At 44.4% G+C, this 70,897-nt stretch overlaps 2 protein-coding genes across 17 annotated transcripts in view; one reads left to right on the top strand and one right to left on the bottom strand.

Annotated features, from left to right (window-relative positions):
• CEP70 (centrosomal protein 70) overlaps nucleotides 1-6,956 on the top strand; it is a 90,492-nt gene extending 83,536 nt beyond the window's left edge. For 11 of the 12 annotated variants that reach the window (XM_040480299.1, XM_040480303.1, XM_040480304.1 and 8 more), the window contains 5 exons: nucleotides 600-746; nucleotides 920-1,088; nucleotides 1,369-1,483; nucleotides 3,230-3,309; nucleotides 6,233-6,956. In XM_040480299.1, the coding sequence (XP_040336233.1) occupies nucleotides 600-746; nucleotides 920-1,088; nucleotides 1,369-1,483; nucleotides 3,230-3,309; nucleotides 6,233-6,294 (573 nt within the window). In that variant the 3' untranslated portion in view covers nucleotides 6,295-6,956. The remainder of the gene's footprint in view (nucleotides 1-599; nucleotides 747-919; nucleotides 1,089-1,368; nucleotides 1,484-3,229; nucleotides 3,310-6,232) is intronic. The other variant, XM_040480309.1, reaches the window with a different exon arrangement.
• Nucleotides 6,957-26,894: 19,938 nt separating this feature from the next.
• ESYT3 (extended synaptotagmin 3) lies at nucleotides 26,895-62,103 on the bottom strand. 5 transcript variants are annotated; one of them, XM_040480292.1, is made up of 24 exons: nucleotides 61,829-62,103; nucleotides 57,969-58,010; nucleotides 55,648-55,782; nucleotides 52,375-52,451; nucleotides 50,805-50,871; nucleotides 50,081-50,170; nucleotides 49,501-49,556; nucleotides 48,156-48,276; nucleotides 45,907-46,077; nucleotides 45,394-45,525; nucleotides 45,159-45,241; nucleotides 43,261-43,309; nucleotides 42,889-42,978; nucleotides 42,341-42,403; nucleotides 42,179-42,241; nucleotides 41,557-41,625; nucleotides 40,476-40,562; nucleotides 39,627-39,776; nucleotides 37,582-38,078; nucleotides 36,845-36,943; nucleotides 36,175-36,306; nucleotides 28,601-28,706; nucleotides 27,521-27,570; nucleotides 26,895-27,171 (listed from the first exon to the last, which is right to left on the bottom strand). In XM_040480292.1, the coding sequence occupies exons 3-24, from the start codon at nucleotides 55,750-55,752 to the stop codon at nucleotides 27,135-27,137; spliced, it is 2,394 nt and encodes a 797-aa protein (XP_040336226.1). In that variant the 5' UTR covers nucleotides 55,753-55,782; nucleotides 57,969-58,010; nucleotides 61,829-62,103; the 3' UTR covers nucleotides 26,895-27,134. The 5 variants fall into 5 exon arrangements, with proteins under 5 accessions (XP_040336226.1, XP_040336229.1, XP_040336228.1 ...); XM_040480295.1 differs by lacking the exons at nucleotides 39,627-39,776; nucleotides 61,829-62,103 and having other exon boundaries at nucleotides 57,969-58,107; XM_040480294.1 differs by lacking the exons at nucleotides 36,175-36,306; nucleotides 61,829-62,103 and having other exon boundaries at nucleotides 57,969-58,105.
• Nucleotides 62,104-70,897: the final 8,794 nt, after the last annotated feature.

Below are 70,897 nucleotides of genomic sequence, written 5' to 3'. Positions count from 1 at the left end.
CTTACCTTTGAAAACCTTTGTGGCTGGTGTGAGAGAGACAAAAGAGAGGAGGGTTATACCACTATCGCTAACGGAATCACTGCTGTCTGTTGGCTCAAATGGAATCTTTCTCGTTTTGGTCAACTTTAACAAGGAACCTATTCAGTGACCTAGCATTGAAGCAATGCATTCCTAAGCTTACTCTTGTATGGAAAAGCAAAGGACTGTCCATAGGTGCTTTGAAGTGACGAAACATACACTAGGGCTGGTTGAGGGCACCTTCCAAAGTTCTGAAAAATCACTGATTTTTGCCAAACACCATGGCCTGAGACCAAGCATCCGAGCATGGGAGACTGATCACCCACAATCCCTCAGTGAGAGAGAGAGAGAGAGAGAGACCATTGGTTCAGTTGTGATGATGTGACGTTTGGCGTCACATACTACTTGTACTGCAAGACATCACTAGCTTATCAACTTAAAATTTATTAGAAATGTTTGCTTGTCTTGCAGGACACTTGCAGAACAAGTTACTTGGAATCCAAGTTTTTACTGTATTTTATTATCATTATGGAAACTTTTAAAAAAATCAATAATACCATGTTGTTTCTTTTGTTATAAAGGATTTGTATAAGTCCTTGAAAATACTGTCTGCAGAACTGGTGCCTTGGCATAATTTAAAAAAGCAGGATGAAAATGAAGGTATCAGAGTTGAAGATCTGTTATTTATAGTAGATACCATGTTAGAAGAAGTTGAAAATAAGGAAAAGGTAATGCTTAATACTTATGTACATTTTCACATTTTAATGTAATCTTATCTTAAAAATGGATACTGATACAGATATTGATATTCTACTAGAATTCTATGTCTCTTTAAAGTTTTTATTAAAGCCTTGGGATTGTTTTAAGACGTGGACCATCTTTCTCTTTCTCTTTTGGACAGGACAGCAATATACCAAACTTAAAAACTTTGCAAGCTATTGTTTCTCACTTCCAAAAATTATTTGATGTGCCTTCTTTAAATGGAGTCTATCCTCGAATGAATGAAGTTTATACTAGGCTTGGAGAAATGAACAATGCTGTGAGAAACCTCCAAGAACTCTTAGAATTAGGTGATGACTCTTTGCCCTGTCTGGCCCCCATTTAAGAATTATTCCTGATAGATTCTGTGTCTCCCTCTCTCTGACCCTCCCCCGTTCATGCTCTGTCTCTCTCTGTCTCAAAAATAAATAAACGTTAAAAAAAAAAAAAAAAGAATTATTCCTGATAAATCAAGTAAAAGTAGGTTAAAATTTTTTAAGTAAAAAATTGAGGATAATGGAAGCATAAAGTATTTGATTTAATGATTTTGAAAATTCAGTTTTAAAATACCCTTTTATTTTTTTCTTACAGATAGTTCAACTTCATTGTGTGTGTTGGTGAGCACAGTTGGAAAATTGTGTAGGCTGATTAATGAGAATATGAATGAGCAGGTTATGCAGGTATTAGGACCTGAAGATCTCCAAAGGTATTTATTTTAAAAAGTTTGCAAAATATTATCCAAAATGCTTGGAGTGATGAAATTAAAGACTTTCAAAACTTTATAGGTTATTTACCTTTCCTGTTTGGGATAGCATCTTTTAAATAATTTGACAGTCTAAAATATCTCACACCTTATAGATAGATGGAGAGAATGCCAACCATTTTCAAGGTAAAAATAGATTGTAGGGCCTCTAAGTTTATATAGGGTGGGTCAGGACTCCAGCATTACTGCTCTAAGCCTGTTCCCAGGGGAAATTATATATGGAGAAATTCAGACCTTATTAGCAACATCATGTAAATGTTCAGAATATATAAGCCAGTCCTATTTTTAATATACCACCATAGACCACTTAATAATCACTAACAGTGTATTATTTGATTAAAAGATAAATGTTAAGGATTTTTTTTAAAGCTAGTCATCTCTAAAATAAGATCTGATTTTTTTAAAAAATATTGAAACATTCTAGCTATACTTCGAGCAACTCTTCCCACCCCCTCCCCCCAATTTGGTACTGTAACATATGGGAAGAGGAACATATACATAAACCACCTATTCCATATATTATGTAAGTTTTCCAAGAAAAATCCTTACCTAATCTGACACTTGAGTTTTCTGATACTTGATGCTTTTTTTTTTTTTTAATTTTTTTTTAACTTTTATTTATTTTTAAGAGTGAGAGAGGGGCACCTGCGTGGCTCAGTCGGTTAAGCACCTGACTTTGGCTCAGGTCATGGTCTTAAGACTTGTGGGTTTGAGCACCGCATCAGGCTCTGTGCTGACAGCTCGGAGCCTGGAGCCTGCTTCCCATTCTGTCTGTCTCTTTCTCTGCCCCTCCCTGGCTCTCACTCTGTCTCTCTCTCTCTCTCTCTCTGTCTTTCTCTCTCTCTCTCTCTCTCAAAAATGAACAGTAAAAAAAATGTTTTCGAGAGAGAAGGAGAGAGAGATGGGAGGAGAGCATGAGCGGGGTAGGGGCAGAAAGAGGGAGACAGAGGATCAGAAGCAGGTTCTATGCTGTGAGCGCAAAGCCCAATGCTGGGATTAAACTCAGGAATGTGAGATCAAGACCTGAGCTGAAATCAAGAGTTGGCCGCTGCTCAACCAACTGAACCACCCAGGTACCTCAAAACAGGTGGGTTTTTTTGTTTGTTTTTATTTTTTGAGAGAAAGGGCACAAGTGAGTGAGGGGGTGTGGAGAGAGAAGCAGGGCTCCAGCTCACCTGATATGGGACTCAAACTCAGGAACCATGAAATCATGACTTGAGCTGAAGTCAGATGCTTAACAACTGAGCCACTCAGGCACCCCTGATACTTGCTGCTTTTAAAAGGAGCATAGCTCTCATTATTGGTCTTTTTTCCCTTCCCATATTTATACTGTCTACTGATACTTATTCTTAATGTTTAATAGAATACTGGATATAAAAACCAATTTTTAGAAAACGTTAAAAAGCAAGGTCTCTTAAAAATCCTTGAGCTAAATGGAAAGTTTTCCACATCAGGAGTGTTACATAAATTTAACTTTGGAACACGTGTTTACACTGATAATAGATATTTCTCTACAAACGTAGTAAAAGGTCAACACAGAGCTCAAAAATCAAGGATTGCAGTAAATGATTATTACATTTATATTTAAATTAGCAGGAAATTTCCTAACGTTTTGAAAATGTTTTATTTTCAATCAAATGCAAACCTTAAGTTGGAAATTCAGTGTAAACTGTGCATTTTTTTTAAAAGCATTATCAACAAATTGGAAGAACATGAGGAATTTTTCCCAGCATTTCAGGCATTTACTAATGATCTACTTGAAATCTTAGGTAAGATCTTTGTTGTTGGTGGTTAAATTTTGAGTCTTAAGATATCATTGGGTTGGAGGTAAGAGTGTTCCTTAGTCACTGTATTAGTGCTTGTACCTAGAAGTGTTTTGTTAGAAAGTGTATAAAAAGCACTAACAGTTCTGGAAACACACTCCTAACTTGCAGTTAGAGTTGGTTAGGGTTGGTCTACAGAACAGAGAAGGTACATATCCTTTAAGGAGCTGGGGATTGCCTTTGTTTTGAAATCTTAAAAGGAGAAATGGCATTACTCTGGCTGGTCCCAGTTTAACCCTAACTCTGTCATGGCTTAATGAAAAGAAATCGTGATAGAATTTATGATCTTGGAAGATGTTTTGTGTTGTTTTTTTTTTTTTCTTCCTTTTTTTTTTTTTTTTTTTTTTAGATCTTACTGTGTTTTTTAAATACACAAATTAAATTTCCTTCTCAGGTGATAAGTAATGTAAAATAAACATCTGTATAAAGAAAGACACATTTATAAATCTATATATAGTAGGGAAGATATATATTTGCATTTTTGGTCATATTGAGAGTTTTGTTAATTTTATCTCTTGAAGGGAAAAAATGTAACTTATTTAGGAATTTTAGGCAAAACAGAGACCCAAGTCTCTTATCTTATAAAATTTTTTTTTCATGTTTATTCATTTTTGAGAGAGAGAGAGTGCAAGTAAGGGTAAGGCAGAGAGAGAAGGAGACACAGGATCTGAAGTAGGCTTCAGGCTCTGAGCTGTCAGTACAGAGCCTGACAAAGGGCTCGAACTCATGAACTGAGAGATCATGACCTGGACCAAAGTCAGATGCTTAACTGACTGAGCCACCCAGGTGCCTCTAAGTCTCTTAAGTGTGATTATATATGGCTATAAAAGTAATTTATCTTACTATTAAGAACATTTTTAAAGTTTAAAGTGATTTATTCAGTGATTAATTTTTTTTTATATAGCTCATTTGAAAGATTTTTTTTTTTTTTTTTTTAAAGAATGCCTCCTTGATATAGGAAATTGAATTGGAAGAGGAGAGGGCACCTGGCTGGCTCAGGTGGTAGAGGCTGTGACTCTTGATCTTATGGTTGTGAGTTCAAGCCCCACATTGGGCATAGAGCCGACATTTAATAAATTTCTTAAATTAGAAGAGAAAATGAGGTTTAGTAGAAGATAAGGGAATGAGTAAATTAAAATTTGGTAAGAAGATGAATAAATGAAAGAAACATCTGACTGGAATATCTAGCCTAGTAAACGTAAAAGTTTTGTGGCCTATTTTATGTAGACTGTGGAAGCAAGGGAGACCGTGACTGAATGTGTTTTAGGCATAGAAATGTGTTGCCTCGTATTCCAAACAGCTTTGTTTCATAGAATAATATTTTTCTTGCTTTGTGGTAGCAGTTAAACAGTGAGGTTCTCATCATTAATAAACATTTCAGTTGGTGTACAGGTAACACTTATTTCAGAATCCTTCTATAGAAACTTCCTCTTAGATACGATATTCAACATGGTTCATGTGGCATCATTTACTTCAATAAGCCATATCTCTCTGCGGATGAACTCTGTTTTTTTGTCACAGTTGAAACTCTGGAGTTACATATGACACTTAACATTGGGAAAGTTAAAATTGTTTGGCAAACATAACTATTTTTATTATTACTAGACGTCATTTTAAGCATTTAGAACTATGGAATGTTGTACTGAATACCAGATATGGAGAAGGACTTTGTTTTCTTACATAAGTGGTATGATTAGCTGAGAATATTCTCATATCAGCCAAGATCCTTCTCTGTGGGATTTATTTATAAGGCAGATTTCTCATGTAGTGAAAAAACAAGTGTGATTTCAGAATGGGGTTCAGGAAATAACTTGATCTTGTACCTTACCGTGATATAAAGTATGAATCAAATAATCTGTTGTAGATCTGCATATATATTTTTTTTCATATCCTGATGCTTTATAAGTGTATCTAGACAAGTATTTTGAGTGAAGTCAGGAGCTTAAATAGCATAGGCTATATATTTAGGCTAAAGGAAAAACAACCAAAATTCAGCTAAACATGGAAGAAGAGAGGTGGAATCTAAGGAAGCATTTTTACATAAAATAAAATGAATTTATAAACAGTGGCCTAGGAGAATAATGTAGAAAAAAGTGGTCAGAATCTAGAGAACCTCCCACTGGGGCTTTTGGGGCTGGAGTCTAGATAATGAGAGAAAAGGACCTTGCTTCTCCAGTGACCAAGAGCTTTCAGACTGAATTCTAACAGGCTGGTTGGAAGCAGACAGTCTTAGAAAGAGAAACCAAATTCACAAAGAATCTGGCAGAGAAGAACCTGAGCTAGTTTATCTGGTAAGGTGGACCAGACTAAGCTCTGCAGTACATTGCATCTGAGATTTGTACTTTGAGAAGCCTCACACTTTTTATTAGGTAGATATGTTGTTTCATCTAAAAGGTAGACCTCAGAATGATCTTACTAATGAGAAATTTGTCCAGTAGAATTAAGGAGAGGACTATGTTCCATGAGAAGAAATCATTAAGTCCTCAGATGGGTACCCAGAAGAGAGACAGCTTCTACGTAGGATTTCACCATGTAGGCTCACCCATGTAATTATATAGATTTAAAGAGGCAATGACATATTGCAAATGTGGCCAGTATGATCTCTTAATAAGAGGACACTGCTAATGAGATTAATATCAGAGTCAGAAGATACTTGTAGGTATATGGTAGCTTTTACAAACAGATGCCCTGTAAAGCATCTGTGTTTCAATCAGTGATACTCTTATCACCACTATTGTATAAAAATTTCTTGTGCATCAAAGTGCTAGTGTTGCCTTTGCATTTGAGGTTTTCCTTTGCAGAGAGATTGTCATTTCATCTGAGCCTATCACTAGATAAAGCTATTCTTATTCTTGTTTTTCTGTTACAGAAATTGATGACTTGGATGCCATTGTACCTGCAGTAAAGAAATTAAAAATACTTTCATACTGAAAACAAATCAAATTATTTTTACTGTGTAAATTGCATTCTTAACATTCTGAGTATTTTGTAGGATCGTGCTTTAAGACAAGGGTTAAAAATGTATTTACTCTCAGAATTCATCCCCTTCTTAATATTGGGTCTTCCCATCTATATTTTTGTTAACTTTGAGATTCTTATAGAGAAAATAGTTGCGAAGCTAAAGTGGTAAGTTAACTTTAAATCCTTTAATCTTAAGGAATTCGTGAGTGCTTATAAGATTGTTTTAAAATGTAGTGTGTAAGTAAAAGAAAAACTCAGGGAGACAGGTTGCAAACAATAGGAAGATTGCATTTAAATTGAGGGTTTACTGACCTTTTTTATTCTGGGAATAAGGATTGCCAATGGCTGTCTTGAATTCAGCCAATAGGAACCTACTGCTTTCCTGGCAAGGAAATTGCACATTCTACTGAGATATCCTTCATGACACTTGACCTTTCAAAGCTGGAGGAAGAAAAGGAAGAAGGAAAAAATGTTTTATCTTTGGGTTAGGTTAGGAAATGAATTATGAGGTAATAGAGAGGAGTAGATAATAGTCTCTCATCGAAAAAAGTGTCTTTTTTGCAATCTTGATGTAATGTACTTTTTATAAGGACATGAAATCTTAAATAAAGCTCTTGTGAAGAATTTCCAAATGTAAGTGTCCTCAGTGACTTATTTGCATTATTCACATATAATGAGTCATATTCTCTTACAAGGCTGAGCCTTGCTGCATTTTATTTTACCAAGAATGCTTTTATTGCTGCTTCTACTTATTCTCTGTTCTCAATATTCAGTCTGAGTTTCTTAAGGGACCAGTGTTACTCTCCCCCCCCTCCCCCCGCACCACCAATCCCTTGCCACTCTGTTATAAGTAGCAGGCCTAGGTTCTTTCTAGATTTAAAATTCTTTGATTTGTTAGGCTGCAGTTACATTTCTAAAAAATTTTTTTTAATGTTTATTTATTTTTGAAGGAGAGAGAGGGACAGAGTGTGAGTTGGGGAGGGGCAGAGAGAGAGAGACACACACACAGAATCTGAAGCAGGCTCCAGGCTCTGAGCTGTCAGCACAGAGCCTGATGAGGGGCTCGAACTCACAGTGAGATTGTGACCTGAGCCGAAGTCAGATGCTCAACCAACTGAGCCACCCAGGCACCCCTGCAGTTACATTTCTAAACATGAGCCCACAATCTGTGAAAGGACCTGTGTCTTTTGAGAGTTGGGTAGAAAAAGTAATTGGATATTTAATTATGTAAATACTCTGAGCTGATTAGATCACTCCAAGAAATTGCTGTGAGGTAGCTAGGAAATCTAATGTTATTTGAAATGAAAAAATATAGGGGCGCCTGGATGGCGCAGTCGGTTAAGCGTCCGACTTCAGCCAGGTCACGATCTCGCGGTCCAGGAGTTCGAGCCCCACATCAGGCTCTGGGCTGATGGCTCAGAGCCTGGAGCCTGTTTCCGATTCTGTGTCTCCCTCTCTCTCTGCCCCTCGCCCGTTCATGCTCTGTCTCTCTCTGTCCCAAAAATAAATAAACGTTGAAAAAAAAAATTTAAAAAAAAAGTGAAATGAAAAAATATAATTTAAAAAGTATGTGAATTTAAATTTTGTTAGCTAGTTTAAGAATCTCTGGCTGACTCTTAGGTTGTTTTTTTTGTTGTTTTTTGTTTTTCAATTTTTTTTTTTTAACGTTTATTTATTTTTGAGACAGAGAGAGACAAAGCATGAACGGGGGAGGGTCAGAGAGAGGGAGACACAGAATCCGAAACAGGCTCCAGGCTCCGAGCCGTCAGCACAGAGCCCAATGCAGGGCTCAAACTCACGGACTGCGAGATCATGACCTGAGCCGAAGCGGCCGCTCAACCGACTGAACCACCCAAGTGCCCCTTAGCTCTTAGTTTAAAACAAGTTTCAAACTCTTCCTCAGAGGCCTCAAGAGTTTTTTGGAGGATCACTGAATGGGACAGTGCCACTAGTAAGAACTTTAGGCCCCCTCTGTTGGATCTACTTTTATCCGGTTTTAATTATTTAAAATATAAGTAAAGTACTGAAATTAGTGTTTAGCCCCTTTTTAACTTTTTAATTATGGAATAATTGATTAGTAGGTTGAACATATTTAAAGTATACAATTTGATAAGTTTTGATGCACCTATACCTGTGAAACCATCACCACAATCAAAATAATAAACATATCAATCTCTCTCCAAAGCTTCTCTCTTTGCTCTTGGTAATTTACCCAGCCCCTTGCCACCCCTAAGCAACAACTGATCTGTTCTCTGTCATTATAGACTCGTTTGCATTTTATGGGATTTCATGTAAATGGAATCATAAAATTGATTTTAAAAAGTTGTTCTCTTTTTTTGTCTGGCCTCTTTCACCATAATTGTTTTGAGATTTTTGCATGTTGCATTTATTAATAGTTCATTCCTTTCTATTGCTGTGTAGTATTCCATTGTATGAATATACCACAATTTGTTTATCCATTCACCTAGTGATGGAGATTTTATTTTCCAGTTTTTTACTACTACAAATAAAACTGCTATAAACATTCATGTTCAGACTGTTATGTGGACATACCTGGTATCCAGTGTCTTGAAAACTGTTGTTTCATGTATTTTGTCTGTTCTTTGTTTTGTTTTGGTTCTGGTTGGTACAGGTGGAAGGGTAAATTTGGTTTCTGTTACTCCATCCTGGTTAAAAGTGGAAGTTTAGAAATATTAAGTCTGAAAATGTGTAGGGTTCTTAGGTTGTCTTTTTATTATTTTTTTAAATTATTTTTTTCTAATTTTACTGCATTGTAGTCAGGACATGTTTTGTTTTTTGGTATCAGGTCTTAGGAAATTGTTGTTTCTTTGTCACTTTTTATGTGATGAAATTTATACATATTCCACAAGTTGTTTTAAAAAAAAGCCTGATCTCTATTTGATATATATGGCTATTATACTTTTTTTAATATATATAATTTATTGTCAAGTTGGCTAACATAGGGTGTATACAGTGTGCTCTTGGTTTTGGGGGTAGATTCCCATGATGCATAGCTTACATACAACATCCAGTGCTCATCCCAACAGGTGCCCTCCTCAATGCCCATCACCCATTTTCCCCTCTCCCCTGCCCCCATCAACCCTCCGTTCTCTGTATTTAATTTTATTAATTAAGTTCAATAATTAATTTAATATAATTTGTTGTCAAATTGGCTAACATACAGTGTGTACAGCGTGCTCTTGGTTTTGGGGGTAGATTCCCGTGATTCATCGCTTACATACAACACCTAGTGCTCATCCCAACAAGTGCCCTCCTCAGTGGCCATCATCCATTTTCCCCTCTCCCCTGGCCCCCCATCAACCCTCAGTTTGTTCTCTGTATTTAGGAGTCTCTTATGGTTTGCCTCCCTCCCTCTCTCTAACTATAGATTTTTTCCCTTCCCTTCCCCCATGGTCTTCTATTTAGTTTCTCAAGATCCACATATGAGTGAAAACATATGATACCTGTCTTTCTCTGACTTATGTCACTTAACATGATACCCTCCAGTTCCATCCACATTGCTGCAAATGGCAGGATTTCATTCTTTCTCGTTGCCAAGTAGTATTCCATTGTATATATAAACCACATCTTCTTTATCCATTCATTAGTTGATGGACATTTTGGCTCTTCCCATAATTTGGCTATTGTTGAAAGTGCTGCTATAAACATTGGGGTACATGTGTCCCTATGAATCATCATTCCTGTGTCCTTTGGATAAATCCCTAGGCGTGCTATTGCAGGGTTGTAGGGTAGTTCAATTTTTAATTTTTGAGGAACCTCCACATTGTTTTCCAGAGCAGCTGTACCAGTTTGCATTCCCCACACAGTGCAAGAGGATTCCCGTTTCTCCACATCTTCACCAGCATCTATTGTTTCCTGAGTTGTTAATTTTAGCTACTCTGACCAGTGTGAGGTGGTATCTCAGTGTGGTTTTGATTTGTTTTGCCCTAATGATGAATGACATTGATCATCATTTCATGTGTCTGTTGGCCATCTGGATGTCTTCTTTGGAAAGTGTCTATTCATGTCTTCTGCCCATGTCTTCACTGGATTATTTGTTTTTCAAGTGTTGAGTTAAGTAAGTTGTTTATAGATTTTTGATACTAACCCTTTATCTGATATGTCATTTGCATATATCTTTTCCCATTGTGTGGGTTGCCTTTTAGTATTGTTGATTGTTTCCTTTGCAGTGCAGAAGCTTTTTATCTTCATGAGGTCTCAATAGTTCATTTTTGCTTTTAATTCCCTTGCTTTTGGAGACATGTTGAGCAAGAAATTGCTGTGGCTGAGGTCAAAGAGGTTATTACCTGTTTTCTCCTCTAGGGTTTTGATGGTTTCCTGTCTCACATTCAGGTCTTTCATCCATTTTGAGTTTATTTTTGTGTATGGTGTAAGAAAGTGGTCTAGGTTCATTCTTGTGCATGTTGCTGTCCAGTTCTCCCAGCACCATTTGCTAAAGAGACTGTCTTTTTTCCATTGGATACTCTTTCTTGCTTTGTCAAAGATTAGTTGGACATACATTTGTGAGTCCAATTCTGGGTTTTCTGTTCAATTCCATTGATCTATGTGTCTGTTTTTGTGCCAGTACCATACTGTCTTGATGATTACAGCTTTGGAGTAGAAGCTAAAGTCCTGGGTTGTGATGCCTCCTGCTTTGGTTTTCTTTTTCAACATTACTTTGGCTATTCAGGGTATTTTGTGGTTCCATACAAATTTTAGGATTGCTTGTTCTAGCTTCGAGAAGAATGCTGGTGCCATTTTGATTGGGATTGCATTGAATGTGTAGATTGCTTTGGGTAGTATTGACATTTTAACAATGCTTATTCTTCCAACCCATGAGCACAGAATGTTTTTCCATTTCTTTGTGTCTTCTTCAGTTTCCTTCATAAATTTTCTATAGTTTTCAGCATACAGATCTTTGACATCTTTGGTTAGGTTTATTCCTAGGTATTTTATGGTTCTTCGTGCAATTGTAAATGGGATCGATTTCTTGATTTCTTTTTCTTTTGCTTCATTGTTGGTGTATAAGAAAGGCAACCGATTTCTGTACATTGATTTTATATCAATGTACATTGATTTTATATCAATGTACATTGATTTTATATCAATGTACATTGATTTTATATCAATGTACATTGATTTTATATCAATGTACATTGATTTTATAATCAATGTACATTGATTTTTTGTATTTGAATTTGATTTTTCTGTACATTGATTTTATGTATTTGACTTTGATTTTATGTATGTGACTTTGCTGAATTCATGTATCAGTTCTAGCAGGTTTTTGGTGGTGGAGTCATTCAGATTTTCCATGTAGAGTATCATGTCATCTGTGAAAGTGAAAGTTTGACTTCATCTTTGCCAATTTGGATACCTTTTATTTCATTTTTCTGTCTGATTGCTGATGCTAGAACTTCCGACACCATGTTAAAAAGCGGTGAGAGGGGCGCCTGGGTTGCGCAGTCGGTTAAGCGTCCGACTTCAGCCAGGTCATGATCTCGCGGTCCGTGAGTTCGAGCCCCGCATCGGGCTCTGGGCTGATGGCTCAGAGCCTGGAGCCTGCTTCTGATTCTGTGTCTCCCTCTCTCTCTGCCCCTCCCCCGTTCATGCTCTGTCTCTCTCTGTCCCAAAAAAATAAATAAACGTTAAAAAAAAAAAATTTTTAAATAAAAAAAAAAAAGCGGTGAGAGTGGACATCCCTGTTGTATTCCTCATCACAGGGGGAAAGCTCTTAGTTTTTCCTCATTGAGGATGATATTAGCTGTGGGCTTTTAATATATGGCTTTTATGATTTTAAGGTATGTTCCCTCTATCCAGATTTTCTTGAGGGTTTTTATTAAAAAAGGATGCTGTATTTTGTCAAGTGCTTTTTATGCATCTATTGACAGGATCATGTGGTTTGTATCCTTTCTTCTATTGTGATGTATCACATGGATTGATTTGCAGATATTGAACCAGCCCTGCAGCCCAGAATGAATCCCACTTGATCATGGTGAATAATTCTTTTAATATACTGTTGAATTTGATTTGCTAGTATCTTGTTGAGAATTTTTACATCCATGTGCATCAGGGATATTCGCCTGTAATTCTTTTTTGTGGGGTCTCTGTCTGGTTTGAGAGCCAAGGTAATGCTAGCTTCATAGAATGAGTCCAGAAGCTTTCCTTCCATTTCTATTTTTTACAACAGTTTGAGAAGGATAGGTATTAACTCTGCTTTAAATGTCTGGTAGAATACCCCTGGGAAGCCATCTGGCCCAGGACTCTTACTTGTTGGGAGATTTTTTTTTTTTTAATGTTTATTTATTTTTGAGAGAGACAGAGCATGAGCAGGGGAGGGGCAGAGAGAGGAGGAGACACAGAGTCCAAAGCAGGCTCCAGGCTCTGAGCTGTCAGCACAGAGCCCAACATGGGGCTGGAACTCAATATGAGATCTGTGACCTGAGCTGAAGTGAGAAGCTTAACTGAGTGAGTCACCCAGGTGCCCCTCTTGGGAGATTTTTGATAATTGATTCAATTTCTTCTCTAGTTATGAGTCTGTTCAATTTTTTTTTATTTCTTCCTGTTTGAGTTTTGGTAGTGTGTGGTTGTCTAGGAATTTGTCCATTTCTTCCAGGTTGTCCTGTTTGTTGGCATATAATTTTTTATAGTATTCTCTGATAATTGTTTGTATTTCTGAGGGATAGGTTGGGATGTGCCCAGTTTCATTCATGATTTTATGTATTTGGGTCCTCCTTTTTTCTTTTTGAAAAGTCTGCCTAGGGGGTTATCAATTTGTTTATTTTTCCAAAAAACCAGGTCTTACTTTTATCTGTTCTACTGGGTGTTTTGTTTTGTTTTGGATTCTGTATTGTTTATTTATCTAAATATCTAAATATCTAGGTATTTATCTAAATATCTAAATATCTAGGTATTTATCTAAATATCTAAATATCGGGGCGCCTGGGTGGCACAGTCGGTTAAGCGTCCGACTTCAGCCAGGTCACGATCTCATGGTCCGTGAGTTCGAGCCCCGCATCAGGTTCTGGGCTGATGGCTCAGAGCCTGGACCCTGTTTCTGATTCTGTGTCTCCCTCTCTCTCTGCCCCTCCCCCATTCATGCTCTGTCTCTCTCTGTCCCAAAAAATAAATAAACGTTGAAAAAAAAATTAAAAAAAAACAATAAATATCTAAATATCTAGATTATTTATCTAATCTTTATTATTTCTCTTCTTCTGCTGGCCTTGGGGTTTATTTACTGTTTTGCTTCTAGGTCCTTTAGGTGTGCTGTTAGATTTTCTATTTGGGATTTTTCCTGTTTGAGATAGGCCTGGATTGCAATGTATTTTCCTCTTAGGACTGACTTTGCTGTGTGCCAAAGGGTTTGGGCTGTCATGTTTTCATTTTCATTTACTTCCACATATTTTTTAAATTTCTTCTTTAATTGCCTGGTTGACCCATTCATTCTTTAGTCGGATGTTCTTTAACCTCCATGCATTTGGAGGTTTTCCAAACTTTTTCAAGTTTCATAGCATTGTTATCTGAAAGTGTGCATGATATAATCTTAATCCTATTATATTTATTGAGGGCTGTTTTGTGACCCAGTATGTGATCTGTCTTGGAGAATGTTCCATGTGCACTCAAGAAGAATGTGTATTCTGCTGCTTTGGATGAGAAGTTCTGAATATATCTGTCAAGTCCATCTGGTCCAGTATATCATTCACGGCCATTGTTTCTTTACTGATTTTCTGCTTAGATGATTTGTCCATTGTTGTAAGTGGAGTATTAAAGTCCCCTGCAATTACCAATTCTTATCAATAAGATTGCTTATGTTTGTGATTGATTTATATATTTGGGTGCTTCCAAATTAGGTACATAAACATTTATAATTGTTAGCTCTTCTTGATGCATAGATTTTAGTTTAAAATCTAGTTTGTCTGATATAAGTATGGCTACTCCAGCTTTCTTTTGACTTCAGTAGCATGATAGATGGTTCTCCATCCCCTCACTTTCAATCTGAAGGTGTCCTCAGGTCTAAAATGGGTCTTTTGTACACAGCAAATAGATGTCTTATTTTTTTAATCCATTCTGATACCCTATGTCTTTTGATTGGAGCATTTAGTCCATTTACATTCAGTGTTATTATTGAAAGATATGGATTTAGGGTCATTGTGTTGTCTGTAGGTTTCATGCTTGTAGTGATGTCCCTGGTCCTTTGTGGTCTTTGCTACCTTCCACTCACAGAGTCCCCCTTAGGATCTCTTGTAGGGCCCATTTAGTGGTCATGAACTCCTTCAGTTTTTGTTGTCTGAGAAAACCTTTATCTTTCCTTCTATTCTGAATGACAGCCTTATTGCATAAAGGATTCTTGGCTGCATATTTTTCCTATTCAGCACTTTGAATATTTTCTGCCACCCTATTCTGGCCTGCCAAATTTCAGTGGACAGATCTGCTACTACCCTTATGTGTCTACCCTTGTAGGTTAAGGCCCATTTGTCCCTAGCTGCTTTCAGAATTCTCTCTTTAACTTTGTATTTTGCCAATTTCACAATGATATGTCATGGAGAAGACCTATTCCTGTTATGTCTGAAGGGAGTTCTCTGTGCCTCCTAGATTTGAATGTCTGCTTTCTTCCCCGGATTGGGGAAGTTCACTGTTACAATTTGTTCAAGTAAACCTTCTGCCCCTTTCCTCTCTTCTTCTTCTTCTGGAACTCTTGTGATACGGATATTATTACGTTTCATTGAATCACTTAGCTCTCTAATTCTCATTTATGATCTAGAATTTTTTTTTTTAATTTTTAATGTTTATTTTCCAGAGAGAGAGACAGAGCAAGGTAGGGACAGAGAGAGATGGAGACACAGAATCCAAAGCAGGCTCCATGCTCTGAGCTGTCAGCACAGAGTCCAATGTGGGCCTCGAACTCACACCATGAGATCATGACCTGAGCTGAAGTTGGGACACCCAACCAACTGAGCCACACAGGCACCCCTAGAATTTTTTTTATCTCTTTTTCTCAGCTTCATGTGTTTCCATAATTTTACTTTCTATTTCACTTATTCTCCCCTCTGCCTCTTGAATTTTCACTGTCACCACATCTAGTTTATTTTGTACCTCATTTATAGCATTTTTTAATTCATCATGACTAGTTTTTAGTTCCTTGATCTCTGCAGCAATAGATTCTCTGCTGTATTGTAAGCTTTTTTTCAAGCCCAGTGATGAATCTTATGGCTATTATTCTAAATTCTTGATCAGATATATTCTTTGTATCTGTTTTGAGCAATTCTTTAGCTGTCATTTCTTCCTGGAATTTCTTCTGTGGAGAATTGCTCCATTTCATCATTTTGGATAGTTTTCTGTCCCCTATGTGTTTTAAAAGCTTATTAGGTGTCCTGCACCTGCAAGCACTACTATATTAAAGGGGGGTCATACACTGTCCAGGGCCTGGTCCTTCAGGAGGTGTTTTTTGGAGTGTGTTACATGTGCTCTGTTGTTGTGACTCTGGTTGCTTTATCTCCCTAGTTATAGGCATGGTTTGGACCTTCCACCAGGTGTGCTTTGATATGTTCATTGAAGTAACCCTGGAAAAAACATTTTTTTAAAAGGGGGGCATGGTAGTGGAAGAGGCCTGATCCCATACAAAGAGAGAAATGATGGGGCGAGGAAAAAGACAAGAAAATTGGCCAGGCAGAGAAACTATATGGCTTAATCCAGAGAGAAAGAGGAAAGTAAAGAAGATCTAGAACAGGTGTAAAGAGAATAGATTAAATTTTGCCTGGTTAAACAAAGCACGACCAGAATGACCAGACTAGAGGAGGGAAGAAACAAGGAGAAAAGGAAGAAAAAATATATGTGTGTGTGTGTGTGTGTGTATGATTATATTTTTTTATGTGTGTATGTGTATATATACATATATGCATACATATATATGTATACATATATGCATATATGTATGCATATATGTATATATAATAAGAATTGTCCAAGAATTAAATCAGAAAATGCCAAACTGCCAGTGCCTTGGAACCTGTGGGAGCCCTGGTCTGGAGGAGGGGCTGTCTGGTGTGGTCAGCCTCAATCTTGCTCCAGTAGATACACAGTTACCAGGTGCGAGGGTCGTGGTTTGGTACAGGTGGGTCCCGCCTACATTGTGGCCCCTTGTCCGTTCCCTGAAAGCCCTACCTTATTGGTGATGGGGAGAAAAATGGTGACACCCCAGTCTTTGCTCCCCCAACCAGGTGTCCCAAACCACTTTGTTCAAGTCATCCGCACAGTGCTGCTTGGGTTTGAGAGGGCTGCCCAGCCGCGCCCCCACCCCCCTGCTTGGCCCCACCGCACCTCCCTGGCGCTTGTCTGGGATTCAAAGCCCAGTGTGTTAAAAGGAACCCAATCCGTGCCCTCCCGTACTGGGGAAATGCTGCTTCACCCTGTCGATAAAGGGTCTCTGGCTGGCAGTGCAGGCAGGGATCTTCGTCCTTGGAACAACTATATACCTTCTTCCCACAGCACTCAGGGGAGAGGATCGCTTTCTCCCACTGTGGACTGCGCCTCTGAACTAGTTATCGAGGCTGGGGCTGGCTCCCCTCCTCCCCAGGTGTGCAAACAGGGCAGCCAGCCCCAGTCTGGAGAGAGTCCCGCAGTTAGAAATTGGATCTTTCTCCGTTTTTTTCTGATCCCCAGTCTGTGCTTTTTCTCTCCCCCAAATACAATCCTACACTTCCAAAGCCTCTCTTCCTCTTCCTTTTGTCTCTCTGCAGAAGGGGATCCCTCCCTTCCATGCCTATGCCACCCATTTTATCTCTCCCAGTTCGCAGTCTCACACCTGTGGCCTACCAGGTTGTCCCCAGGGCCCTCGGTGAGGTCTCTGTCACTTTGCAGCCCGGACCCTTGTAATTCCAAGTCCTGTGGCCTCAACACTGCTGTGCTTGAGGGACGAGGGAATTTGGGTCCCCCTACTTAATCCTTAAGAGTAAACTCGAGTGTGCTAGCCACTGAGGTCCAACCTGGGTACAAGGTCAGCTGACCTTCAGCTCTCCTGCTCCTGTATCCATGCCAGCGAAGCAGGAAAACTGAGTAACCCCCCAGCTATTATACTGTTTAAATCTACTTCATTTCTATCAATTTTTTTCTTACCTGCTTGATTTGTTAGTTTATGGGAGATAGTGAAATTTCTCTGTAGATTTGTCAAAAATTTATATCTATATCTATCTATCTATATATTTTTTTAATGTTTTATTTTAGAGAGAGAGTGCACAAGCAGAGAGAGGGGCAGAGGGCCTGGGAGACAGAATCTGAAGCAGCCTTCAGGCTCTGAGCTGTCAGCACAGAGCCCAACACAAGGCTCAAACCCATTGAAATGTGAGATCATGACCTGAGCTGGAGTTGGACACTCACTGACTGATGCCACCCAGGCATCCCTGTTTTGTATATTTCAAGTCTATGTACATGTACTTATAAATTCATGGTTGGTAATATCTTCTCAATATCTCTATTGCTACTCATTCATTTTACTTTGAATACAGTTTTGTCCTTTTTTTAAAAACTTTTTTTAATGTTCATTTATTTTTGAGAGACAGAGCACAAACGGGGAAGAGTGGGCAAGAGAGGGAGGAGACACAGAATCCAAAGCAGGCTCCAGGCTCCGAGCTGTTAGCACAGAGCCTGACAAGGGGCTTGAACTCAAGAACTTCGAGATCATGACCTGAGTGGAAGCCGGATGCTCAACCAACTGAGCCACTCAGGCGCCCCCAGTTTTGTCCTTTTAATTAACAGTTGTTAGATATTTCTTTTCCTTTTTTTTTTCATTTATTTACTGATCTTTTTTATTGTAAAGTAGAATACATGCTAAAAGTGGTATAAACCATAGTGTCAAGTATAATGAATGATAAAAAATAGAGTATCACCAACACTCCAAAATGCTCCCCTGCCCCCACTGTATGTCCTTTCTCCCAATGGGTAATCATTAGTCTGACTTATGTTTGCCACTTCCTTGTTTTTTTATAGTTTTGCCATTTTTGTGTGTATGCCTAAACCAGATAGTTGAGTTTTACCTATTTTTTAATTGTATAAAACTGCTGAATCATGTCATATATATTATTTTTAATATTTGTTCTTTGCTTCAATATTATTTTTGTACTATTGGCCCATGTTGTTGTCTATTGGTCCAGTTTATTTATTTTCATTTCTATTTGATATTCCTCTATGAAAATTATACAGTCCATTTTTTTTGTTCTACTGGAAATTGATATTTGGGTTGTTTATTGTTCTTGTCTATTGTAAATTGGTGCTATGAACATTCTTGTATAGGCATCCTTGTACACTTGTGTACAATATCTAAGAAGTAAAATGGCTGGGCCCTGGGGAAAAACACTTCTGTACACAGCCACAAAGACTGTGTTCTGTACAATTAGAGGTGATATCATTCCTGTAGGTAATGATGTCAGTGGAGCCTTGAGGGTTGTACATTGTAGCAACTTTGACAGGGAATGCTTACCTTCAACTCTAGAAGAAAATGCCGAAGTATTTTCCACAGCGGTTGTACCAGAGTATACTCCGACCATCAGTGTATGAGAGTTCTCAAATTTCCACATCTTGACCAGTTGTTGGTAAGTCAGATTTTTAATTTTTTGCCATTGTATAGAGTTATTATTGTGGTTGTAATGTTTATTTCTGTGATTACTGATTAAGTTAGGCATTTTTTCCTTTGTTTATTGACCATTTGTATTTCTTTTACAAGTGCTTATATATGTACTTTGTTCATTTTTTCTGTTGGACTACCTGTGTTTTCATATTGATTTGTAAGAGTTACATATTTTGGACATGAGCCACTTGATAGTTAAATGTGTAGTAAATGGCTTCTACCATTCTGTATTCTCTTTCCATGTTCCTATACAATTGACCCTTGAACAGCATGGGGGACTGGGGGTGTTACCCTGCCCCTCATGCAGTCAAAAATCCGTGTATAACTTTTGATTCCTCAAGAATTTAACTACTAATAGCCTACTGTTGACCAGAAGGAAGGTTTACTAATAATGTAAGCAATTAACACATATTTAATGTTATATATATATATAGTATATGGTATCCTTACAAGAAATTAAGTTAGACAAAAGAAAATGTTATTAAGAAAACCATAAGGAAGAGAATATACATTTATAGTACTGTGCTGTATTTATAAAAAAAAAATCTGCATATTAGTAGATTGCAGATGCCATTCAAACCCATGTTCTTCAAGGGTCAAGTGTAGTTTCGTTTCATGAACTGAAGAACCCTATTTTAGTAGGGAGATGTATGGTCTTCACCTTTATAGTTCAGTGCTGTGTCTTATGGAATCTTTCCCTGGTCACAGTTGTAAGTTATTCTCCTATGTTATCTTATAGCTGTATATTTGTCTTTCACAGTGATTCTAATATACCTGGAGGTTTTGTTGTTGTTGTTGTTGTTGTTTTCTGGGGTTTTTTTTGTTTTTTGTTTTTTATGGGAGTATAGTTGACACACAGTGTGAGATTAATTTCAGGGGTACAATATCGGGATAGAACTATATATGTTACGCTCACCACAAGGGTAGCTGCCTTCTGTCACTATACAGTGTTTTTCCAATACCATTGATTGTATTTCCTATTCTGTACCTTTTATCCCTGTGACTTACACATTCCCTAACTTGAAACCTTAACCCCCTATTCCCTTGCACCCATTTTGCCCATCCCCCCACACTCCTGCACTCTGGCAACTACCAGTTTATTCTCTATTTATGAGTCTGTTGCTGTTTTTTTTTTTTTTTGTCTGTTCCTTTGTTTTTTTAGATTCCACATCTAAGTGAAATCATATGGTATTTGTCCTCCTCTGCCTGATTTATTTCACTTAGCATAATATCCTTTAGACACAACACATCTCAAATGGCACAATCTCACCTGTTTTTATGGCTGAGTAATACTCTTTTGTGTATATATACTACATATTCTGTATCCATTTATCTATCGTAGACATTTGGATTGCTGTTGTTTTGCTTTTAATAATTATAAATAATGCAATAAACATAGGGGTGCATATATCTTTACAAATTAGTATTTTCATCTTCTTTGCATAAATGCCCAATAGTGGATTTACGGGATCATATGGCATTTCTGTCTTTAATTTTTTGAGAAACCCCAGTGGTTGTACCAACTTACATTCCCATTAACAGTGGACAAGGGTTCCCTTTTGTCCACATCCTTACCAACACTTGTTATTTCTTTTCTCTCTGATAATCGCCATTCTGATAGCTATAAAGTAATGTCTCCTTATGGTTTTAATTTGGATTTTCCTTATGATTAATAATGTTGAACATCTTTATTTTTTAAATAATTGCTACCCAATGTGGGGCTCGAACTCATGACCCCTAAGTCAAGAGTCTCATGCTCTAATGACTGAGCCAGCCAGGCACCCCTGATTTGAGCATCCTCTGCCCATTTTTTTATTTGGATATTGTTTTGGTTGAGTTTATAGATAATTTTTATATTTTGGATATTAACCCTTTATCAGATATATCATTTACAAATATGTTCTCCCATTCAGTGGGTTGCCTTTTTGTTTTGTCCGTGGTTTCCTTTGCTGTGCAAGAATCTTTTATTTTGGGGTGCTTGGGTGGCTCAGTCAGGTGTCTGATTCTTGATCTCAGCTCGCATCTTGATCTCAGGGTCATGAAAAAAAGCTTTTGATTTTGACATATTCTCAGTAATTTAATTTTGCGTTTGTTTCCCATTCCTGAGGAAACATATCTAGAATAATGTTGTTAAATCCAAAGACAAAAAGATTACTTCCTGTATTTTCTTCTAGGACTTTGATGATTTCAGGTCTCACATTTTGGTCTTTAACCCATTTTGAAGTTTTTGTGTGTGTGTGTGTGGTATAAGGCAGTGGTCCGGTTTCATTCTTTTGCATGTAGCTGTCCAGTTTTCCCAGCATCATTCTATATTCTAGGCTTTCATAGTGGGATTATTATGATTATAAATATATTTAGAGGTCTTTTGACCATCTTCTTTTGTTTGTTATAGTTTGTAATTTTTCTGTGCTTTTTTTTCTTATTTTTGGGGGGTTGATTTTTTTTTCTCTTTTACTTTTTCTTGACTACTGATGTGGAAGTTTTATAGTTCAGCTCTATTGATAGTCTACTGTTACTCTATTTTACTTATTATCTTAACATTTTAAATATATACTTTGTCATTCAGGGTCCAATCAGGAAACAAACCACATTGTGTAAGTAGCTAACAGGAAAATTTTAAAACAAGAATTGCTAGTTAGTAAAAGGTAGTTAACTACTAAAAGGGGATAAAAGAGGACTCTAAGAGGTAGAAAGTAGCAACTTCAGAAAGCAGGTACTACTACCCCCCAGGGATAAAGGAGAGTGAACAAGAAAGGAATTTAGAAATTTAGAAGAATGCCTTCCAACTAGGCTGAGATTGAAAACTTTGAGGAGAGGTTTGGCGGCCATAGGAAGAAGCCCACTTATAGGGAAAAAAAAGAAAAAGAAAAAGACAAAACCAACTTGCTGGCTGGTTCTAAACCGTGAAGGCCTTGGTTATGGGGGCAGACCCCAAGGATATGTGCCAAGGGTAAAGTGTGAGGGGTGCTTAGGTGACCCAGAACAGCCTCCACACCACAACCAGCAAGCTGCCATGGAAAACAGCACTTCAGTAGCAAAAAGAAAAGCCCCTTCCTTTTGCTCCTGCCTTTCAGCGTCTCTCCAGCGCCCTCTATTGGCAAAGTCTAACAGCAACAGCCCCCCTCCCAGCCAGGCAAAAAAGCAAGTCAGTGGTGTCTCTGTGTCATCAAAGCATGGCAAAGACGGATTGATTTGGAGCTGAGAGGTGATAAGCTAGTAACTGACACAAATTTATAATTTTTTTAAAATATAAACCTATCTTTAGTTTCCTAAATAATGACTTGAACACTTTTAACTTTCCTTTGAATCAGCCTCATATTCCTTTTTTTCTTTTAGCTGTGATGACTTTTTTAAATATAAAATTTATTGTCAAATTGGTTTCCATACAACACCCAGTGCTCATCCCAACAGGTGCCCTCCAATGTCCATCACCCACCTTCCCCTCCCTCCCACCCACCATCAACCCTCAGTTTATTCTCAGTATTTAAGAGTCTCTTACGGTTTGGCTTCCTCCCTCTCTAACTTTTTTTTTTCCCCTTCCCCTCCCCCATGGTCTCCTATTAAGTTTCTCAGGATCCACATAAAAGTGAAAACATATGGTATCTGTCTTTCTCTGTATGACTTATGTCACTTAGCATAACACTCTCCAGTTCCATCCACATTGCTACAAAAGGCCATATTTCATTCTTTCTCATTGCCAAGTAGTATTCCATTGTATATATAAACCACAACTTCTTTATCCATTCATCAATCGATGGACATTTAGGCGATACATGAATTCAGCGAAGTCGCAGGATACAAAATTAATGTACAAATATCAGTTGCATTCTTATACACTAATAATGAAGCAACAGAAAGGCAAATAAAGAAACTGATCCCATTCACCATTGCACCAAGAATCATAAAATACCTAGGAATAAACCTAACCAAAGATGTCAAAGATCTGTATGCTGAAAACTATAGAAAGTTTATGAAGGAAATTGAAGAAGATACAAAGAAATGGAAAAATATTCTGTGCTCATGGATTGGAAGAATAAGCATTGTTAAAATGTCAATACTACCCAAAGCAATCTACACACTGAATGCAATCCCAAGCAACATTGCACCGGCATTCTTCTCGAAGTTAGAACAAGCAATCCTAAAATTTGTATGGAACCACAAACGACCCCGAATAGGCAAAGTAATATTGAAGAAGAAGACCAAAGCAGGAGGCATCACAATCCCAGACTTTAGCCTCTACTACAAAGCTGTAATCAACAAGACAGCATGGTATTGGCACAAAAACAGACACACAGACCGATGGAATAGGGAATCCAGAATTGAACCCACAAATGGATGGCCAACCAATCTTTGACAAAGCAGGAAGGAATATCCAATGGAAAAAACAGTCTCTTTAACAAATAGTGCTCAGAGAACTGGACAGCAACATGCTGAAGAACGGAACTAGACCACTTTCTTACACCATTTACAAAAATAAACTCAAAATGGATAAAGGACCTGAATGTGAGACAGGAAACCATCAAAACCCTAGACAAGAAAGCAGGAAAAAAACCTCTCTGACCTCAGCCACAGCAATTTCTTACCTGACACATCTCCAAAAGCAAAGGAATTAAAAGCAAAAATGAACTATTGGGACCTCATGAAGATAAAAAGCTTCTGCACTGCAAAGGAAACAATCAACAAAACTAAAAGGCAACCGATGGGATGGGAAAAGATATTTGCAAATGACATATCGGACAAAGGGCTAGTATCCAAAATCTATAAAGAACTCACTAAATTCCACACTTGAAAAACAATCCAGTGAAGAAATGGGCAGAAAACACGAACAGACACTTCTCTAAAGAAGACATCCAGATGGCCAACAGGCACATGAAAACATGTTCAACGTTGCTCTTCATCAGGGAAATACAAATCAAAACCACACTCAGATATCACCTCATGCTAGTCACAGTGGCTAAAATGAACAAATCAGGAGACTATAGGTGCTGGAGAGGATGTGGGGAAACAGGAACCCTCTTGCACTGTTGGTGGGAATGCAAACTGGTGCAGTTCTGGAAAACAGTGTGGAGGTTCCCCCAAAATTAAAAATAGACCTACCCTATGACCCAGCAATAGCACTGCCAGGAATTTACCCAAGGGATATAGGAGTGCTGATGCATAGGGGCACTTGTACCCCAATGTTTATAGCAGCACTTTCAACAATAGCCAAATCATATTCCTCTTAAAGGTTAATACCAGCATTTTAGCACCGCTGTGTTTCCAAACCTAGTTTTTGCAAAAATTTTTGGTTGCTTGCTTATATTTTTTAAACAGTCAAGACTTAGTTAACCACCAATTTATGGATTTCTTTGCTCCCCATTGTTTCCCACATGCCACTTCTGAATGTTACATTTTCTTTCTTCCTGAAGTGCATCTAGTAGCCATTTTTCAGGTTGCTGTTCCCTTGTGTTTCATATTTTTAAAATTCCAATTTTATCTTGTAACTTTTGCCTAGAAGCTTCTTTTAGTTGGAATTACCTGCTGTAGTGATCCCAGAGCTTCCCCGGGGTGCGAGTGGCAACCTCAGGGCCAGTTTGTGGTTGCCTGGGTCAGGGCTTCATGTGATTGCAGGTTCAAAACCAGTTTTCACATTTTCAAGGTTTGGGGGTTCCTGTACAAGTCAATTATGTGTAACCACAGATTCCATACTCCTGTAGGACCGATTCGGTGATTGTTTCCACCCATTGCTGACAACCAGTTCCTTATCCTCATCAGCAGCCAAGGTGTTTTCTGTTATAAAACTTTTCAGGCTTCTTGCCCCTTACACAGTAATGTTGCCTTCTGTCTTGTGTGTATGCTAGAATTCTGGTTCCTGTCAATACTTAAACTCACCTTCAACTCCTGTACCCTGCTTTAGATATCCTCTTAGACCATCATCAGGAACTTTACCTGCATTACGTCTTAATCAGCCATGTGTAAAATAAATGTTGCTGGTTTAAGTAAGGCTTTCTGTGTGTTTGGAAGAGGAAGGATAGTTTTTCACTTGTCTGCTATCTTTAAGAGGATTTTTTTAAATAATGTTTATTTTGGAGAGAGAGACAGGGCATGAGCCAGGGAAGGGCAGAGAGAAAGGGAGACACAGAATCCAAAGCAGGCTCCAGGCTCTGAGCTGTCAGCACAGAACCGGACGCGGGGCTTCAACTCATGAACCACGAGATCATGACCTGAGCTGAAGTCAGATGCTTAACCAGCTGAGCTACCCAGGCACCCTGCACTTGTCTGCCATCTTGACCAGAAGTTAAGGTTGCTAATATGCAGGATATGACACATGATACATTCCCTTATACTTCTCTAGTGCTTTACCATTTTCAAGGCCCGTGTATTTAATGAACATTTGAATGCCATTGTGAGGTAGACAGCACAGGCAGGTATCATTTGCTCCGTTTTGTTATGAGAATTTGTCATTCAAAATAGAAATCTTAGCAGAAACAAATGTTATTATGCATCTGCCATGTACTTAGCATAGTCTTGGATGAGGGGGGTTGAAAAACCAGAGTAACTTAGTTCAATTGGGTGGACAATAAACAAACATTAAATACCAAACACAATATAAGTAGTTGCTTAGTATGTGACCTTCATAGGTTTCTAATAAACTTTTTTTTTAAATGTTTATTCATTTTTGAGAGACAAAGAGAGCATGAGTGGGGGAGGGGCAGAAAGGGAGACACAGAATCCGAAGCAGGCTCCAGGCTCTGAGCTGTCAACACAGAGCCCCATGCGAGGCTTGAACACACTGTGAGATCATGACCTAAGCCAAAGTCATCCGCTTAACTGAGCTACCCAGGTGCCCCTCTAATAAACATTTTTAAAAATTAAATGTTATAGGCAGGGAATTAAAATTAAAAATAGTATTGACAGTAAATGATGTAGGAGGTGGGGAGAGGCCATTTCACTGTGGACTGGCATAACAGAGGAGGTAGGTTCTGAGACAGGCTTTTAAGAAAATAGGATTTGAGTAGGCAGGATAGGATATGTAGACTATTCTGGAAAAGAGCATATGAATAGAGAGTAGCAAAAGACTGGGGACCAGATTGTTAGGTCTAAAGGGCAAATTAAGCAGTGGGTTTTACTCTTGTAGAAAACAGGAAATCATAGATAATTTATAAGACAGTAACATGACAAAAACTTTAGGATGTTACCATTCTTCAGAAAAAGCGTAGTGCAGGCAGTGGGGGAGGGAGACCAGGAAACGGATGTCAGGGGTGTGGCCTGAGTAAGAGAAAAGATAATGTGGGCTCCACAGGAACTCGAGGATAACATCAGAGAGGACAAAAATATTTGGTTTTATTAAGTTTGAAATGCAAAAGGGGCACTTGTTTAAATGTGCAGTTTACATACTTTTTGCTTCTAAAGTTATTTAAGTGAACCAGCCATGTCTTAGAAAGGTGGAACAGAATTGCCAAACCATGTGAGAGAGATACAGAGGCTCCTTTTCCCCTCTGGCACCAACACTCCGCAGCAGGCTCTAGTGCTCTGCCCTTGGAGAGCAGATGTAGAGGCAAGTTTGGGATTTGGTTTGCTTTTTTCCTATGGAAGTGACGCCTCCTGCTGGAGTTTGGTCCTGAGCCATCCCACGCTGGAGTATTGAACTGAGGGTATTTAGGTATACCACTATAACATTGTGGTCATCGGAAAAGTACATTTCAGTTCTAAAGTAGATACAGGGACAAATTTCCAGGCAGCACAGTACCAGAGGTGGCAGTCAGAAGGGCACAGGTAGTGTTGGCTTTTGGCACTTTTGGTGTGGGTCCCTTTTTATTCCTATAAAAGAAGCCTCTTTAGTCAGTCGCTTCCCAGGAATATTGGTAGCTGCTCCAGGAACAGACCTCCTTTTCCCCCTATGCCTGAGACAGGACCCTTGTGACAAGTCCCACGTTGTATGTAATTACCCACACACACAAAAAATCACCACTGAGATTCCTAATAATTTATTAGGCACGAATACCTCATTTCTTTTTGGATTTGAACAATTAAATCCAACTGAGAGAGTAGTTCTTGCTTTTGCATATGTTGACCTCTTCCTAGTATTATCCAGTCATGCACTTAAATTTCACACGAAAATGTATGTATATATTTTCAAATGGCTGTTCTGATTTAAATTACAAAATATACATATGTACACATTTTAATATAAAGCTGGTAAGGGTGCTCATCAACTTCGGGGCTGTCCATCTGGAGTCAGCTCATACCTGTAAGACAGTCAGGTTGGACTTGCATTAGTATGAGAGCGTGCTGTGGTGGGCAGTGGCAGAAAGGCAGCCTTGTCTAGCCTGCCTGGGCCCCTGTGGGACAGCAGAACCCGTCTCTCTGTAAGGAGACCAGGCAGGGTTAAGGCGAGAACTTAAAGAGGTCTGTTGGGCAAGTGAGATCTGCAAGCAGGGAAAGCCTGAAGTACAAGTCTAATCTGTCTCTCTCCTTGATAAGCAAAGAAGCTGACATGTCCTGAAAAGGGAAGAACTTTGGAGAGAATATGCACAACTGTCTGAGACGGTGTCTTGAGTACCAGATTAATGTGATAAAATGAAAGGGCTCACTTACCAATGTGAGAAGCCCATAATCAGATCCTCTTTTGATAAGTCGATCAGTACCTAAACAAACACAAGTAATCAGTTTCCTTCCAAAAATTGCATCGAGTGGAAACCTATTGGCACAAACGGAATTGATCATAAAAAGGGCTTCCTTGGGCTTCAGTTTTGAGCAGGGGCCCTTTTTCCTTTGGCTCTCAACATTGTACTGTCCTTCTGGAGAGGTTCTGACAATGACCTCAGTGTCCTGAGAAGAGGACAACTGCTGTTTGGAGTTAAACCTCAGAATTTACATGGGGCACCTGGGTGGCTCAGTCAGTTAAGCATACGACTCTAGATTTGGGGTCAGGTCATGATCTTGCAGTTTGTGAGTTCAGGCCCTGCATTGGGCTCCATGCTGGCAGTGTGGAGCCTACCTGGGATTCTCTCTCTCTTAAATAAAACTTTGAAAAAAGAATTTATCAATGTTACTGAACGGGAGAAAAACTTGCCTTTACTCATGAACTGATCATAATTTTAAGCAAGACACCATAGTTGCCTCAACTGTAAAAGTGAGGATATTACCTCCATCATAGAAGTGGGCTTTTCAAAACATGATTATAGGAAGATGTTTATTGAAATACAACTGCAAAGTATTAACAAACATCCTTCTTTTTTGTGTCTCCTTGGCATCTCCCTAAAGATTATATTTACTGTACTTCTACTTTAAAATCTCATCTCCGCAAAAATCTTGACGTAATGAGACCCAAGCCTTCACAGGATGCTGTATTTATCAAAACAATACTTAATACATGTTCAGATACTTGTGCAATGATGAATTTAGATAGATTCTCCAGCTTGTTAAAAGCGTTGATCATATTTACACATCTAATACTTTTAGAAACATTACACACACATACATAAACACACACAAAATAAAAATAACCTTCTAATGAGGCTCTCCCCTCCTTGAACCCAGGTCTAATAACCAGATGATCCAATCAGAATTTCTGCAAGGGTGTTCCACCAATGAACAGTTAGAGTGCCGGGGCGGGGGCGGCGCCCCGGGGGGCGCTGTTGGGAACAGAGTATCAGGAGTCCCTCTTGTACTTACTTTTCCCAGTTCCTTCCTTCTGTGTGAGCCAAGTGGCCTACTGTTTTTCACTGCGACATCTAGTGACCTCTTCTTTACTTCTTCCATGGGAACAAAAAATTCAAATCTTAAAGAAGCAAAAAGTCAAAGTGAGATTTACATATTTTAATCATTTTTGTTTGATCTATTTTCCTACTTTTAAAACCGAAGCCTATTCAGGGGAGCATCCAGAACAGTGTTGGTTCATAACAGATATTCAGTGCATCATTATGACATAATCTCTGTCGTGTGCTAATCAAAAGCCCTGGAAGCATCAAGAGGCTGTTTGCCTCTCTGGGAAGTGCCTCGGACTACTGTGCTTTGGGATTTGCTTCGGACTTTCTCTGAGCTTGCCCTGTCTCTCTTTACCTGCCCCTTCTCTCTCAGCAGTGCCTGTTCATAGGCCCACCTCAACCCTGTTTTTTCTGACCAGCTAAGGACTAGGATGCTAAATACTTAGGTCTCTTGGAGTTTCATGAAAAATAGTGGCCTTTCTTCTGTCTGTGGAGCAAGGCAGAGGAATCTTTTTGTATAAGCTTTGTCATGTACTCACAAAAGGTTACTGGCCTCCTTACTTGTAGATATTTATTCTTTTTTTTTTTTGAGGTAAAGTAACATTAGTTTCACATGTATAACATGATTTTATATGTGTATATATTGCAAAATGATCACAAGTCAACATCCATCACTACACAGTTAATAATCTGTTTTCTCATGGTGAGAACTTTAAAGATCCATTCTCCTAGCTACTTTCTAAAATGTAATATAGCATTATTAAATATGGTCACCATGCTGTACATAATATCCCCATGACTTCATTTTATAAGTGGAAATTTGTTCCTTTTGACCCCCTTCACCCATCTCCACCCCACCACCCCCTGCCACCTACCACCAATCTATCAATGAGCTTGGCAGTTTTTGGATTTTTGGTATCTTTTATGGATTTTTTTTTGTTTTGTTTTAGATTCCACATGTAAGTGAGATCATTCAATAAGAATCTTTGTCTGACTTATTTCAGTTAGCATAACACCCTCATGGTCCATCCATGTTTTCACAAATGGCAAGATTTCATTTTTTTTTTTACAGCAGAATATTTCATTGTGTGTATGTGTATGTACACACACACATACACATCTTCTTTATCCATTCATCCACCATTGGACACTTAGGTTGCTTCCATGTCTTGGCTATTGTAAACAGTGTTGTAGTGAACATGAGGGTACATATATGTTTTTGAATTTTCTTTGGCTAAAGTCCTAGAAGTAGAATTGCTGGGTTGTAGGGTAGTTCTATTTTCAATTTTTTGAGGAACCTCCATATTGTTTTCCACAGTGGCTGCACCAGTTTGCATTCCCACCAACAGTGCACAAGGGTTCCCCTTTCTTCACATCTTTGCCAACTCTTGGTAATAGTCATTCTAACAGGTATAAGGTGATATCTCATTATTGTTTTGATTCCCATTTCTCTGAGGATTAATGATATGGAGCACCTTTTTATGTATCTTTTGGTCATCTGTGTATCTTCTTTGGAAAAATGTTGAGGTTCTCTGCCTATTTTTAAATCAGACTTTTTGGGTTTTTTGCTATTATAGGAGTTCTTTGTATATTTTGAATATTAACACCTCATCAGATAAATGGTTTGTAAATATTTTCTCCCATTCAGTAGGTTGCCTCTTTGTTTTGTTGACCATTTCCTTTGCTGTGCAAAAACTTTTCAGTTTGATGTAGTTGCACTTAATTTTGTTTTTGTTGCCTTTGCTTTTGGTGTCAAATGCAAAAAATGATAACCAAGACCAGTGTCAGGGAGTTTATTGCCTATATTTTCTTCTAGGAGTTTCATGGTTTCAGGTCCTACATTACATTAAGTCTTTAATCCATATTAAGTTTACTTTTGTGTATGATGTGAGATTGTGGCCCAGTTTCATTCATTTACATGTGGCTGTCCAGTTTTCCCAACACCGTTTACTGAAGAAACAGTCCTTTCCTCATTGTATAAGTTGTATTAATTGACATTGTCATGTTAGTCAACCATCTAGATGTGGATTTGTTTCTGCGCTGTTTTGTTCCATTAATCTTTGTGCCTGTTTTTTATGCCAATACCATACTGTTTGATTACCATAGCGTTGTAATAGAGTTTGAAATCAAAGTAGTATAATGCCTCCAGCTTTGTTCTTTCTTAAGATTGCTTTGGTTTCTCGTGGCTCCATACCAGTTTTAGGATTATCTGTTTTATTTGTGTGAAAAAAGCCATTGGAATTTTGAAAGGGATTGCATTAAATCTATAGATTGCTTTGGGTAGTATGGACATTTTAACATTAATTCTTCCATTCCTTGAGCAGGAACTATCTTTGTGTTGTGTTCAGTGTTTTTCATTAATGTCTTAGATTTTTCAATGCACTGATCTTTTACCTCTTTGGTTACATTTATTCCTAGGTATTTTATTCTTTTTGATGCAGCTGTAAATGGGACTGTTAATTTCTCTGATAATTCATTATTAGTGTACAGAAATGTACTGAATTTGTTGAATAGTTCTAATGGTTTTTTAGTGGAGTCTTTGGGGTTTTCTATAATGTTACGTCATCTATAAATAGTGACACTTTTACTTCTTCCTTTTCCATTTGGATACCTTTTGTTTTTCTTGCCTAATTGCTCTGACTAGGACTTCCAATACTAAAAAAGTGGCAAGGGTGGCCATCCTTGTCTTGTTCCTGACCTTAGAGAAAAAGCTTTCAGCTTCTCACTGCTGAGTATGATGTTGGTTGTGCGTTTGTCATCTATGGCCTTTATTATGTTGAGCTACATTCCCTCTATACCCACTCCGTTGACAGTTTTTATTTTTAGTGGATGTTGAGTTTTGTCACTTTTTTTTCCTTAATGTTTTTTATTTTGAGAGCGAGGGAGGGAGGGGCAGAGAGAATCCCAAGCAGGCTACATGCTGTCAGCACAGAGCCCAATCTCACAAACCATGAGATCATGACCCAAGCTGAAATCAAGAGTTAAACACTTAACCAACTAAGGAACCAAGGTACCCTGAATTTTGTCACATGTTTTATCTGCATCTGTTGAGATGAATGTATGATTTTTGTTAATGTGATGATTCACATTGATTGATTTGCAGATGGATGTTGAATCATCCTTGAATTCTGGGATTCCTACTTGATCATGGTGTGCCATCTTTTTAATATATTGTTGAATTCAGTGTTGTTTTTTAAGAGAGAATGTTATCTTTTTTATTAAACATTTAAGAGAATGTTACCTTTTTTATTAAAATTTTTTTTTAATGTTAGAGAGAGAGTGAGTGAGTGGGAGAGGGGCAGAGAGAGGGGCATTCAGAGTTGTTTTTTTATGTTTATTTTTGAGAGAGACAGAGAGAGAGAGAGAGACAGAGTGTGAGTGGGAGAGGGGCAGAGAGAGAGAGGGAGAGACAGTATCCAAGGCAGGGTCTAGGCTCTGAGCTGTCAGCACAGAGCCCAACATGGGGCTCAAACTCATGAACCATGAGATCATGACCTGAGCCTGAACATCAGACACTCAACCGACCGAGCCACCCAGGCTCCCTGAATTCAGCTTTCTAATATTTTGTTGAAGATTTTTGCATCAGTGTTCATCAGGGATATTGGTCTATAATTTTTTCTTATGATGTCCTTGTTCAGCTTTGGTGTCAGGGTAAATACTGGCCTTATAATAAGAGTTTGGAAGAGTTACCTCCTCTTCTATTTTTTTTGGAAGACTTTGAGAAGGATTTGTATTCTTGAGTGTTTGGTAGAATTCACTAGTGAATCCGTCTGGTCTTGGGAGGTTTTTTGTTTCTAATTCAATCTCTGTATTAATAATCAGTCTTGTTCAGATTTTCCATTCATTATTCAGTCTAGGTTGTATGTTTCTAGGAATTTACCCCTTTCTTCTAGGTTGTCAAATTTGTTAGCATATAATTTTAGTCTCATCCATTGTACTTCTGTGGTATCAGCTATAATGTCTCATCTTTAATTTCTGATTTTGTGTTTCCTTTTTTTGATGAATCTAGCCAATGGTTTGTCAAATTATCTTTTGAAAGAACCAGCTCTTGGTTTCATTGATCTTTTCTATTGTCTTAGTCTCTATCATTTCACTTATTTCTGCTCTGATCTTTCCTTTCTTCTGCTAACTTTGGGCTTTCTTCATTCTTTTCACAGTTCCTTGAGGTGTAAACTTAGGTAGTTTTTTGGAGATGATTATTATTTACTGATATAGGCATTTATCACTGTGAACTTTCCTCTTAGAATTGCTTTTGTTGCATTCTACAAATTTGGTAAGTTGTATTTTCATTTGTCTGAAGATATTTTTGATTTCTCTTTTGATTCCTTCTTTGACCTACTGATTGTTCAGTAGCATGGTATTTAATCTTTACATACTTGTGAATTTTCCGGTTTACTTCTTGTACTTGATTTCTTGTACTACTGTGGTCAAAGAAGATGTTTGATATAATTTCACTTTTCTAAAATTTATTAAGACTTATTTTGTGACCTACATATTATCTATTTTGGAGACAGTCCCATGGGCACTTGAAAAGAACGTATATTCTGCTTTTGGATGAAATGTTCTGTATATGTCTGTTAAATCCATGTGGTCTAACATGTCATTTAAGGCTGATATTTCCTTATTGATTCTCTGTCTGGATGATCTACCATTGAGGTAAGTGGGGTATTAAAGTCCCCTACCATTACCATATTGCTGTTTCTTCCTTTAGGTCTGTTAATATTTGCTCTATATATTTTGTTACTCCTAGGTTAGGTACATAAGTATTTACACATTTTAGATCCTTTTGTTGAAGTGACCTCTTTATCATTATGCAATGCTCACTTTTGTCTCTTATTACAGTCTTTATTTTCAAGTCCATTTTGTCTGATACAAGTATAGCCACCCCAGTTTTCTCTTGGTTTCCATTTGCTTAGAATATCTTTTTCCATCCCTTCACTATCAGTTTGTGTGTGAAGGGAGTCTTACACTTAGCCTGCATCTGAAGTGAGTCTCTTATAGGCAGCATATAGATGGGTCTTGTTTTTTTATCCTTTTAGCCACTCTGTGTCTTTTGATTGGAGAGATTAGTCAACTCATAAAGTAACCATTGGTAGTTCGTATTAATAGTACTTAATGTCATTTTGTTAATTCTTTTCTGGCTGTTCTATGACCACTAAGTGGTATACTTAGGTTATTTTTATGTTGTGTATATGTACTATAGGTTATTGCTTTGTGGTTACCCTGAGGCTTACATATAACAGTCTACTTTAAGCTGATAATATTTTTTTTTTAATTTTTTTTTCAACGTTTATTTTATTTATTTTTTGGGGGACAGAGAGAGACAGAGCATGAACAGGGGAGGGGCAGAGAGAGAGGGAGACACAGAATCGGAAACAGGCTCCAGGCTCTGAGCCATCAGCCCAAAGCCTGACGCAGGGCTCGAACTAACGGACCGCGAGATCGTGACCTGGTTGAAGTCGGACGCTTAACCGACTGCGCCACCCAGGCGCCCCTAAGCTGATAATATCTTAAGTTTGAAAGCATTCTAAAGCTCTACATTTTGACCACTCCCCCCACTCCACATTTTACATCTTTTTATATCTCTTAACTAGTTACTGTGGTGATAGTTGTTTTTCGTACTTTTAACCTTCATACTAGCTTTATAAGTGATTAATCCACTACCTTTACTATATATTTACCTTTACCAGTGAGATTTGTACTGTTCTATGTGTCCTTGTTACTAATTAGCGCCGTTTCTTTTCAGTTTACAGGGTCCCTTTAACATTTCTTTTAAGGCCAGTTCAGTGGTAATAACTTCTATCTTTCCAATTATTTATTTGTTTGTTTATTTACTCTTGTGAGATAGAGAAACACACAGAATCTGAAGCAGGCTTCAGGTGCAGAGCCTGACTTGGGGCTCGAACTTAAGAACCGTGAGTTTATGACCTGAGCTGAAGTCAGACACTTGACCAATTGAGCCACCCAGGCGCCCCCATCTCTCCAATTCTTAATGACAACTTTGCCAGGTAGAGTATTCTTGGTTAGTTTTTCTTTCAGCACTTTGTATCGTGTTAGTCCCTTCTGGCCTGCAGAGTTGCTGCTGAAAAATCCCGTCTAAAGGTGGTTCCCTTATATATAACAAGTTACTTTCGTCTTGCTGCTTTCAAGATTCTCCCCTTAACTTTTGACATTTTAATTATAACGTGTCTTAGTATAGGTCATGTACTCACAAGAGGCCTCTGGGCTCCTTACTTCTAGGTGTATTGTTAGGGTGGAGGCTGCTAAGTCTGCCCTCCAGATAATCCAGCCATATCTTGCTGGATCATATTTTGAGAGAGAATTACTAACAGATCAGGTTTGTCACAAAAGTCAGATGTCAAACCTCTCGTCCCTGTTCCTACATGGCAATTTTGAAATCCTTTTACAATTGTGTCAGAGCTGTCTTTGAGTACAAAGTCTGACTTGTGTGGCTCTAGAATATAGATGGTGCCTGGCATAACATGTTCAATAAATAATGACTAGATTCTCTCTCCCCCACATCCTTTCTTGGTACCACTGAACTCCCAAGTGAAGCTCTTAAAGGAACATACTAGTTCTTAGACATGGCCCAAAAAGCACTCAGTTCAACTCTTTTAAAATGAGTAATTATTGGGGCGCCTGGGTGGCGCAGTCGGTTAAGCGTCCGACTTCAGCCAGGTCACGATCTCGCGGTCCGTGAGTTCAAGCCCCGCGTCAGGCTCTGGGCTGATGGCTCAGAACCTGGAGCCTGTTTCTGATTCTGTGTCTCCCTCTCTCTCTGCCCCTCCCCCGTTCATGCTCTGTCTCTCTCTGTCCCAAAAATAAATAATAAAAAACGTTGAAAAAAAAATTAAAAAAAGAGTAATTATTAACCAAAATGAGAGGAAATCAGAATTATCAGGTATATTACCTTCCTAGGCTGGTTAGAAATGTCTTTTGTTAGGATCCTGATGCAGAAGGAAGCAAGGAGGAGATTTTGACTTGTGTACCTTGAGATCAACTTGAAGTCAAGAATATTTCACATAAGACTTGCCACACCAGGACCATCAAAAGCAAGAAATGTGATGAGAATCTGTCTACCAGTCTTGTATCCAAGGACATGAGTGGACAAGTCAGGGAAACATATCTATTTCACTTGACAACTATGCTTTGTTGCAGAAGGGAAGACAGGCCAAAGAGCTTGGAGCTTTGGAGGAAATTTTAGGTCCTTAGGTTCAAGGTATGTTTATTTTTAACTGCTACTTTAAGAGAGATTCCAAGAAATCCTCTTTGACCATATTTATATCCTTTTACTTCTAAAGAGGCTTCATTTAAAGAAAAAAAATATGGCACAGTTCATAATCAGGAACACTTTAGCCCCTATGGGCAAGAACAGATGGTAGCTGTTTTGCTTCAGTGCCCTGGCAGTCCTCTTCTCCCAGTCATGTCTAGAAAGTTCGTGAAGGCACACATGTGGCTGGCTTGCCAGGCCCACCACAGGCCCTCAACAAATACTTGAAGACCTGAGACAACACTCTAGGCAGGGCAGCTTGGTCCACTTACGTCTCATCGAACAGAGGTTCCAGGGTCTTCCTTTTCACTGAGGTTTTCTTACGACTTGCCCACCTCCTTTCTGGTAGCAAGTACACACGGACATAGGGATCAGCTCCACTGCTGGTGCAGGGTGTCAGGTTTCTGATTTGGTTTCAAAGACATTAAAGAAAGTTTTAAAATACTGAAAAGACTCATTTGGAGAAAGCTATACTAGCCATGGAGCTCTAGATGGCTTTGAGGACAAAAATGGCCTGTCGTCTAGATGACCAAACAGCAACAGGCTGCAGATTTGAAGGACAAAACATCAGACGCATGATTTCAAAAGCGTGTGTGTGTGTGTGTGTGTGTGTTTTAAAGTAGGGAGGAGAGCAGGTACGTTGCATCTAAAGGAAGTAGGAGATTCCTACTTGAGAGAAGGTACTGGCTCCAAGTCACCCCAGACAGTTTTGCAGGGGTTATGTCTGAACAAAGCCCTTGGCTCTGGAGCCCGTCAGCATCATTGAGGACTTGTCATTCACAGCAGGCAGCCTTCAGCCCTCCCTCCTTCCCCGTGTATTACTTGTCTACCTCAGCCATGCCACCGCCTCCCCACCCCCCACTGCCATTGCTCCAAGCGCCTTCACTCTTTTGTTCACCTGATGCTCCCAGAGGCCTCTTCCTGGCCCCAGCATCTCGTTACCTGCAGCCGCTGATGAGCACACTGAGGCAGCGCCGCAGACACACATAGCGCACCGTGAGCCGAATCTCACCCAGCCTCCGCTGCCGGAGATCCCCGCCTCTGTAAAGAAAGGGCTTGTCACGTCCCTTGCCATTACGGGTGTTGGCCTCTCCCCCAACCCCAACGACAGAAGCATGTCCTGCTTTAGGAACATAGAGCCCTGTGGGTTAATAAAATAGCTCTCAGGTTCTTTTTGGTCTGAAGTCCGTTCCATCCATTCACATTAATTATCCTACTTTACAGTAGGAAGGATATGAACCTTGGAGTGGGATCTGTTTCTATACCATGATTTCCTGTGAAACCTTGGGTAAGTTATTCGACTTTTATGATAGTAAATTGTATCTCGTAGGCTAATCGTGAAGATGGAATTAAATAACATGCTAAGCCCATGGTAAACACTTTATATAAATCCCACATTCTAAGCTCTCCATATCATCCTCGTACACTTGAGAATTCAGGATATATTTCTGCGGTAAGGAACCTTCACTAGAGCCCAGCACCTGTTTTACAGTTGGTATGCATTTGCTCTCTCTCTCCCCCCTTTCCCCTGTGTTTCTAGCATACCATGCTGCCTCTCACGAAGCCATTCTGAAAGACCAGAACTTTTGCAGCAAAGTAAGTTTGTGTCTACTATTCTATCCAGGGATGGATTTTTCATGCATGTCATTTTAGAATAGATTAAGCAGAGAGGTGCATACTCAGTGTTGAGGCTGATATCTGTCAGGTCAAAGCAGGAGGAGGCCAGGGAGTTCAGCGAGGACATGCTGGGAGTCAGCCTCTTGGGCGGCCACGCAAATGGGGAGACAGGGCATTTCATGGGTCTGGGTGACTTGATGGGCCCTGGAGAGTGTGGGCCTGGGACAGTCAGGAAGATGGTGGCCGTACTCTTCTTCTTCCCCATGGGCTCACAGAACCCTTTGGCACTGTCCTTGCCTTTGGGCTCTGGGCCTGTCTCTTGGGGTGTGGGCTCGGTGGCAACAGTAGTGGCACTGGTGGTTGTCATGGTGCTCTTGGAGGCTTCCTTGGTATCAGAAACAGGGTCTGGGGGGCATGGCAAATTTTCAGGGCCCCCTCCCTGGGATGGGGTTTTGGGGTCCTGGTTGGTGTCCACCTTCTTAACGAACAGAGGACCTTTCTTTAGGGCTTCAGGTCCTGTGTATGGGCTCCCCATCTCTCGTTCTTCCACACGCAGGAACTGCAAGCAGATGACAGGGTTATGGGCTGGGCCCCCCTATCCACCTTCTCCTCCTCTGCTCTCATCTTAACCTCTGGGAAATGGTTCCTTCCTGACTGCCCAATCCTCTGGATTCTACCTCCCACCCCCACAACCCCACACCATATCTTCCTTAATCTCTCTTTGCCCCTGGGTTCCTGTAACCAAATATTCTTTCTCCCTTATTCCTGCCTCAGTCATGAGTCTTCATGAAGACTCAGTCCTGCCCCCACTCAAACTGGCTGGTGGAGACCTAGCTCACTCTTACAACATGCACTGTTCCTCTACGCAGAGGACTCCCAGATCTACACCTCCAGTCCTCTACTGCCTTCTGGATGGGGTCCTTTCCAGCTGTCACCCTATTCACCACTGCTTTCCCTAGAACAGTTCCTGTCCACATATACCCCTGTGCTCCTACCACCAAAATTTCAGACCTCAGCAACTATGTTTCTTCCCCGTTAGTCATCAAGACTGTTCCTAGGGACTTCCATTTCTAGCAATGTGGTGGTCAAAATATTCTGAAAAATCTCATTAGGAATGTCTAATAAAATGAAACAAACATCCTTTTAAATGCGTTGCCAAATTCACAAGAAAGGAGGGAAAGCCCCTGGGGTGACTGAAAAACGAAGGCTAAGCTTTCCTAGGGTGGTTTATCAACCTTGAAAATTCAAGGGGTAAGGAGAAGAGGCCTCGGATCAATGTGAGGCTGGGAGTTGAAGTGGGAACCATGAAGGTGCGATCTCTAGGGGCAAAAAGTAGTCTAGGATAAACATTCCACCCCCCAGGAAAGACTGATAAGAAATATGTCTGTCTCAGCCTGTACTCTGGTGGGGGGAACTGAAGACTTTCCTGAGAATATGGCACCTTACAGGACTGTCTTATATGAATTTTGGTTCTTATTTTTACCTGTGGAATCTTGAAACCTAAAATTTTTAAAATAACCTAAGAATGGACCCTAGGTTTGTAATGCTCCCGAGGTGCTTGGTTATAGTAAAACGGAACCTCGCTGGAAGCAAACAGCTTCAGTCCAGGTCCCAGAACACTGAACGTATGTTTGCAACCCAAGTTACCAAGCACAGAAAACAGATACAACAACCGTCAAAATCTAACTCAAGATCTTAAGATATAATGTGTACCTGTGAATTCTAACGTAAGTATTTTCAAATGACTGAAGATGGAATAGAAACATCATAATAAAATACTATGAAAAAAGATGACAGAGATCTGAGGAAATTTAGAATGTAGCACCAGGAGATAAAGAAACAGAAAATATGACAGTGAGGTCAGGTCGGGACATGGAGGAGGTGGTGGTCCAGTGTAAGAATTCTAGAAGGAAGGATTAAAAGAATGGGAGACGCAATATCTGAAGGGATAATGGCTGACCATATTCCAAAGTTGACGAAAAACAGCACTCTATCTCCTAGCTTCTTCTCGGCACAGAGCAGGTACTTAGTGCTGGGATAGCCCACCTTGTTCCACAGCCAGAGCTCCACCCCTCACCTACCCTGGGGCACAAGAAGGGATGTTTACCCGAAGCACTAGCCTCATGGAGATGAGGCTGTCCAGGCCTGAGTGGTCCAGCTGAAAGCGCTGCTCCAGGGTGAGGTCTGTATAGGGTAGAATCTGGCACAGGGGGAACTCCAGCACTCCCAGAGCACACTCCTGGTCATCATCAAGCACCTGGGCAGTGGGCCAGTCAAAAAACAGGGTAACGCAGCCTCAGACCCACCACCGCCTTTCCTGAGTCTCAGTTCGCCTAAGTAAGCACTGTGCTTCTATTGGCCCCTGGCCCTGTTCTGAAAACCTGGGACTGGGACCAGGCCTGGTCCCAGTTTGCAGTCAGGGTAGAGGCAGTTATGATCTGTATGAGGCAGGGGCCAAATGCCCATGGCCACAGGGGCTTTAAGGGCTGATGAGCTGAGCTGCTCCATGAGGAGACATCCGGACAAGGCTGAGGGCCCCCAAAATTTGTTGGGTCATGAAATCTTGGACGAGTCATTGTTTGAGCCTCTATTTGCTCACGTGTAAAATAAAGAAGGTATCTCTTTTCCACAGATAGTTTTGAAGATTAAGTTATTGTTTTAAAGAAGTACATCATCATTGACGTCCAGGGAGGATTCCAACACAGGCCCCTCTGGGTGCTATGTAAAACCGGAAAGACTTGCAGGGAGAGAGCCAAGGGACGTGAGGGTTCGCCCTTCCACAGCCCTCTTCGCCCACCCACCAGCCCGTGAGGATGCGGGGCCTCCACATCCTCTCCCACACACACAGGCTGACTTCACCACTGGGAACACCTGCCTGAGGTGCACTTCAAGCTCCCCACCCCTCCTGCCGTAGACACCTCTTAGCCTTGTTCCAAGACCCGAACTTGACACAAACCTTCAGATGCAGCTCCTCGGCTGCCACGTCATACACAAAGAAGGAGAACACCTGGCTCCACACGGGGTCCTTGGTGTGGGGACAAGTCTGGGGATGGAAGAGAGAAAGATCGCTGAAGGGTCAGGATGGGCAGAGCAGGGTGCAGGCACCCTCTGCTCGCATCTGGCCACTCACCAGCACTGCCTGGGGGTCAGACCCACCCACACGGCTTCTGGGAGACTTTAGGGTGGGGCAGCCAGGTTCATAGGCATGGAGAGCTTTCCCAGGAAGGTTGGGGGTTTAATTTACTTACTTAAATTCAAGTTAGTTAACATACAGTCTAGTATTGGTTTCAGGAGTAGTGATTCATCACTCACGTATGACACCAGTGCTCATGCCAACAAGTGCCCTCCTTAATGCCCATCACCCATTTAGCCCATCCCCCCCCCACAACCCCTCCAGCAGCCCTCGGTTTGTCCTCTGTATTTAAGAGTGTCTTAGGGTTTGTGTCCCTCTCTGTATTTTATTTTTCCTTCCCTTCCCCTATGTTCATCTGTTTTGTTTCTTAAATTTCACATACGAGTGAAATCATATGATATTTATCTTTCTCTGACCTTTTTCACTTAGCATAGTGCACTCTAGCTCCATCCATGTTGTTGCAAATGGCAAGAATTCATTCTTTTTGATCTCCAATATTCCAGTGTGTGTGTGTGCATATATGTATATGTACATGTACATGTATATATACATAGATAGATCTTCTTTATCCATTCATCAGGCAATGGAGATGTGGGGTCTTTCCCTAAACTGGAAGTTGTATGGGGCTAAAAGCATAGCAGCACTAGAGCTCACTTCCAGGGGAGGGGCCAACAGGACTTCCAGGGCTTTCTAGCATGTGCCCTTAGGTCAGTCACTCCATCTCTGACCCGCAGGTTCTTGAACTGTGCAACTATTTTGTGAGGTTGTTTTGAAGACACCGGGCCTAGAACGTGTCCTGACACCTATGAACACTGTTCTGTTCTCTAATCCCCTGCCCTTTTGCTTCTCTCCTGTAAGGGGTGGGGCCCTCACTGTCCCATGGCTACACACCGAACTGTCTCACCTTGCTCGTTTGTGTCTTCTTGCCTACAGAGAGCTTGACATAGGAAGAAGGGTCTCTGCTCACTTTATTCTGTGGGGAACAGATGGACAACAATGAAAGTGGTACCAATGGTCTGAGACACCACCCTGACCAGCCTCACCTCCCAACCCCCAGGAGCATCAGTGGGACCTGGGGCCAGCCAATTGCTTCCCTCTGACAGAAGGCTACCCTGGTGCCCCCAGGTCCCTGGGCTGCCATCACTGTGAGCTCTAGGAAAGGGCTAACCCCAGGGGAGGCTCCAAGGTAAAGACAGGAGGCCCAGAGCTGGGCCTGGTTGAGCACACGCTCTTGTTCCCTCGAGCTATGGAGGCAGACAAGTTCTGGCTCTTCCTTTACCTTGTGACCTAGGTACTTAACGTTTCAGGTGCTACTTGTAAAATGGCAACAAAACGAGACACACTCATCATGGGACTCGGGCATAACGAACGTGGGGGGTGGGTTGCAAAGCCCAGCGCCTGGCACACGGCAGACGTGGTGAATGGCACTCTTGTCATCCCTAGGCTGTGTGTGCACAGACGGTCACCCAGAAGACAGGGGCTGTGGTTACTCTGAGGAAAAGGTGCCATGACTGGCTTTCACTTACCTTGGTAAACCTAGGGAGTTTTTTGGCTCGATATTCACCATTCAGGTAGTCAAAGGGGTTTCTCTGCAGCACAAGAATAGGATAAATGAATGACCCATGGACATTTGCAAGAGACGGGCACAAGGCAAAGGTGTATGTGACACTGGGCATGGCACCACTCACCGGCAGGTTGCAGGCACTCTCCAAGAAAACCACGAGGATGGCAGTTGAAAGGCCACTATGGTCCTACAAGCACACACAGACTCTCACTCACTGGGTGCTGAAGCATTAGGAGACACAGACTTTTGGAGAAGCCTATTCACGGCAGAAGGAAGCTAGCTAGCCAGACCTTGAACTCCAGACAAGCCCTACGATTGCCCACAACCTAGCTTTTTGTTGAGACTGAATCTACAACTGCAGCATGTCAGATTCAAGTCGGACACAGGGGTGGACTTCCTCAGGAACTGGGCTGACCAGCACTGACAGAGCTTTTAAGGATCCCATCTTCCCCGAAGATGGCTGAGCTGCTCCGAGACTGCTGAGAGATCAGGAGCTGCCTGGTGTGGAGCTGAGGCCGAGGGACAGGTTCTGCCGAAGGTGGGGCTGGCTGGATGATTCTGTGAGCAAGATCTGGGGGCTTCATCTCGCCCCCTTCCACAAAGCTCATACAGGGACTGGCCGCCAGCCTCCGCACACCTTTCTGGTAGGGAACGCTGACACCCCACCCTTACCTGGGTGAAAGCTTCCGGGCTGGCGATCAGTGAAAGCCACTCCAGCTGCAGGTGCAGCCGCCCACTGGTTGTGTCGTTCAGGACAAACCACTGCAGGAGGAGGGGGAGGAGGGGGAGGAGGGAGGAGGGTGAGGAGGGAGGACGGCTCCAGGAAAGGCCCACTGAGATGCTACCAACCCTCTTCAAGCAGTTCAATTCTGGGACCTGGTGGAGCCCTAATAGGGGCTTTAGGGCAAAGATGGCCCAGCAGGGTGGTGTGGGCTCTGGGCTTGAGGGAATGGGAGATGTGGTTATAGAAGGCCAGAGCACTACACTTTGAGATGGAAACAAGAATGTCCATGGGGGGAGGGGGGGTTGCAGGCTCGACTCTACCTCATCCACCACTCTGTTCGTCATGACATCCCCAAGGCAGATCTGCAGGCTGGAACACACAGGGAGTCGGCTTAGCTCCAAGCAGGCAGGAAGCAGCATATCCGAGGGCGGCCCTCAAGACAGGGGACCTTAGGGGTGCCTGGGTGGCTTAGTTGGTTGAGCATCCAACTCTTGATTTTGGCTCAGGTCATAATCTCACGGTTTGGTTTGTGAGCTCGAGCCCCACGTCAGGCACAGCAGACAGCATGGAGCCTGCTTGGGATTTTCTCTCTCCCTCTCTCTGCACCACCCCCCCTTCTCTTGCTCTCTCTCTCTCTCTCTCAAAATACGTAATGTAAAAAAATGGTTTATACTCTCTGAGGAAAAAAAAGACGGGATCTTATTCATCTCAAGGCACCAGTGGTAAAGCGCTTGCCGCTCAAGCAAATGAAGGCCAGTCAGCAGGTGGCTCCAATCCCCAGAGGAGAACATGAGCAGAGGCTGCTGGGCACACTGGCTCTGGATTCCCCAGTGACAGTACTATCTATGGGCATTTTGAACAGGATGATTCTTCTTTGTGAAAAACTGCCCATGCGTTGCATGGGTTTAGCTCCCCGATCCTGTGTCCTCTAAACACCCGTAGCACCGCCTCCCACAGTCATCATTAACGACCCCCAGGGCCCATCCATTTCCAACACTGCCCCAGGTGCCCTCCAGGGGATAAGTCTGGTTGGCATGTGTATGACAGGAGGTGACGGAGACCTAACCTGACTGCAGCCCAAACACAAGACCCTGATAGCCAGGGGGAGGGGGGTGGAGATTAAGCCTGTGTGACTGTTAGAAATGTGCTTGAGCTCAGCACACGCTGGAAATCAGTAACATGCAGCATGAACTACAAGCCACACTTCTCATCTGCAACAACACAAAAACTGCAGCTTTTTCCATTAAGAAGAGAAGGAAAAGAACATCTGGTGGGGAGCTGTTTCTATAGGTGGCAGATGGCACCCCTCCCACTTTGTTTTGTTGCTTTTAAAATTACATGCTCGTGGAAACCAGCTAAACAATACAGGAGCAAGAAAGATTTGGGTGTAACTCTCTTTTCTGCCTCCTCATCCCAGGCTCCCTGAGGCGAGCGGTGTGAACAGTCTGCTGTGTGTCTCCTGTGCCCTTCTCTGTGCTCACACATACATACTCCGGGGTCCTCCCTGGAGACATGAAACCGCACAGGCCACACCCGGCTCCCGCCCCCTCCCCCCTCCTCACCCCTCCAACCAAGTCTTCCAGCTCAACACAGACAGACCCTGCTCATCGTTTTTAAAAGCTGCAGAATATTCTGTAGTTTGGCAATGGCAAATCTATTCAAACACTCGACCAATATCCTCTGAGGCTGGACATTTGTGTTTCCAGCCACCACAATTCTGCTCATTGCAGAGCACCCCACGTATAATGGTCTGACTTTATGGGAGATTCCTGGAAGTGGGGCTGCTGGGCCAAAAGACATGTAAGTCTGAAGTTTTGATGGCCAGCCCCAGCCCCACCATCTCAGTCCCCCCACAGCCCTGAGTTTGCGTTCTGCCCCAGAGCGAGAGGCCAGGACTCCTTGGCACTGGGAACCTGACCATCCACGCCGGCCCCACCCCTGCACCTGCTCTGAACAGAGAGTCTAGCTACCACACCAGAACTGCAGGACGCAGAGCCCATGGGACACAAACCTTGGGGCCCTCTGCATCCCCGTAGTCCAGCTCAGGGCTGGGCACTCAGGAGACACCTAGGAAGGAGGTTAGTAGCAGGAACGTGGAATGACAGAGCAGGCTGCCTAACGCAGTCACTGTGTCAGGTGACTGCGTGCTGGAGGCGAGGGTGCTGTGGCCCGAGGCCTGGCCCAGTGCCCCTGCGCCCAGCTCAGCCCTCCTCCTCACCTGCCCAGGAAGTCGTCCCTATCGGGATCCTCGTCATACAGGTCCACCTCCAGGTCCTGCCCAGGGACTTCGTACACTATAAACTGGAACAAAAGATAGGATACTTGATCTGCAGGCCGCAACAGCTGATGAAGCCGACCTCAAGCATGACCCAGGGAGAGCCCAAGTCCAGCCCCACCTGCCAGCTCAGAGCCCTGGGCAGTTTCCTGCCTTCAAAGCCTCTGGAGAACCCCACCTGTAAGAAGGGAGTGATGTCCTCCCCTGCGGGATGGGGAGGACGGGGGTCGGTGCTCAGGGGACAACGGCTGCTGTGTGTTCTGCATGGGGCTCGCAGCTTCTGGAGCACTTCATAGGCTGTGGGTGCTACCTTCAGGTAGTAGGGATTGTGGGTGAATTTAAGAACTTTAAGCTCCTGGTGTGAGGCTCTGGCAGCAGGGGAGGCTGGGAGGATTGGGGCAGAACTGACTCAGGTTCTTTGATTTGAAAAATTCCAACAAATCTGACTGTGATGGGGAAGGGAGGTGGGAATTCATTTATGAGCTGTTCCTCCAGCAGGGCCACGGCAGCCCACCTCTGAAGCCTGATGGATGTGGGAAGGAGGAGTGATGCAGGCCACCCTGCGTGTCCCCAAGGCTGCTCCTCCGGCCCGGTGTTGCCACATGGGTGTGTGAGGCCCTCCCTTGTTTGCACCCAGCATGACCCAGTGTGGAGCCCGGAGGGCATCAAAAGTAGCCGAGGAGACCCTCACCTCAAATACCTCATTCCAGGTGGGGTTCAGGTTCTTGTAGATGGTCCTGCTCCGGAAATGCTGTAGGCCAATGCTCACCTTGGCGTAGGGGTCTGACTTGCCTCGGATCCCCAGGAAGTTGTCCTTCTGAGCCAGCTTCTCTGCTTCCAGCAAGTGGACTCTGATCACTCCCTGGAAAATGCCCCAGCCCAGGGCTCACAGCTGCTTTCTGGGCTATGCCCGCCCCCAAGGCCCACAGCATCAGGGCCAAAGCCATCAGACATCATCCCAGCCCCGTCTCAGTGTCTCTGTGGTCTAGATGGGAGACAAGCCAGATATGGCAGTTTCCTTGCCAAAGCCATGCAGCAAGTGATGGCAGGGCCCAGGGCTCTGTCCACTCATCACCATGCCCTGCCCCCATTCCTGGCCTTCAACCTGCCATGCGAATGGCTTGTTTAGCCACAGCTATTTCCTCCTGTGCTCAAGACCACCATCGGAGGAGGCTGCCTCCTGGATTCCCCCTCTCTAGAGGGGAACAAAGTTCTAGTCATTTCCTCCTGAGGCCCAGGTGTACACACCCCCGTGGGCACTGCGTGCGGCTGGCAGTGTGCTCATAAAGGCCCCACACTCTGGGCTTTGTCCTCAGACAGAATGGATCGCAAGAATTAGGAAGTACACTTCACGGGGCCAGGAGGCCTCCTGCCTAGAACTGTGTTTTTAAGTATCAGTAGATACATGTACGCTTAGGATGAGCACTAAGTACCGTATAGAACTGCTGGGTCACTATATTGTACACCTGAAACTAACACAACACTGTATGTTACCTGTATTGGAATTAAAATAAAAAAACAGCGACAGATACACAGGCATTTACCCTTTGACCCAGCAATCCCACGTCTAGCCTTAAAAGTATACTGCCAAAACTCAAAAAACACACATCCAAGGCTATTCGTGACAGTGCTATTTGTAATAGCAAGAGATCAACACAGCCCATTCAATAACCCCCTGCACACACACACCATGGAGTACTGGGCCGCCGTAAGCAGGAAAGAGTTAGGGCCCTGTCTACCCTGTCACGGAGCGGTGTCCATGACATACGGAGTGATAAAAGCAAGGTGGAGAAAACTAGGTTGCTGCCATCCATCAAAAAAGGGGAATATGACCATCATCAGATATGCACACACAACCATATCTGCAATATATCTGCAGCTGCTCATTTTAGAAAACCAGCAATGAACAGTGGAAGGATAAACCATTACTTAAGGGGGATGGTGGAGGTCAGGTGCAGGGAAGAAAGGATCGAAACCAGACCCCTTAAGATAGAATCCATTTTTTATGTTGGACTTCGGAAGATTGCAAATATCTTACATGACTGTAAAAGGAAGTTACGATAAAAATTCAGCCCTAAAAATAGAAAATGGAATGAAACCAATGTAAATGTTCACGGCCAGTTGTCGCAAACACGCAGAAAGAACTACTCCAAGTGAGTTTAAATGGTAGCAACTTTCCAGGACCTCTCGCTATCCCCTGAGGGCAGATTGTTTTCAGTAACAGAGGTGTAGGTGATGGGGTTGTTTGTTATTCTAAGTTGGCCAAACTCAGCCTGGGGAGGCTGAGAGGATGTATGTGCTGCCACCCTGCTCACCCTGGGCCTCACCCCGGTGCAGCCAGAGCAAGACGATGCCTCTTACCTGGTGCTGGTGGAGAAATGGGCACGCACCCCTCTCCCGAGCCCCGACTCGCAGCCCTGAAGGGCACCTTCTGTAGGGAGGCCATGTGGCTGTCCTCAGGGGCCTCCCAAGCAAGGCCCAGGATGTGGGGGGTAGGGGCAGTGGGACTGAGCACACAGGAAGGCCCACGTCCTGGCTCAACTGAATGTTCTTCCCAGTGTATCCCAAGGATTCTTTCCACCACCAAATAATGGAGTTGGGGGAGTCTTGTGTCCCTGAAGGGAGGATGGGAATCTCCTAGAGTTTCCTGGGGGCAGGGGTGACTGCCCATAGCCCCCAACCCATGCTGCACAGGTAGGGGGTGGTGAGGGGGGACCAGCATCCAGGAAGGAATGCCACCTGGGTTCCGCCCCTCCCTAGATGGGTGGCTTTGGGCAAGTCAGTCAGTCTTCCAACGCTCGGTCCTCGCCCGATCAAACGAAGATGCCGTGCTCTCACAGGGCAGAGACAAGGCTTACCAACTGAGAATGCGTTCCCTCCTCCAGCCTGAGAGTCCCTCAGCTCTGGGCCCAGTGCTCTGTGGCCAGTGCAGGTACTCACGCAGGGCAGAGGAAAGAGCAGGTTGGTCACATCCAGCCCCTTCTTCACAGGCACAGTCACGCGGTTGGGCAGCACCAGGTGGGCGGCAATGAGGTCCTCCAGCAGGCTGTCTGACACCTCGCTGGGGACAGTGGGCATGACCAGCTGTAAAAGCCGCCCACCGCTCCACCCGTCATCCCCAGAGCTCAAACCAGGAGCAGAGCGTGGTGGGGTGGGCCCCGCCCAACAGGGAACATCCCTGTCCCCAGCCTGCCTGGCTGGTGGGGGTGCGGGAAGATGCAGGGTTTATGTTTTGACAGCCCCTGACCACCACCCTCTCAATCCCGCTCTGTTCTCTGAGGCATCCCAGCGTGGTAGCTAAGGGATGGCCTGGAGCCTGTGTGCAAATCTTGGCTCCACTACCCATGAGCTGTGTGACCTTGGGTAAGTCGATGACCTCTCTGGACCTGTTTCCTCATCTCAGAGAACAGCACCTGGCGCACAGTAAGTGCTAGCTAAGTGTTTGCTCCCGTATCTCTTCTACTGGCTGACATCCCATCAGAGTTCTCTGCTCACTGCCTGACTCCCTCTCCCCAGCAGAGGAGCAGGGACAGTGCCTGGAACAGGCCTGGCATGCAGAGCGGGTGCTCAGGAAATATCTGTTGAATGAAACAATGCGCCACTGGATTCTCTGCACCCAGGGGGCCGGGAGCAGTGGGATCGTCCCCAGGGAGCGAGCCAGTGGTCCTCCCCACAGGCCAGGGAGCTGCCTGAGCCCGGGGAGCCTGCTGGTGCTTGCCCTGGCCAGTCCAAACGTCCCTGACGCCTGGGACACGTGTCCAAGTGGGCCTGGAGCCCTCTCCTGCTCCTCCCAGGGGGCCTGAGGCTCTGAGTGCGGCCCTGCCACGGCCAGTCCCAGGAAGGGACATAGAAGAACTGGGCTCCCCTTTCACTGAGGAAGAGCCCAGAGAAGTCACACAGTTGCTGAACAACAGAGCCAGAGAGTCTGTACTCTCTCATTAGCCCACACAGCCTCCCCCAGGACATCTCCTGTGGCCAGTGTGTGCCCGTGCGTTTGAGCGTGCGTGTGTGTGTGTGTGTGTGCATGTGTGTGTGTGTGCGTGTGTGTGTGTTTTCTAGGTGCGGTGTCTGCCCACAGAGGCCAAGCAACACTGTTAGCCTCCTGGTCCCACTCCGAACACACCAACACATTTCCCCCCAGAGCAGGGACAGCTTGGTGCCACCCGCTCCTCACACAGGAACCGGGAGGGAGGGCACAGCCGAGGTGCAGCTCCAGTCACCGGATGCCCGTCTCTGGAGGGCCTCACTCTTAGGATCTGCCTGGCAGCTCTTGCAGTGCACTCACTTGATTCCTGGAGCGTCCAGCAGGTTGGTCAGGCCTGTCCAGTTGATCTGCAGGTGCTGCAGGGGCAGAGGGAGGCTGTTAGGCTGGAAGAAGCCAGAAGCCCAGGGCTGGGTCCCTCTGCCAAGCGCCTCACACCTGCCAGCCCGGGGAACCCAGCCTGCTGGTGGTGGTGGGACCTCTGCAGGGGCGTCAGGCAGGTGAGGGCACCTCTCAGTCTTGCTTAGGCCTTGGCTTGGGTGGCTGGGGCCGCGAGGCCCGCTGCTCTCCTGCCAGGACCACACGGGAGAGCAGGGCACACGGCCACAGGCCGGCCTGGACTGAGAGGTCTGGGTTACACCGTCTCCACCTCGGTCCCCCTGTGTGACCTCGGCAAGCTACTCTCCCGAATGTTTCCTGGTCTCAGGGAGAGCAGAGCCGAGCACCTCAGGCTGCCTTAGATGACATGAGACGAGCAGTTGGAGCAGCCAGTCTCGCCGGCCTTTGGCAGTTCCATTCTGGGACTCAGACCGGCTCCTGGGGCCCAGCAGGTGAGTGCTTTCTCACAGGGAACCACAGGCCTGTGTCTTTCCCTGGGACTTACTGGCTTCTGAAGGAAGAACACGGTCACGGCTCCCACGAAGGGCTTGTCCACCAGGAGGGGCTCCAGGATGATCCGCAGTGTGCCCTGCAACTGGGTGGGCACAGGGGGCCGGTGTGGGACCTCAGCCCCACTCCCCCCTGCACCTGCTGTGCTCTGCCGAGGCCACCCCCAAACATCAGGGCCACCTGCTGTTCCAATAGGGACCACACTTGGGAAACAGAAATCTGCACACAGCTGTCACGCCTCTGCCGGCTACCAGGGGCCCCGAGCTAGCCACCACTGCCTTCCACGGGTGCGGAGGGCAATTTACTTTACCTCTTGCCCACGTTTCAGGCCAGCCCAGCCAGCAGGGACCCAGCTCCCATATTACTCCTCTACCACAAGAGATCTCCACCTCCCCCTCCAACCGCGTCATTTCTAAGCACTGGTTCTGCATCACTCCATGAACAGAACCTTTCCCTTCCCTGGGCAGCTGATGTCGCCCTGGGGGGACTGTACAGAGGCAGGTGTGGGGCCATGGGGCCAAGCAGCAGGTTAATAAGGCCTAGACACCTCTTCACGGCCAGGCGACCTCAGGCCTGGAGTCCCTTGATCATCGTCAGCCTGTATTTGGTGTCTGCACCTTTTCTGCAGCCTGCTCCAGCATGAGCCCACTTCCCCCTGCCCAGCCTCCCACCCCAGGAGCAGGGATGGGGGGTGGGCAGTCCCACCAGGCTCCACATACCTGGATCCCGTTCACGCCAGCCTGTATCTTCTGCAGCTCTGCACTGATCTCACAGTCCCCGATGTAGCTGAAAGTGGGGAGGGACGAAGGGCAGGTACACCACTCAGAGAGATCAGGAAGCTTGCCCAGCACCACACAGCCCAAGTCCAGGCAGCCACCCACCAAGCCTGAGCCCCGTGTCACCTGGATATGGCCTCCCTAAAAGCCTTAGCCTTTCTCAGCTCTGCAAAAATACCAACGTGAGCCCAGACCCTGGGAGGCAGCTGCACGGGTCCTTTCACCCAGGTGCCTCATGAATATCCTCCCTACCTCTGCCCACAAGGGTGGTGACTGTGGTCACCACTTTGCCCCATGACACCCCGAAGATGTGAAGGGGGGGCTCTCGATGAACATACTACCCAGTCCTCCGCTACTGCTGTGTGCCTGCCCCGTCCCTGTTCAGGTCTCTTCCCCAAGGACACAGAAACCTGAGTCTAGCTGGCAGCACTTACCAAGTAATGGGCACAGGGAGCCCAGATGGGCGCCTTGGAGGGTAAGGATCATAGGACTCTGTCAAAGGGTCCTCTAAGGGGATAGAGAGCGGGGAGGCTTTAAATATCTGCAGGACAGGCAGAGAAGCTGGGTATCACAGAAATGCTGAGTACCCTCTGAAGAGGAGGGGTTGGGGCGGGGGGGAACTGTCTGAGCTGACTGAGAAGCTGAGTGCCAGATGACCCTGATGTGCCTCAACTATTCATGCAAGGATCCTGTGGCGGAGCTTTGGAGCCAAGAATGACCAACAGCCAACATCATCCCAACACACTTGAGACCAGCCCTCAAATGGGGATGGGTGTTCCCAGAGTTGACTCTTGTCTTCCCAATATGCTCTCGGTGCCAGCCTCTGGGCTAAGGACAGGAAATGAGGAACTGGAGAGGAATGGCAACAATCTGGAACTTTAGGAGTTGATCCTTGGTCCTTTAAAGCACAGTTCAGATCTCACCACCTCCAGGAAGACTTCCTGGATTGAATGTCCCTTCTCTCAGACTCAAGCCTGCTACAAACATCATTCCAAAGAGGCTCCTTTGCCCAACGCACTGAACTAGTCACTCATGTGTCTTTGCATCCTTGTTTTCCTGAGGTGCCACGACTCCAGTTCTCCCACAGATTTCTCACAGCCTGTGCTCAGAGCTCCCTGGGCTTTACCACAAGTCCCCATATCTTCTTGCCATACTTGCTCCCTCTTTCTACATCCTCTTTAAGGCAGCTGGTCTGACCCTTCAGGTGACTAGCCCTGACTTCCAAGAAAGTTCTGCTGTCTGGGCCTTGGCACCCGGAGCATGCTTGGTGCCTAGTCTTATGGGAGGAGCTGGGCCTGGGCTGAGGGTCAAACAGCTGTGGCTTCCCTGGGACCATCCATTACTCCTGATAGTCTGCCCTGCTCCAGCCCAAGGTGGTGTGGGTATGTCTGTTGTGAGGCACTTTCACACCCCAAATTCGAGTGTAACTACGCTACTCTGTCCTCAAACTGACTGTTCTCACACAGGGTTCCCCTGTGCCCTACACCCGGCCCACAAAGGCAAGAGGGCTCACCATATCTGCAGGTCCAGGACCACCTGCCTTCGGTTGCGCTTGTTAGTGTGTGCCTTGACGCCGTTGACCCTGGGGCACTGGAAGAGAGGCCAGAGGGCTAGGTCAGCAGGGATCTGGCAGCAAGGGATGGCTGCTGGCCCCTCGCCCAGCACCGGGCTTTGTCCCCAACAACGAAGGTGGCCTCTGCATTCCTGGGATGAGGCACAAACAGAAATTCACGCTGCTGCCTCTGTCTGTCCTGGGCATTGTGATACTTCCCTCCCTAGAACGCACACCCTTTCTTCTCTCTCTTAGCGCAGGTATTTACGGAGTACCTGCTCTGTGCCAGGCACTGGACAGGGGAGAAGCCCAGGAGCAAGACGGGCTGAGCCTGCCCTCATGGGTTGGAAGCCCAGCAGAGGAGACAGTGGCAGGGGAGGGTGTGATGAGATTCAGCCCCTTGCTGTCACATGGGGATCTGGAGATTTCAGGAGCAACCTCCCCTGGTGTGGGCAGAAGTTAGGGAAGGCTTCCTGGAGGAGGAGGCATTTAAACAGTTCTGGCCAATGAGTAGGAGGTGGCCACCCAAGGGCAAGGGAAAAGGGCAGGATCCCTGGCTGTGGGATCTGACCCTAGAAATTAAAGTGCCCTGCCCTTGACCCACCCTCCATGACCCAGGGTCACGGTCCCCCAGCCTCTGGGGCTGAGGGCTGAGCTGCCAAGTAATGCCTCCTACCCCGGGTCTCTTCGCCTTCTGTTAGGAAGCTAATGGGCACTGGAATGGGGGTCTGGTTATTATTTATGAAGAATAAAAAGTAAGTATCATTTGAATTTGAGTTATAGTCATGCTGAAGTAGTGAGGGTTGAAGTTCACTAATGTTTGCAATCTAGTTTGAAATGCATTTTAAAAAAAGATGATGAGGTGGGACACTGGGGTGGCTCAGTCGGTTAAGCGTCTGACTTTGGCTCAGGTCATGATCCCGTGCTTTGTGGGTTCGAGCCCCGCGTCGGGCTCTGTGCTGACAGCTCGGAGCCCGGAGCCTGCTTCGGATTCTGTGTCTCCCTCTCCCTCTCTGCCCCTCCCCCACTTGCACTCTGTCTCTCTCACTCTCTCTCAAAAATAAATAAATGTTAAAAAAAAGTTTTTTAAAGATGATGAGGAAAAATAGATGCATGGATATGTGCTAAAGCAAATACAGCAACAGGTTAGCAGTTGTTTGATCCAGATGGCTCATGGCATAATACTCTCATGTCTTCTGTATGCTGGAGATTTTTCACAATGAAATGTTGGAGAAAAAAATTCGGTCAACCACACTAGAGGATATTCCATTATCTTTCTGTTCTCCCCTTAGAAAGTGCCATTTACAAATGCACTGTCACATGAAAAGCCTATCCAAGAGTATGGAACCAAAAATGCAGGGGAAAAAGTATTAATAGGGACATCTCGAGTGGTTTAACTAAAATTATTATGTAGTCTTTCCAGTTTGTGATGTGTGTGGTAGGTCAGCTTGTTTAAATATTATATAGTTTGCTGTGGTTTATTTTGCCATTCTTTCTCATATTTATTTAATATGTATTTCTGTCCTGATTTTATATTTTTGTTTTTTGTTTTTTTTGAGAGAGCGAGAGCACACATGTGAGCAGCAGAGGGAGAGAATGAATCTTAAGCAGGCTCCACGCCCATCATGAAGCTGGACACAGGGCTCCATCTCACGCCCCTGAGATTATGACCTGAGCTGAAATCAAAAGTTGGACGCTTAACCAACTGAGCCACCTGGGCGCCCCATGTTCTTTTTCTTTCCTGTAGAAGCTTCAGGCCGCGTCCACCCTGGCCTCCAGGGCCTTCGTATTAAAGACCCAGAAAAGCCAGTGGAAGACTGGGGAGCAGGGCGGGGCACTGTAACGGACTTCCCACAGCCTGGAGCCTCTAGGCCTGCTTCTGTTGTGACAAGAGACAACTTCCCAGCAGCATCACATCCCACAGGCATCGGGCTCTGCGGTAAACACAGCGGTCTGCCGGCTCCTTAGCTCTCAGCCTGCTGAATCCTTCAAATGCCAACTCAGACATCACCCACTCCCGGCAGCCTTCCCTGACTACCCCATTCCCCTCCACTCCTGAATTCACGCGTTCCTCTACCATTGTGCGTACTCGGCCCTGTTGAGGTCCACCAGTTTATACGTCCGCCTCACACAGGACAGTGACCTTTCTGAAGGCAGGCGCATAGCCATGCCCATTTCTGTCTATGGTGTCTCACTCACAGCCGTGTTCCATAAAGTCTACATGAACAAACCAGGGAATGGACAAATGAACCAACAGATGCTGGGACAAGCCAGTCCTGGCTGAGTCCGAGTGGCATAAACCAGAATCTCCAGGGCTCAGGTGGCTAGCGGGGCAGAGTTGGGACACGCCCTGGGGCAGGCAGACGGCTCTCAGCAGGCTGGCCTGCACTGTGGCACCTGCCTGCCCCACAGCAGACCACATGCTGGGGCCTCTGATTTCCCCAGTGATGGACATCACAGCAGTTCTCTGCCTGGAGGATGCTTTTTTTTTTTTTTTTTTTTTTAAGTCAACTCTATACCCAACATGGACCTCAAACCCATGACCCCAATATCAAGAGTCATGTGCTCCTTCGACGGAGCAAGCCCGCCAGGGGCTCCTGGGGATGAATTTTCAAACAGCAAAAATAAGACTCACAGCAGTGGGGCACTTTAGGGCAGCAGGAACGGGGCACGAGGGTGGACTAGGAAGCTGTCAAGAATAAGGACCTGATGTTGGGTATGTCAGATGCAGACCTCACCTATCCTGGGTCACCTATTATCTTCACAGAACTAGGGTTGGGCTTGTGATGCTGCTTGCGAGAACCAATCATTTGGTAGAGAACTATCCACTGTGTTGAGGCACTACCTCTCTCTGTGAAGGTGTGCTCTCCCAAGCTGATGCCTTAGCAAGCATCACTTCTACATCTTTGTATCTGGCCGACTGCCACTGCCTGGCATGTTTCCAAAATTTGGCTGCAGAAAGGTGGACTTATTTCCCATCTTTCCTTTTTGTTCTCTCCGAGCCAGGCTTCCTTAGACCCTGCAGAGACGGTGGGGCCGGGACTCAGGGGTGAGGGGTCTATACCGAGGCTGAGAGGCTGAGAAGGGCAGGTGGCGGCCAGGCCCCCAGCAAGGTCCCCTGGGATGTTCTCAGTCAGGAGCGAGTGACATGGGGCAGGGTCTGGGACAGAGAAAAGGCTGCAGAGCAGATACAGGCTGCCCCTCCTGAGACATCACCCACCTTTTGTCACCCACCTTTTGTCCAAAGTAGAGCTTGGTGAAGGTGAAGGTCTTCAGGTGGATGCTCTTCTCCCGGATCTTGGGCTCGAGTTTCTCCCGGAACTTGTTCTCCATGATCATACTCAGGTAGGGCCAGATCTGAGAGATGATCTGTGACCACAGAAAGAGGCTCTTGGGGGTCAGGTCTGTTTCCCCCACCCAAGACCCAGGGCTACCCAGAGCAACCTGGCCCCGGTGAGGGGGGGGGGGTTCCCATGGCCCTTACACTGCAGCGCCCACAGGCCTGTCTGCCCACCCATCCACGCAACTGTCCGTCCATCTATCCATCAAACATGGCATAACTACAACAGTTGTTCTCACTCTGGCCCAGGCAGTGGGACCCCAAGACTTGCTGCTGTTTTGCAGAACACCACGAAATGGTCACTCAACTTAGTATTATGAAACGTTTGGTTCACTGCTAAAATGTAAGCTATCAGAATCAACATTGTGGTGTAACCAGGAAGGAGCAGGTGCCAGAGGCTTAAGGAAAAAGAATCACAGAAGAGAAAGTTAAATTGCTTCCTGTGGATTTAATTTTTTCTAACCATCAAAAAAAGGCTGCCTTGGGCTGATCTCTGCAGAATGACTCATGGCGTGGGTCTGGGAAGTAAGCATGGGACAGGGGAGAGGGAGGGCAGCAGAGAGCGGTCATAGTTTAAAGATGCAGTTCCCGTTGCCCAGACCCAGCATCGGAGGAGCCCGAGGCTGAGAGGTTTCAGGGCACCACTGCCTCCATCTCTCTCAGGGGCCCCGTTAGGGCTGGTCCCGTCTTCCTGCCTCACTGCTTTGTTGTCTACTGAGTGCATCCTGAGCATGAAGCTCCATGGGACACACCGGGTGCCCCAGTGTGGTTTGTCTCCCCACCCGTGCCCTGAACTGAGGGTGGGAGCCTCATCCCACAGTCATACGTCCCCAACACCTTGTGTGGGACTCTGCGTGTCAGTGTAAGAAAGAATGATGTAGCACACGAGGGCACCCATGAACTAGGGGACACAGGCAGGAGGGACTCCCCTTTGTGGGCACAGAACAAGGTCTGTCCCAGGGGCCCTGGGCCCAGCATTAATCCACAGAAATCTGGTCACTCCTCTGAAAGCAGCAACCTACTTCGTCCAACTTCTACCTGTAGGCTGGGAGCAGTGTTCTTTTTTCCTTTCTTTTTAAATGTTTATTTATTTTTGAAAGAGAGAGAGAGCGCGTGAGCAAGCAGGGGAGGGGCAGAGAGAGAGAGGGAGACACAGACTCTGAGGCAGGCTCCAGGCTCTGAGCTGTCAGTACAGAACCCGACGCAGGGCTCAAACCCACAAACCGTGAGATCATGACCTGAGCCAAAGTCGGACACTTAAATGACTGAGCCACCCAGGCACCCCTGCTGGAAATGGTTTTTGATCCACATGGCATTGACATCTTTGGTAACACAGAACCATCAACTTTTGCTCAAAAACCATCAGGAAGTCTTTTCTTAGACCTAACTTAAGTTGTTCCTGCTATGGCTGTTCTAACCAGAACAGAGGCAAGGTTCATATTAGAAAAAGTCCTGAGTCAGAATCCTTGAGTGGGTGGGAGGATCCACAAGCTGTCACATTTAGGGGACAGATGTGGGCTGTCCAGATAGGGGCCAGACTCTGTTTCCTCATCTGTAAGAAAGGGCTAGACCCAGAGTTGGAGCCCGGGGCCCCCCCTGAGGCATCTGGGGGCAGAGCCTGCTGGGAGTTCCCTGAATGATCTAACAGTAGTCACACCAGTGATGACAGTGTTCATGATGTTCCAGGCAATGTGGGGCACTCATTACCTCATTAACCCTCACAGCCTCACAAGGCAGGGACCGTAATTATTCTTGTTGCACAGATAGGGGGAACCAGCTCTGAGAGGTGAGGCGGCCTGCCAAGGGTTGCAGAGTCAGTGCTGACAGATCTGGGCTGGAGACCAGGTGAAGTGTGGCCATGGCCTTCCTCCCTAGGAAGCACTGATCTTGGCCTCATGGGCCACTGGGGGTGCTGCATTTTTCTCTATACTCTGTGTTTTCTAACATTTCAGCTGTGGCCATGCATTAGTTACACACTAAAATAAATTTTGTTTTCTTTTGTTTTGTTTTAAATAGAATCATTGGTAATGAGAAGATCCCGGAGGGTGGGAAGGGGAAGAAACCGGCAGAAGGCAGCCGGCAGTTACTGCCAGGAGGCCCCTGTCCCTGTGCGTGGCATCGCCGTCGCCCCGCCCCTGGGGTCCCTCAGCCTAGGGCCGCCAGGAGGATGAGGCCTAGAAGAAAGCCAGCCCTGCCGGACCCACCCCGGCCTTACCTTATTGGCCCACTCGACCCGTTCCACATCTGGGAAGTGGATCTAGGGAACAGAAACCCCAAAGGTAAGTTAGACTGAACACCTGCCCATCCCTGAAAACCCAGAAGCGCAGCAGCCGGGCAAGTTCCCGCTCCCACCCCACACACACCTCTGCTCTTCCTTCCCACCCTGCACCCACTTGGCCAGAGACTCAGCCAGCCCTGTCCCGGAGCGCACCTTCTGGTGCGGCAGGCAACCAGACGGTACCAATGTACGGCCAACACTGACACTACTGGGCTCGGAAGCCCTGCACGCGGGTGTGCGATTCTGTGGAGACTGCTCCTCTCTCCCGCAGCCCCCTCCCCCTCCCAACTGCGCCCTGCAGCCTACAGGCTGGAAGGGCGGGGCTGGAACCCGTACCCTTGCTTATGCAAATAAGACCTTCCTTCCTGGTGGATACACACAATCCCCACCCGGGCTGGCCCAGGGTACCACCCGACTTCGTTCCTTGCCTTTCCCTCCTCCTTATTCCTTTTAATGCCACAAGTAATCATGGACTCTGGAGAAAAACTAGAAAATACAGCTAAGCAAAAGGAAAAATATTTTATCACAGAATGCCAAGGGACAACCACCGTTAACAGGTTCAGCCTATTGCGGAAACAAGGCTATGTAGTTCCCACAGAAATTGAAGTCACCGTGTGTTTTGGTAGTCTGCTTTTTTCCACCTAGTGTATGTAGGATTGTATTGATTCCTAAGGTAACAACTGCCCGTTTGAAAGCCATTTTCACAGGCAACTGGAGAATGGAAGTGCCCCCATCAGCTCCCAGAAGCCCCTCCCCAGCAGGCCAGATCTGTGGTCACATAGGGGAGCTTCCTTCAGGTCACAGCCCCTAGCCACTGTGCCTGCCAGGTGAGTCCTGCCACTTCCTTGGGTCAGGGAGGGAGCTTGGCGGGGTGGGAGGAGGGGGGGGGCAGGTGAAGCAACAACCCTACTGGCTAACCTTTGCATCACCTGAGGGTGCTTAAGCCCTTCCTTGCAAGAGTCTCAGTCTCTGCCAGTGTCTGAGCTTCTCATAGACCCCCACCCCAACCCCCAAGGTTCTCAGGGGTAAGACTGTAATGGTACCTGGCACAAAATAGGGATCAATAAATGGTAGCAGTGGCTACCATCACTGTCACCAAGTCCTCTGAGCACAAGGCCAACTCAGGATCAGATTCATGGTGGGCATTGGAACTCGCAAGGTCAGGAAAGGAGATTGTCCATGCAGTTCACACTCCTAGTGCACACCAGGCCCTGGGCTGGCTCTGGGGATGCCCTGAAGGCCTAAATGTAGACCCCGGCCTAGACCACTTGCCCAAGAGGAGAGCCATTCCCAAAGGAGTGATAAGCAATTCAGTCCTCTTAAGGAGTTTTTAACAACCTTGAGAAGTCAAAGAAGCCCAGCGCTTCTGAGACTCCTGGAACATTGAGCCATTCTCCCAGCCCCAGTTCCCCCAGCCCTGGGCAGTGATCCATATAAACTTGGACAAGCATCTAATAGTCTCAGGTGCTAAAGGAAAATCACTGCCTGGTTCCCAGGGGGAGGGCAGGGGGAGGCTGACTCAGTCCACAGGAACAGAAGGGAATGGTGGGAAAGGAATCTTGAGGGAAGTAGGCAGGAATTAGGGTCAGCCCACCCATTTCAGCTGGGGAGAAGCAGCCTACTCACCACCCATTCCCTGCTGCTGCCCTGGGTCAGGTCCTAAGCTGGTAGCAGGCAAATGGAGGGTGAGACCCTTTCATTTCTCGCTATCACACTGCCCACTAAAGCACACTAAAGAAAAAGCTCCTGCACGTGGGGCTGAAACAGACATCCCCACTGCTCTTTGGTTGCTCCACTCATTACTATCTTTGACTTTATTTCTTCCAGGCAGCCTTTCCTGATCTCTCAAGTCAGAGACAGGTGTCCCTATTATGTGTCTGCTGGTTCTCCTTTGAGACACTTAACACACCTTAACAGACCTGCTTGTCTGCCTGCCTCCTTACTAGACTGGAAGCTCTCGTGGGCCGACTCGGCCGTGTTCCCTATTAGTGCCTGTCCCTGACACATGAATATCTTAATAAATATTTGTGGAATGAATGAATGCATAAATGTATGCAAGGTTCTTGCCCTCACATAGCTCCTAGGCTGGTAAAGGAAGCAGACAATAAACAGATCATTCCAAGTACAGGATCAATACCAAGGTGTGGGGAGTGGGACCCCCACAAAGGAGAAAAGTGGGTTACAGCTGGGCTTTCATTGGCACCTTTGTCCCTCTGCTGCTCAAGCCTGCTGGCTGGACCCTTCCCTCTCCTCCGTCCATCCTGCCCCCTGCACTCCCAACTTACCCCAGGGCACATCTTATGTGCACACCCCTTCCACCAACCCCCTGACTCTCCAGGGGAGGACCCAGAGGAGGTTCTGTACCCCTGGGAACTGGGTTCTGATCTCCTGCACCCTGGAAAAGTAATCCAGCTTGGCAGGTCTAACCCTGGCCACACTTGGGAGCCGGCTGAACGAAGATTCCTAAGCTGCCTCACACCTACTGACTCACCGTGTTTCAGGGTGGGGCCTTGCAATTTATTTTTAACAAGCTCCTGGCAGGGTTCTGGAGTTCCATCAGGGTTGGCATCAATGACCAGCCCGCCCCTTCCTTTAGAGGGGCCCACACTCACCCTGACAATGCAGACAATAACGGGATGTCCAGGGCCCACACTGTTTTCATGGTCTCTTGGCCAGCTGCACTTGTGTTGAGGCTCCCTGCTAAGAGATTCCCCTAGAAAGTGAGTCTGAATGCCCTGACAAGAGCAGCAATTCAGGCCAGGAAAGGAAGAGACCATCAAGTCTCTACTCTGCCTTAGGCATCCTGCTGGCTCTCCCTCGGCCTAAATCTCAGCACCTATCGTGACTCGCCAGTGAGCTGATTCAAGAGCCAGGCCATCTTCTCTGTGATGGCCCTAGCGTAAGTCCTGGACCAGAGGATGACATCAGAGTGATGGACATTTAGGAAGCAATTACTCAGACCCAATGTTCCCTCAGTTTGATGGAGACAAATTAGTCATGTTTCCATTATAGTTGGCCTTTTTTTTCCCCCTACTCCAAATTCTCAAAGTTATTTCATGCTTTTATCTATATTTTAGCTTTTCCACTTAGGTCTTCAATCTGTCTGAAATTTTTTTTGGGGGATGAGATAGGCCTCTACTTTCATTTCTCTCCACATTCTAAGGCAGCAATTTTCTAGTATCACATACCAAAAAAAAAAAGTCCATCTTTCCTCCTGACTTGTGAAGTGACTTCCCTCATATGTCAGCTTCTGCTGTGTACTCTGGTGTGTTTCTGAACTTGGCATTGAACTCTGTGGTCTGATTGCCTGTTCCTTGCTAGTCTCACACTGTGCTATTCACTCTAGCTTTGCAACATGACCGGGGTTTGGTGATTCCCTCTGTTAGCTTTTCTTTTTCAAACTGATTTAGCTAATAGGAGCTATTTATAATTCCATATGAATTTTGGAATCTTGTCAATCTTCCCTCCAAAAAATCCTCCTGGATTTTGATGGTTATATTCCAGAACTTATAAATTTGTAGGAGAAATGACAGCTTTACAATATTAAGTTTTGTAGCCATGAGCAGAATATTTCCCTTTATGAATCACATTAGGTTGCACTCACATTTGAGATCATAAACCTTTTCCTATAAAAATCCCATATATTTTTGTTAGATTACTTCGTGGGTTTTGCAGTTATTAAAAATGGTATTTCATTTTCTGGGCAACTTTGTTGAAATTTGTTGCTAGTTCTAACTGTTCATGAATTCGCACAGATTATACACATTAATAATCTCCAGTAACAATTATTTTCTTACCTTCTCTTAGTTTGTCTTTTGGTCACGCCCAGTAGCAGTGATTGCGAACAGCTCTACCTTGTTCCTGGCCTCAAATGGAAGTTTTTCCATGAAGTGTGATTTTTGCTGTAGAGTTTTAGAGGACAGCCCCTATCAGGTTGAGGAAGCTCTTCTCAATAACTTAATTTGCAAGGACTTTCATTATAAATGGGTATCGAACTATATTCAACACAATAGATATTGAGACAATCATGTAATTTTTTCCTCTTTGTCCATTAATGTGGTGAACTTAACTGATGTTTCTTTATAAAACAAAACCATTTCTAGGACTCAGGAAATGCCCCATTTGAAGTAATACATTTAGGTAGCCTGATATCTCATTTAGGTTTATACACTTAGGATTCAAAGTGATACCTACAATTTTCGTTCTTGTGCAATTCACACCCAGTTTTGGTACAAAGATCTTACAATAAATTATAAAACTAGTGGGACAGCTTTTCCATATCTTCCTATTTTCTGAAACAACCTGTAAATAATAGGAATTATCTCATTTAAAAGAAAAAAGAAAAAAAAAAAAAAACGGGTGCCTGGGTGGCTCAGTCGGTTAAGCGTCCAATTTCAGCTCAGGTCATGTTCTCCTGGTCTGTGAGTTTGAGCCCCGCGTCAGGCTCTGTGCTGACAGCTCAGCCTGCTTCAGATTCTGTGTCTCCTTCTCTGTCTTCCCCTCCCCCGCTCATGCTCTGTCTCTCTCTCTCTCTCTCTCTCTCTCTCTCAAAAATAAACAAAAACAAAAAAAGGAATTATCTGGTCAATGAAGTTTAATGCATCTTAGCTATAAAGCCATCTTGGCCTGAGGCTTTTTGGGGTAGGAAGTTACCATTCCTCTTTTTAGTGGTTAATGGTGTATTCAAGGTCTACTTATCTCTTATTGTGGCAATTTCGGCATTTATATTTTTCTAGAAATATAGTTTATCTAGGCTTTCAAATGTATTGATATATATTTGCTTATAATATTTCATTATTTTTAAAATGTTTATTTATTTTTGAAAGAGAGGAGTACGAGTGGAGGAAGTGCAGGGGGCGGGGGGGACAAAGGATTCTAAATGGGCTCTGCGCTGACAGAAGGGAGCCTGATGCAGGGCTCGAACTCAGGAAATGTGAAATCATGATCTGAGCTGAAGACCGAAGCTCAACGGACTAAGCCACCCAGGCTTATAATAATTTATTACTTTTAATCTGCTTTATCTATAGTTATTTCTGCATTTATCCCCTATTTTATTTTCATCTTTTTCTATTTTTTAATAGGTCTAGCTTGACAAAGGTTTTGCCCATTGTATTGATCTTCTCAGAGAACTAGCTTTAGTTGTTGTTAATAGTTTTCTTTCCCCTTTACCATTATATTAAAATTTTTGTTCATTTTCATCGTTATGTTTTTTATTTCCTTACCTATTTCTTTGATCTAAACCTGTTGCTTTCTTATGTTCTTGGAGTTGAATTTATTTTCAGTTTTTGGTTTGTGATAAATTCAAAGTTTAAATTCCCTATGATTTTTGGCATAGTGTTTTCATTATTTACCTCCCATTTTTTTTGTCGTTTCCATGATGACTACGTTTTCAACAATAATTTTTTACAATAAGTACTATTTTTAAATATTTAGGCATGTGAGGTTTCTAACACTGCTTATTGCTTTCTGATTCCATTTCTTTATGGCCTGCACAGTCTATAGGATGGCAGACCACTGGAATATATTGATAATTCCTTTGTGGCTTAGTGCATGATTAATTGTTATGGCTGTTCCATGTATGATCAAGTTATTAATCATGTCCTTTGTAAAAAAAAAAAAAATATCCTGCCCTTCAACAATTCTTTATCCTTGTTTCCTCCTTGCCTACTTCTCATTTTCAGAGAGGAATGTATTAGAATTTCCAAGTCCAACTGTTGCTTTATCTTCTTCCCTGTGCAGTTCTGTCAGTTGTTGGGTTTTTTATTTCAAGTTTATATTATGCAGCATATATATGTCCATGACTGTTATCTTTTAAAATTACTATTCCTTTTATAATGACAGAACATCCTTGTCTTCAGGATATATCTGAGTTACATTCTACTTTATCTGATATGAAAATTGCCACTCTAGCTTACTTTTGTTTCAAAGTTGCCCAGTTGTATCTTTTTTCCACCTTATTTTCTAACTTTTTGAGTTCATGTGATCTCATGTCATTTAAAACTCACCTTAGTCCCTTTTTAGCTCCATTTTACACATAAGGAAACTAAGGCTCAAAAAGGTTACTTACAGGCACCAGCTGCAGAGAGCCAGAGAGGAATCACAGACCCAGGTCGGTCTCACCACAAAGTCCCTGCCTGTCCACCCCACCCCTCTCACTCCTCTTAAGAAAACCTTACATAGTATTATCTTTTCCTCTTTTATAGAAGGTCTAATTTAGCAGAGGGTTGCCCTCATGGGACCGGAGTCTTCATTAGCAGGCCATGCTTTATAGCTTACAAAGGACATTCCACAGACACTTTCATTTCATCCTCCTAATACTCCATAAGGTTTACAGCAAAGCTACAATTATCCTCATTTTACAGATGAGGAGAGGCTCAGAGACTAGTTGGTACCTGCCAAGATCACCCAGGTGACCAGAACTCAGATTTCACCCGCATGTAATTTGAGCCCAGCCTTCAAGCCTTTTTTCTCCCTGCCTTCTCCACCTGAAGTGTCAGCATTTGAAGTGCATCTCTTAGGGTCAAAGTAGTCTTTGTGCATTTTTTTTTTAATTTTTTTTTCAACGTTTATTTATTTTTGGGACAGAGAGAGACAGAGCATGAACGGGGGAGGGTCAGAGAGAGGGAGACACAGAATCGGAAACAGGCTCCAGGCTCTGAGCCATCAGCCCAGAGCCCGACGCGGGGCTCGAACTCACGGACCGCGAGATCGTGACCCGGCTGAAGTCGGACGCCCAACCGACTGCGCCACCCAGGCGCCCCAGTCTTTGTGCATTTAAAATTTCACCTCTGTAAGCCTTGGTTTTCTCATCCGCAGGATGGGTACCATGCTACCAGTTTCACAGAGCTCCTGAGTAAATGAGACAATGCGTGTAAATAAGTGCTCGGTACCCTCCCTGGCTCAGAGTAAATGCTCCAGAAACTGTTACTGTTGTTGGCAGTTGTATAGACCCTGGAGGTGCAGACACTGACGTCTTTGTCCTCAGGTACATGCCAAGAACAATGTCACCTGGGCTATGCGTCCAGTTCTGTCTGACCCAAAGCCCAGCAAATTCTCTACGGGCTCCCCAGGTGCCTGCGGCTCTGCACTTTGGGAAACACTGAGAAGAGAGACAACACAGCGAAAGCGCCTGAGGCTGAAGGAGGACCACAGTTGAGTGTTGTTTCCCCGGCCTCTGCTGATTGGCTGAGGGATGCGCCCTAGATAGGCTGGGCCCAATGCCTGTGAGGCGCCTGTGTGAAGCTGTCCAATGAATGAGGGCGCTCCACAATGAGGCGGGGCAAAGGGACCCAATCAGAGCCTCTGTGCATGTCTTTCCCTCGGGAGGTAAAGGAAGGGAAAGCTGAAAAAGACGACTGGTGGCCCACTCTCAGACTGAGTCCTAAAGTCACCGGAACTTTGGTTCCAATACCTCACAAGGCTGGGAGTCTCTGAGACCAGAGAGCAGGGAGACATCCACGCCTCCTGGCAATGCAAAGGGCTAGATTCAGGCGGGTGTGGGCAGCGGTCTTAAACTTTTCCTTACAAAACCACCACCAGGAGACCTCTTTAAGACGTGGATTCTTAGTGAGGTCCCTCAGAGATTTCGATTCTGGGAACTGAAAACTTGGGGCAGGGACCCGACAGCTTGTATCTTTAACAAGCTCCCAGGTCATTTTGATCACAGTGCTAGGGCGTGTTGAAGAATGAGTGGACAGGCCTCCCTAGGCTAGGGGACCTGCTCAGACCCTGGGAGAAGGTGACTCCTCCGCCCCGAGGCTCCTGACGAGGGCTCCAAAGTCACAGCTGTCACTTTGTCATCAAATTCTTACCGGCAGCCTATGGACCTCAATTCTTTTACAAAGGGAGTATCTTTTGTGCCACGAGGAGCAAGGGAAGGCAAGGGCTAGCAGATGAAAACACAGTATGATGAGTCTGCCTGGCTTTGGGCACCGCTCTGGCCCCTAAAAAGGTGAGCCACTTCCACCCAGTAGCTGCTTTCTATAGCCAAGCAGCAGAGGTAGGACGTGCCACCAGGGGTCCTGAGGAACCAGGGTCTGGTCCTGACCCTCTTTCTGCAGCCTCAGGTTTCTCCCCATTGAAGGAAGTGAGGCTGTGATGCCTATGCTGCCCAGGTCTACAATCAGGAGACAATGAACGCAAATCTACTCTATATGGAGACAAATTAAGAGCTCTAGCAAGGTGGGGCATCTGGGTGGCTCAGTCAGTTAAGCGTCCAACTTCGGCTCAGGTCATGATCTCACAGTTAGTGGGTTTGAGCCCCATATTGGGCTCCGTACTGACAGCTTGGAACCTGGAACCTGCTTGGATTCTGTGTCTCCCTCTCTGTCTCCTCCCCACTCACGTGCTCTCTCTCTAAAATAAATGAACAAAAAAAAAAAAAAAAAGAGCTGTAGCAAGGTTCATCCCCCTAGAACATGGACACTCTCCTGACTGCTATATTACAGGTGTGAGCACTTACCCAAAGAAGGCCTGAAAACTCTTAAAGTTGCCCAAGCCCATGGTCAAGTCACCAAGACCTTAGATGCCTGCTTTTGCCCCTGAGAGAAACTTAAGTAGATGGGGCCTCGGCCCCCACCGAGAGCCTCCCTGTGCTAACTTACATCTTGCTGCGGTTAGTGTGCTTGGGCCAAAGCTTCCCAGGCAGTGGGCTCATATTTTAATGACAGCATTTTTTAAGACAGTGGCAGTAATGAGAGCTCAGAGAAGAGATAGACTGTAAAGCAAACTCAAGTCAGAATTCCAGGCTAGCAGAGGCCACCACAATGGCGCCACACATTAATGCTTCATCTCTAGGTGGTCATGCTTTACTTCTTAAACCCTTGAGGAAAAATGAGGAAAAATATCCACAGCAGTGAGGAAACGGAGCCAGAGTGATGGCTGGATCCAGCAGTGTGGAGCCTAGGCAGGGCCCACAGATGGACTAGGAGGCCTGGACGGCAGCTTTGGGCCACCAGACCCTCTCAGGAGGCAGGGAGATTGGAGGGCTTCACTTAAAAGGCCTGCGTGTCACCAGGTGAACCCGGCTCACTCCCTGTCACGGGGATGGTAGCTCTTCCCATGGGAGCAACCGTGTGCAGACACACAGACACAGAGACAGAGACACAGACAGACATACAGAGATAGAGTATGTTCCTGTGTCTCTTTGTATCTCAAAGACCTGAGACACATGCTCCTGTCTTTCGAGATAGATCCCTTCTCTGTGGTGCCTATTCAGTGGTTCATCCTCTACCAGAAACTGGTCCCTCATTTCATTCACTTGTTTTCTGGTGAAGAACAGCCTTCACCCCCTTTTCTCTGTTCTTGGGAGGTAAACATTTAACCTTAAAAATTGCTTTTAAATCTGCCCACTCTTCTGCTTAAAATTACCCCGCTAAAAGTGCTTTAAAGGAAAAAACATTTTGCCAACTTGAAGTTCCATTTAGTGCTGCTCTAAAATCCATAGGCTATTTAACAACACACCCAGCCTACAGACTGGCCCAAGCCAGCTGGACCCAGTAGAAGGGGGGGATGCTGAGCAGATAAAACTCCAAAGGCACTCACCAGCCATGAGAATACTGGTGCCAAGAACCTGTCACCATTTGCTGAGGAGTAAGGGCTTGGAGCATGGAGGGACTACCTGGGCTCTAGAGAGTCTTTCTTTCAAGGAGGCCTGAGTGTAATGCTAAGTCTCCAGACAGTTCAGTCACACAGTTAGGTTTGGTAGTGCCCAAAAGTTAACAAACATATCCTCTTGCTTATCAAACTAGAATAGGCAATGCCTCAGAGATACTGCAGATTTAGTTCTAGGCCACTGCAATGAAGTGAATATTACCATGAGTCAAATGAATTTTTTCGTTTCCTATACGAAAGCTATGTTTACACTATACTGTAGTCCAGTAAGTGTGCAATAGCATGTTTTAAAAAAAAGTACATACATTAATTTAAAAATATTTTATGGGGCGCCTGGGTAGCTCAGTCGGTTAAGCACCCGACTTCGGCTCAGGTCATGATCTCGCGGTCCGTGAGTTCGAGCCCTGCGTCGGGCTCTGTGCTGACTGGAGCCTGCTTCGGATTCTGTGTCTCCCTCTCTCTCTGACCCTCCCCCGTTCATGCTCTGTCTCTGTCTCAAAAAAATAAATAAATAAATAAATGTTTAAAAAAATTAAAAATATTTTATTGCTAAAAAATGCTAACCATCATCTGAGCTTTCAGGAAGTCACAATCGCTAATCACAGATCACCAAATATAACAATGGTGCAAAAGTGTGAAACACTGCAAGGATTACCAAACTGTGACACAGAGACACAAAGTCAGCAAGTGCTGTTGGGTAAATGCACTGATAGACTTGCTCGATGCAGGGTTGCCACAAACCTTCAATTTGTAAAAAAAAAAGAAAAAAAATGCAATTATCTGCAATGCGTAATAAAATGACATACACCTTAAAAGACCAAAAAATGGAGGAGCACCTGGGTGGCTCAGTCAAACACCCGACTTCAGCTCAGGTCATGATCTCACCGTTTGTGAGTTCTAGCCCTGCAATGGGCTCTGCGCTGACAGTGTGGAGCCTGCTTAGGATTTTCTCCCTCCCTCTTTCTGCCCCTCCCTTACTGGTACATGCACATGAACTCTCTCTCATCATCAATACATAAACTTACAAAAAAAAAGAGAGTAAAAAATGTAGTATCGATGCTGTTAAGGCCACAGTGAAGTGGGAATGAGAATCTTTTAAGTTGTTCCCAAGCCTTGACCTATCAGTTTAACATGTAGGAATCTATAGTAAGGAACTTGCGAAACTTGAGACTAAGATTCACGCAGCATGTGAGGAACAGATTTTTACCGAGAGCCCACTATGTACTAGGCACCAACTGAGGAACTGCAGGTACAGACCGGAGCAGGAAACACACCTTGCCTCAGAAGAGCATTAAGTCTGGAAGAAAAGTCAGATGCAAAAATAGGTAGGTGCAAGTCCAGAAGGAAGTGGGGTGACACAGGTTCCGGGTGCTGCGGGGGCCTGAGGAGCAGTGTCTGAGAGTGGGGAGCCTGAGCTTGGACTTGAAGGAAAGGACAAGGGAGCCCCTGGCAGGTCAGAGGGAGAAATTCCAGACAGACACAGGAAACACCCCCACCTCTGCTAGCCACATGAGTAGGACAAACCTGAAATAACTGAGATAATCAATGCTAGAGCAATCTTTTAAGCAGTGTAGGGTATATTCACATTAAGGGTATCATAATCCTTAAGCATGTTTTTGAAGAATGTTATAGAATGTTAAGAACAAAAAAAAAAACAAAGAAAAAAAAGGGTGCAAGTTTTTTAAGAAACCATGTTTGTATACTTTCTATACAAAAGAAGTACACACACATAGAATAATGTTATCTCTGGGTGGAGGGACTGTTGGTTCTAATTCTTTTAGGCCATTTCCAAATATTCTACGATGGGAATACTTCCACTTGACAACCAGAAAAAAAAGATTTTTAATCACTTTTTATAACCAGTTACTTAAGAAAGTAAACATGACATGGGCAAAGGAATGGAGTGGGTGATTCTGGGGTCTTGAAACATACTGTATTTTCCTGGCTCTTTCCTCTGCGTGTCTGGAGGTCCTGGCACCCTGCGATGGGGTTTCACGGGCAGGAGCGGCCACCCTGAGCTCCTAGAGAGAGAGGGCTTGCAGGAGCTGGGCCCTGACTCCCGGTGTGGCCTGAGTGGGTCACCTCTCATACCCTTGGCTTGAAAGGCAGGGTAAAGAGAATGGGGCTTTTCCCTTCCCCTTTAATAGTCCCCACTGGGACAGAAAACACCTTTTAACTCTTCATTATTTGCAGTGAAGAAGGAGGAAGAAGGAAATCACTTTCCTCAGGCACATGTGAACACTTTGGGGCTACAAGCTCTAGGTTTCCTGAGATGAAAAACCCCTGGAACTCTCCCAGGAAATAACTGAAGGGAGGGGTAGGAGGGTCAGGAAGGAGGAAGGGAAGGCGAGGCCGAGTCTCCTCTGTGTGGCTGGGTTGTGACCTTCAGGCTGCAGCCCACACCCTCCAGCGGCCCCCCAGTGTCATTGGGAACATTCCCACTCAAGTGCCAGCTCAACCTGCTGTCAGGCCAGGGCCAGGAGACCCATGGAAGCTGGTGAGCAGCTCTTCACACTTCCTGCCCGCTAGACAGGAGGCCACGACAGAGGAGCAGGGCAATGGCTGTCCCCTGCTTGGCCCTGATCCTTGTCTACCACGTGACCTTCCCATTACTAAGGTCCTCAGGTACTTAGCTGGGAGACAAGACTGCTGTGGACACTTCTGTCGCAGAAAAATTCAGCCCCTTCTACATAAAGCAACGGGCAGCCTCGTGTGAGTTAGGGTATCACAAGTTGCTGTCCCAGAATCTTCTCACCCCAGAACGAGATTACGAGCTCAAGTGACCATACCTACCCACAGTCCCCATCCCTTTCCCCAGCCAGCATCACCCAAGTGTTGCTTCATGGGCCACTTCCAGCCTGGGTGAGATCCCCTCCCCCAGGCTTTCTCAGAGCCTTGCACGGCCACCTCACAGGACTGATCACACTGTATCAGGAAAGGCTGTTCTAGCGGGTCTGAATCACCATCTAGACCAGGGGTTCCTTGAGGGCGGGGACCAGGTGTCACTCATATCATTAGTCAGCTTGCAGCACCATGCCTGACACATTGCAAGCCCTCGATAGATGATTCCTGACTGAGTATAGGAATGAACACATGGATGCCTAAGATCCCTGTGCTGGGCCTGGAGGGCAGACGCCCACGTTCTGTCTCTCTAATTGCCCAGCCATGGCCCAAGACATGCTAAGTTCATAAAGCATCACTAAGATGTGAGGCAGAGACTCAGGGGGATGACTAAATCATGCTGTGCCTCTTCC

Source organism: Herpailurus yagouaroundi, unplaced genomic scaffold, assembly GCF_014898765.1.
Source record: "Herpailurus yagouaroundi ecotype Mexico unplaced genomic scaffold, PumYag 159, whole genome shotgun sequence".
Lineage (NCBI taxonomy): Eukaryota > Metazoa > Chordata > Mammalia > Carnivora > Felidae > Herpailurus > Herpailurus yagouaroundi.
This window is presented reverse-complemented; position numbering and strand designations above follow the sequence as displayed.

Excerpts from the sequence above, each read along its gene's own strand:
- ESYT3 (XM_040480292.1), bottom strand. The coding sequence starts at position 55,752 with ATGATCATGGAGAACAAGTTCCGGGAGAAACTCGAGCCCAAGATCCGG. Across the intron at positions 40,563-41,556 it reads AGAAGACACAAACGAGCAAG|ACTTGTCCCCACACCAAGGA; the intron begins GTGAGACAGTTC and ends TTCCATCCCCAG. Across the intron at positions 36,944-37,581 it reads GATATCAGCCTCAACACTGA|AGGCGGGGATCTCCGGCAGC; the intron begins GTATGCACCTCT and ends CTTTCTTTACAG.